Source organism: Styela clava, chromosome 10 (assembly GCF_964204865.1).
Source record: "Styela clava chromosome 10, kaStyClav1.hap1.2, whole genome shotgun sequence".
Lineage (NCBI taxonomy): Eukaryota > Metazoa > Chordata > Ascidiacea > Stolidobranchia > Styelidae > Styela > Styela clava.
In genome coordinates, this window is record NC_135259.1 from 20,894,850 (window position 1) to 20,966,938 (window position 72,089).

Sequence of the window (72,089 nt, forward strand, 5' to 3'; positions counted from 1 at the left end):
AGGCGTTAGTCGTTTTTGACAAAACCTCTTTCCATCTCCAACAGTTCAATCCAAAGTCAAATGAATGGAAGCAAATGCAGGTAAGCATCATCAGCTTTGCATGACTAACTGACTACACTAAAGAACCTTTCTTGCAAATGGAAGGTCATGCATGATCTTTACAAATATACCAAATAAGCTTATTATAGTGAAGAAATAATTTTAGCAAACTTTTGTAATGGCTGATTTTGTTTTGGAACAAAGCCCCACACCCCAACCAAATCATTTTTCTTGCTCACATCACATGATAGGCTGAAATTTTTTGTTGCATCACGGGAGATCGACGAAATATGAGGGAAAATATTTCTCACCCAAATGCATTTTATTTGTTTGCAGTCTATGATTGATAAAGATAGGATCAACTTTATTTTGACATACAATTTTGATTTTTTATGGAGTATCAGCCTCATCTTTTCTCTGAACCAGACTATAAAGCAGCCATTGATACGAACACTGCTGCTACTATTTTGGAATGTTGAAAATCGGCATTAATTAACGATTATCTCAGGACATCGGTAGGTAAATAGAGTTAGAGTCGTAAATATATAAATCGGCACATTCTGATTTGAATCGAAAATAAAATATTCGAAACTGACATCCCTGGTGATAGTCATCAGGTTTGAACCATGGATTTTTAACTTGCAACACGAACTTAGATCTCAGTAGAGTTCCCAGAAATTTCATCTCCCATTCTGTATATGTGTCATGTAATGAAATATAACTCAGAAAATTCTTTCTTTATATAGAAAATGAATGAAGTCAAAGATGTTCTCTGCTATTGCATTGAATCAGCATATTTATGTCTTAGTTGGAAGAACGTCATTTTACCGACTCAATTTTGTCAATGTTATTGCTACATGGGAGAAATTGAAGAGTCCGTTGGAAAATCATGGCAATTACCCACCGATGACTTTGGTTGATGGTTAGTAGTGTTTATACCTCAACAAATGACGTTTGGTTGATTAATTCTTTATTTCAATTCATATTACCAAATACTAATGTTTTTCCAGAATTTTCCAAATATTTACTACTTTTTATGTTCAGTGTATAAATAATCTATATTTCAATATTTTGTCTGAAGTAATCACAAATTTCAAGCATTTTTTTAAGGTTTCTTACCAAATTTATATAATTTGGTGTCAATGACAAAATTTATTTTATGAACTATTAATCAACTGAGGTTAAAACATGGCATGTCTTATATACATTGTTTATAAAGTATCTGTAATATCAGAGGTTGGCAAAATACTTGAGTGAAATTTGTTCAAACCATTTTCTGCCTCATAACACAAATTTAAAGTATTCATAATGTCAGCATATTACGTTTCCATTGTTAGTGAATTGACTTTCCAATTTGAGTAATCATAAAGTCCTAAATTAGAGTGGAGCGATAAACTCAACTCTTTGTGCAGTAACGGTATTTCATTGGCTTCTATTGTATACAAATAGCAATGAAAATTAATGGAGGTTTCTTTTCAACTAATCCAAGAATAAAATTCATTTCCAATATTATTAATTTTAATGTAATATGACAATGAAATTTTGGTACTCTCAAAGTATGCAAACCAAGATGGCGGACACCGAAATGTAGTATGTGTGCCAGGATAGGGTTAGGCTATAATTTCAGGTACAAATACTATGGGAGTCAACTGGCTAGTCTTCGACCTCGTAATAGAACTAAAATAAAGAAAAGTGTAATAAAATTATGGCCTTACCTTAACCTGGTACACATACTACGTTCTGGTTTCTGCTATCTTGGTTTACATACTTCGTGAGCATACTTCGAAATTATCACATGTTGGGTTGAATGCAATTATATCTGTGTTATTGTTTAACTAGCACGGGTACAATTACAAACCTGTCAGGCCTCTGGATATTGTTGTAATCCCTTGTCCATAGTGATGCAATACAACATCTTGAAAAATAAATATTGTACCATTCGTCATACTAAGTTTGAACATGATGGTCATGGGCTTCAAACTGAATGAACAAGGGCTTGAAACCGAGAACCCTCGTTTACCAACTTGAGCACCTCATGAGGCCATCACCCCCACCTTTACTATGAACTCCTAAAAGTCTCGATCCAGATAGAGCAGATGAATTTCGACTGCTTCGTTGAGTATTAAAGATTTGAATCCCACCACGATGAAAGCTTGAAAATGCCTTCATCATTATGCCAACACCACCTTAATATATTCATACTTGAAAAAAAAAAATATATCCAAATTGAGGTTCTATTCACATATCAGGTGAGATCTGGATAGTTGGTGGATGTGGTCTATCTAGCACAACAACAGTGGAAAAGTATGATTCTCTGAGAAACCAGTGGACAAAGAAGAAGAGCAAGAATGTTAAATGTGATGGTCCTGCAGTCATCTGCATGCAAGGTAAGTTGTCTTCAAATCAGTTTTCAAAACTAGTGAAGTTTTAATGACGAAAAAAGATGAAGAATAAAATAAACATTTTTTATTAAATGTACTTATCATGCTGATGGAGATATATTTTTTTGTTGTTGAAAAATCCCATCAAATGACTGTTTAAAACTGAATAGAGTGAAGCGCCGTCTACCGACTAAATATTCTGAGTTAACTGAAAAAATGTATTTTTTAATGATTGCTGTCTAATAGAAGAATATAAACATCAATAGGCTATGTTGGAATAGTTGCTTTTTTGATAAAATTAAATTTAAATGCAAGAACCCTTGGCAAGATTATATATATTATAACATTTAGGATAGGATTTACATATTTATCCTGGAGGAGAGGGAGGCCGCTCATATGGCTTATCCATATGGTAAAGCAAGGTCTCTTGTCCGCTTAATAGTATATCTCGGGTTTGGGATTAGTTAGTCACATATTTGTTTTCAGATTCATGGACTTGATGGTGGAGGAAGCCGTAACCGACCAGCAATTTTGCAAACCACCCTACGGTGGTGAGAAGTCCAGCAATCCTATCGCATATTATTATTCCTACATGAAATTCGGACCTGCGAACCCACACAGGCTAATCAGAGGTGCGATGACGAGTTTATTTATAATGCTCTTAGCACGTTAGTCACGTTGCAGAACATAATCGCGTATAGTGAAAAAGTGCAAAGTATTTTCATTTTTCGAGTTCATTATCAATGTAGTTCAAGATGAATATTATATCGCGCCTAATATGAGATCGTCGGAACCATTTAAAACAAGAAGTGCTGCCAAGTGGTAAATAATAATTGTCCATGTGTGGATACATGGCGTCCATCTAATTGATTTTCTCATGTTTTATATACTTAGCAACCGTAGTGAAGCTCGATTTTTGCGATATAGTCCAACAATCAAAATTTTTTTCTCCATTAAGTATTTTATATTAGAGTGTAAAAAAGCTTTAATTTGAAACATTCCTATAAAATTTGTGAGATCAATAGCCAAAAATGCTGCGGTACTCAAAACAAAAATTCAGTGCTTGAATACCAGAGTGCACCACGGAGTGATATCACCCAAAAAGCACAACTGCTTCTTAAACATTTAACATGAGAGTGATGCTCAAATATATATGGACACTAAGGTCAAAATCGAAGTAGTACAGTAATACAATGTGTCACTGTAGACTACTAGTACAGTAACCTTACGACTAACACAAAAGCGGAGTCGGCACAAGATGTACAATTTTAAAGACCCTCATTGCACCTTACGAATTCCTTACGAAAATATGCTAAAACGTAACATATCCGATACAAAATTCCGTATATTTATTATGTTTGAACTTCATAATTGGGCCGAGATTCGGATCCGGACTCGGATTCGAGTCGAATCCACGCATTTTTCAGACTCAGATTCGATTTCGATTCCACGTCATTTTTACCGAGTCCTCTGTCAATTTTGTTTTTATCAATTGACGCCTTCGTTATGTATTTTTAGCTTTATAAATCTATGAAATACAATAAAAACGACGACAGATATTCCGATAAAATGACGCTATTTTTAATTAAAAGCTATTTTTAGAAATGTTGACGCCACCCAAACTGAAATATCCACCACAAAATTCCCTAATTAATCATATATATAGTCTATCCTCGTTGGTGTTTGTATATATGGAGAAGTGCCGTATCAGTTGGGGCAGTGTGTTTGAGTTTTCGGTCCACGTAAAAATGAAACATTAGTAAGTAACGAGTAACATCTCTCTATCAATTGCGGATCCGATATGGTAGGACTACAGCTAAAACTTACTGCAATTACAGGTAGTCGTAGGACGTAGTCGTAGTCGACATCTTGTGTTTTTTTATGGTAACAAGAGCATTCCGACGTATTCTGGGTTCAGAAGGTCACGTAACGATGGCATTAGAACATCATCTGTGCTGAATCGCCGCTAAGGATTAACGAAAGCCGGTGGACCTGGAAGCAAGTTTACAGCCAAGACAAACTTTGTCCTACATTCGGCTTTGGTAATGCGGCCGAAGAAGAAAAATATACTTCTAAAGTAGTTCATTAGGCAAGAAAATACGAAGTTAACACAGTCGAAAACGTGTTTCTCGTCGTTTCCATTGTGACGTCACGGATTCGGAGGATTCGTCGAATCCCTGTAATACCGGACTCGTCCCATCCCTATAATGTATACAGCTAAATAATTATTGTGGTTTTGGTACACTTCTTGTTAATAAATATGGTAGTTTGGAACTAACTAAAATTATTTCCATTATTTCTTGTAGCAAAAATATTTCGGTATTTTAACAAATCTGTAGTCAAACATTAATTCAGAACTATTTATGTCCAACTACCGATGAATGTTACTTCATGAAGCTAGTATTTAAAACGAATGCTCTGTTATTGATCAAGGTTTTCATTTTGAACAGGAGGTTGATATATTTCTTTGAACAAACTTTAAGAATTTACATCAGATATTACACATTTTCATTTAAAATCCCAATATTGTGTGCTGCTGTTATGCTGGGAGCCAGAATTTTTTTTTTTTTGCAATTGCAGGAAGCATTTATAGTTTGGGAGGAGAGGAAGGTTTAAGAAAAACCAACAAAGCAGAATGCTTCAATCTAAATACGTCAAGATGGAGTTTCATTTCACCAATGCTGAATGCAAGATGGGCACCTGCTGCTGTTGAATTTCAGAATCGACTTCATGTGCTTGGTGAGTTGTACAAGTTCATTCAAGTCTAGATAACATGAAGTTCAAGCTATTTTACCAAAATGATTCAATTCTAAAGTTTTATACTAACAGACAGAGTTGTGTAGAGTTTAATAATTTTATATATCAAAATACCTTTGATTTATCCTATCAGTGTGTGCTTTTACATTTTGTATTCACTACACAGTGACTAATGAGAGCCACAAGTAATCCTGAAATTGGACTAGTTCTGGTGTAGCAAAATCTATATTTATCGAAGGATATTTGAATACTATTGACGAAGCAGTAAAATTCTCTTAGATTTCCCCATTAAGTGGCACAACATTATCTGCATTTTGGACAGAAAGCTTATTTTCAAATATAACGTGGTAATGAAAAGCTTTTGTGGTCCAAGGCAGGGGTATCAAACCTTTATTACAGGAGAGCTAGATACGATTAAGTGGGTGAAACCGTGGGACGCAGCTGAAAACTCTATCTATGAAAGGATCTGGATACGAAAAATCCAACTTACTAAAATTTTTCTCGTAAAAATATTGCTTCGGCCAATGTAAGATTTTCTACATACGAAAAGCCCAAAACTTGCAAATAGAGTGTAGTGATATTTGTTTATTATAGGTTAATTTAATGCAGTGCTTGAGGAAAGGATGTCCAGTTTGATTTTAATATCGCAACCTTCGAATATCGTTTTTCGCGTTTATAAGAATACGAAATAGGATGCACATATATTAAAAATCCTGTTCATGTTTTGATTTAAAACATTTTACAATTATTATTTTATTTTTTGTCTCATTTCGAAAGCAGCTGTGTGCGACGTGGCAATAAATTATCTGTCATTTCATTGACCAATTTGTTTCCTGTGGGCATGTACAATGTGTTTCTAGCAAAATTTAGTGAGATAACGATAACAGTTGAAACAAAAGTAAAATAAAATGAAAAAAGGTGTAAATTTTGAATTTCATGTGTGTGTGTGCTCATTTTTACATTACGTTATCTCTCAGCTGTGAACTTTAGCTTCCTTCTCCGACTGCGCCGTCCTCCCATTTTCCATGGTCTTCGTTAAGTCTAGCCTAGTTGGCCAATGCCAAAGGTAAACAAATATACAGTTCGTAGTTTTTATCCAATATTTCTTCATCTTTCCAGATGTACCTTTTCTATTTATTCTACAGAAATCTAATTCGAACATGTATTTCTTACAAGTTTTAACTATTAATATAATTTATACAAATATTATGTCTGAGTTTTGTGGGGGCTTAGAACGGATTAGGGCATTAACAAGTAAAACTTCATTCAAAATTGTCATTTTCCACGGGCCACACAAGTTTGCTTTGTGGGCCGCAGTTTGCCCACCCCTGGTCTAAGGCACAAGTTATTGATACCTTGCTATATTATGCTGTCACCCAACTTGATGACAATGAGATGATAAAAACCTGACTAAGCTTTAGATTGGTCTTCTAAGTTTTAGATCGTACTTTTCAGTTTTACTCATCCTACCCAATTCTAGTCTATCTGGTAATTGATAATTTTGCTTTACAAAAAATCATCTTATGAATTAAATTCAACTTCTTTTCTTATTATATTACACAACACAAACGTGACACATGCCTTTATTTTAAAAATTGAACATAACTTCATATTGTACATATTCGAACATTATTTTTAGGCTTATGCGCAGATGAAAATTATTCTGGGATTGCCTCTGAAATACACATGAATTTTATGAAATTGAAGTTTTTTTTGTAACTTCAGACAAAGGCTTAGCAAGATTCAAACAAACTATTTGAGTCGCAAAATAATTTACAAACTCCGCAGTCACATTTGATGATTTCTTTTCTTTTCAATCAAATAGTTGATTCAACTCCTGATATCACAATTGCATAAATATGACTCAAATTAATTTTTTTAAAATAATGTTTTTTTAGACATTTCTTCTATATGACTTGAAAAGCAATAACTGATCTGGATTTTCGCTAAAATTGAAATTAGTTGCTTTTGGCAATAAATTTATTTCAAAATAAAAATACTCATGTTTTATGGAATATTTCTTCTAAATAGTGATATTTTCAAGCTCAGTGTTGATATTCACATAAAATATTTACCCAACTCCCAGTGCTATGTTGTCTAAATTTATATATAACTTATATTTTATGACATATATCTTCGGAGTACATTGAAAAGCAGATATTTTGGATGTTGCATTTTCAAGTGTGTGACTTAGCTTTTTGCACATATTAACACTTTTACTCTTTGTATACAAGGTGGATATGATATGGGTCAGGGTCTGAAAAATGTCGAAACATACAATCGATCATCCAATTCCTGGACCATGTTTGCACCGATGATATCGGCTCGATTTCGCTTCAGAAGCTTTGTTTTCAACGAGAACATTTATGCAGTTGCTGGATATAAGTATGTATTGTTATGTTAATATATTAAATAGTATTTAGTCCTCAGATATGAAATACTCATGATCATTAGTGATAGAGGTTGCAATAACTCCAGAAATATATCTCTTATAAATGTTTTTCTAGTTATTCTGGATGTTTGGCGGATATCTGGCATGCATCTTGTTTAACATAGCGGATCCAATTTGTAACCCCCTCCTGCATGACGGTCGCAGCCAGGTCGTCCAGAAGGCAAAAAATCTTTGATGTGCCTCAAAAATTCCTCACAGCAGCTTTTGAAATTGAAACATACTCCACATCGAATAGGGACATGGTTTATTATTTTCAGGTCTATTTCTGCCATTAATTACCTTTACACAACATTATACCTACCCTTTATATAAATTCCCCCAATTTTTTTAGTTTTATTCTACTGCGAATAAAGAGTCAAAAAACTACATTTAAACCTTTCAACTTGTCAAATCGCACACACATAGAGGGCTTTGTTTCCAGTAATAAAACACTCTGGTACGTTTTGGGCAACGGGCTGTATTATACAATTGTGAGTTACACCAAGGACTGTAACCACCCTACAATGACGAGGAGTTCAGCATATCTTACGCACATAAACTTCCTCCACAAAATTCGAACTTGCGAATTTTCACAGGGTAATCAGAGGTGCGATTGCCAGAGTATTCCTAAAGCTTAGCACGGTGTTTCAAATTGCCGGGCCAATATATAGCAATACTAGACTATATATTGCTTTTAATATGATTAACAAATACCTTATGGCTGGTTCAAATACATTAGAAAATTGATGCTCAATGCTATTAAGTATTCCCCTACCATGAAGTTTTGTTCCTAAATCATAACTCCCACTGCTGTTTATTTAAATCCAACATAGAACTCCAGTAACTCAGGTTGGTTTGGACTCACGTTGGTCAAGCAGCCAACACTCAAATCTATGATTTACCCAGAATGCTTTATACCGATGATTCCCAAACTTTTTAAGTCACGCCATCTTTTCAGAATTTGTAAACGTCTAGTCTTGTTCCCCTCCCCCCTCAAAAATAAATACAGATAATAGGGCAAAAGTTTTTGTTTTCCAAAAATCATGTTCAAAATATTTGGAGGGAACGTAAATATCCAAAATAAAGAAGTTTGAATATCTAAAATAAGGAGATCAAATCTAACAAATAGTTTTCTTTCCAATTAGTTTCATACCCCCTCTACGCAATTGTGGGGCAGCCCCCACCATTTGAGAACCACATATGGGTTTGGCAATGGCAAATCATTAAAAACTTAGTCTTTCTCACGAGTCTTAACAAATTTGGAAGCCTGTAGTTATGTATAGTATTGTAACTTATTTTTGTTCTTATCTCTCATTCAGTTCAGAGAAAACCATGGAGAAATACGATTCTGAAAAGAAAACCTGGGTGATGATTGACATTCCCAAAGATATCGACCTTAATATAGAGGACTCAGTGAAAATAAAAGCCATATGAATATTCGCACCCAACATATTGACTTTCGAACGTTCCACAGTTTCTAATTATTTTATTCCCGTTCATCGTGGCACTTGATTTTTATATTTTGTATTTTGCAATCAATCAAATATTCTTTCTGTTAAATTGTAATTTGAACTCAGTCCCTGTATATCGCGAAAACCCTTCCTCTCGACGTACTGCCAATATTTTTATATCAACTCATATTAATTTGTGTGCGATCAAATTAGGATAGGATTTACATATTTATCTTGAGGGAGAGGAAAGCCAATAAGACTGCTTAACCATATTGCTTACCACGGCCTCTCGACCAGTTACCATTAAATGTCGGTTATGGGATTAGTTAGTTATTTGTTATTGGAAGCATGGACTTGCTGATAGAGGAAGCTGTAACTGACCAATGGCTACGTGAACCACCCTACGACGGCAAGAAATCCATCAGTCCTCTCACACATAACTATTCTCACATGGGATTCGAATCTGCGAACCCACGCAGAGTAATCAGAGGTGCGGTGGCGAGCGTATTCCTAATGCTTAGCATGTTGAGCCACACCGCAGCGCCAAATTGGAGCCCTGAATATTGTGGAATGCCTTGCTTCTCAGCATTTACACTCACTACGGCGAAGTTCCCAACCCTGGGGATTTTGTAGGTCTTGAGAAGGAATTTTGCCTTGCACTTGCTGTGGAATTATACCATTCTTGAGGTCTGTTTATTACTATAATACCACATTGTAAACTACTTGATTTGTACCGAAGCGAGAGTGCGATTTGCCATAACAATCCCTACTGAGCTAAGGGTCCATTAAATATTGAATTTAATGAAAATAATTGGGGACCACTGCACTATGGGAAGGACTACTTGGGGATTAGTTTAAAATATTCTACTGTTAGGTTCCATTTTTAAGTACTGGGATAAATATATAATCCTCTTTTACATTCCTTGATTTTTTTAAAGTACTTCCTGAAACCCTTTAATTCAGTTTGCAAAAAGGCAGTTTTTATTTCTGATTTTCGTGTCCACTGTTTGTTAAATTTCTTGTGTATATTCTGTTTACTCCTACAATAACAATATATCATACTGGAGGGAGTTACTAGTTGATTTGGAAGAGGCTTTCTAGTTCGACATGGACTGGGGGGATTCCAATTAGGGCGGTTATTGACGAACTAGATTGAATGCATTAGGATAAAAAAAAAATTGTAAAAATTGCTAGATAAAACAATGTTGTTATTGGTGCGACATGATTCAGTCTAAGGTTAAACTAAAATGTGCCAGTAATATAGGATTTCAACATCTGCCACACCATAAGCATAATATTTTTCAAGTAAACTAAATTACTTTTTATGAATGCAAGTATTCCCATATGCCTGTAATGAAGTTACTACTCCTAAATTTTATGTTCATCCTTGAAATAGTTAACTTAATTAAAATTTGAGGGTTTTTATTCTCAAATATGCATTTTTTTTTGTCGAAAGTAGTGAGTTATGTCAAAGTAAATTCTCGTCTGCACACCATCAATTTGAATTTCATGTATTTTTTATTCCAAAATACGCATCCTAATTGTTTTTAATGCTGAATCAGTGAGCCACATGTGTTCCCTATGCACTTTGCTACTATTGTAATCTGAATACCCATACTTCGAGTTATATATTTTAAATTAATCAAGTGTTTCCGAGAAGTAAACCTGGGTGATGGTTGACATTCCTGAAGATATGGACCTTTATATAAGGAAATCAGTGATTATAAAAGTCTCATGAATATTCTCACCAGCCATATTGACTATCGAACAGTCCATAGCTGCCAATTCTTCATTTTAATTAGTATGACCATTTTTATATTTTGCTAGTCATTCAAATATATGTTTTTTTGATTGTAATTTCAACTCCCTGATTATCGCAAAAAAACCTTCTCTCCCAGAACTTTCATTTATTTTATATCAACTATATCAGTTTGTGTGTGATCAAATTAGGACAGGATAGGATTTACATATTTATCCCGGGGATCCTCTCGCTCATAACCATCCCTGCATGGGATGCGAACCCACGCAGAGTAATCAGAGGTGCGGTGGCGAGCGTATTCCTAACGCTTAGCACGATGAGCCACACCGCCGCGCCAAATTATGGTCTTGAATATTGTGAAAAGCCTTGCTTTCCAGCATTTACGCTCACTATGCCCTAGTTTCCCAATAGTTGAAAAATTTTGTCGGTCTTGAAAAGGAAATTTGCCTTGCCCTTGCTGCGGAATTACTAATATTGTCGAGGTCTGTTTTGTTACTATAATACTTCTTTATGCACACATTATAAACTACTTGCACTGTACAAATGTGAGAGTGCGACTTGCGCATAACAATTGCTACTGAGCTAAACACCCATTAAATTACTATTGATGCATAGTGAGGGAGGCAATGAGAGTTCCAAAATAAGAAAAGGTTGGAAACCACTGCACTAGGCTAAGGACTACTTGGTTTGCAATATTTTACACTTGGGGCTCTATTTTTAATCACTGGGATAAATATAAAAATCCTATTTTACATTTCCTGATATTTTTTAATAATTGCTGATATAATGAAACCCATTATTTCAATTTGCGAAAATAAGTTTCTTTATTCTATGATTTTTGTTTCCACTGTTTGTTAGATTTCCTATGTGTATTCCGTTTACTTCTACAATAACAATCAATCTTATTTGTGGGAGTCCCCCATACTTGTATAGGTAGTACATTTGGAGAAAGATTTCTAGTTCAACATGGTCTGAATTAACTCCAAGTTAAATTAAATGGGTTAGTTTGGAAAATTGTCATATAATATTGTTCTTGTTGCGATATCATTCAGTCTAAGGTTACAATACACTAATAATATAGAATTTCTTCAGTCCCATATCATCTGAATTACTTTCCATGAATGCAAGCATTCCTATATACCTATAATGAAGTTATAGATACTACACCTAAATTTTATGTTCAACCCTTGAAATAGTTGTCTTAATTGAAATTTAATGGTTTTATTCTCAAATATGCATTTTCTGTTGTCGAAAGCAATGAGTTATATGTTAAAGTTGAATAGATTTTCTAAGGCAATTCTCGTATAGACAGTGAATTTAAATTGAATTAATTATTTTATTCGAAAATACGTATTTAAATTTTCATCGATGCCCTCTGCTACTATTCTAATCTGTATACCGGTGCTTCAAGTTATAAATTTTGAATTAATAGGACTGTCAATCAAGTGTAAAGCTTCATGAAAAGACATGTTTTCGAAATAATTTCAAATCTCTCTCGCCTACATTATAAATGGTAGAAATTGTGCCAAGATTTGTATGCAATATAGAAATGATTGCCAAACTCTTATGGGGCCACAATGTAACAATCAAAACCTTTTATTTTTAAAGATTTTTTATAATTCTCAAATATGCCATTGTATTTTTTAAATGAGTTAGTGTTTCAAATTAATAATTAACAGCTGTAGCATAATTAATATTTTCCGCTGTAGTAATTTTATGTGTTTACTTTTGATAATCTGATGTATTTAATACTAATAAATTAAAATTTCAAAATTGCCATCTGCGTTTGTAATGGTGTTTCTGAGTGTACTATGTCAGTACTGTATGCACCTATATGCACTAGTCTGGACTGCGACCGCATAATCATTTGGTGAATATTGTTTTCATACCGTACCCTATGCGGGCTCGGCAGTGTAGCGCATTGTGCTAACGCTCTTCTTCGCACCTCTGATTGATTACCCTGCGTGCGTTAAATCACGTGGTTGATTATTATGTGCGAGAGAGTCACTGGACTCCTCGGCGCCATAGGGTGGCTCACATAACCACTTGTAGGTTACGGATTCTACCGCTATCAAGTCTATTTAAATAAAACAAATGACTAGATAATGTAACCCAATGCCTGACTTGGTAACAGGAGAGGCCTAGGTTCACCATTTAATCAAATCTTCTTATCGACCCTACTTTCCCCCGAGATAATTATCTAAATCAGGTAACCTTTTTCTCAGGAGAGCCAAATACAAATCCTTCTGTGAAACTGCGGGCCACGCTTTTATCAAACATAGGCTTTCAAGTAGATGCATACACGAAATATTTTTTTCATTATGAACGTGCTGCCCACGTTAATAATGCTAAACAGTTCAAAATTTACATTTTTAATATTTTAATGACACATCTTTTAGTGGGCCTATTCGATAACAAAAACATACCGCATTTATTTATTTTAGATGAACCTCACTCAACATTGTGATGGGCGCGACTGCTTTTTTCCGTGCAGCAAGTCCAGTCGTAGCTCGCTGTTTGTTAATGCAGGCCACAATTATAATTAATTACGATGCTTGACCACTGACGGCATAGCCCACATCCGGCATTGTTACTCACTCTTAATGATCAAATTTGGCGTGAGGCTGCGGTTCGTGTGGCGCAAATTTATCAGAAAAAACTCACGACGCACCTAATCTAAATAAAACACAATTTTGTGATCGTTAATTTGTTGTTTATGTCTTTTAAAGTTTATAAACATGTAGGTATAAAAATTGAGGTAAAAAGTTAACTCTTCTTCCTTATCACTGCCTGGTTTTCCTTTAAAATGGTAAACAAAATCACACATGTTAGCTGAACTTGGTTAAGCAAATGAATAAACTGCAGCATACGAAATTGCAGCGAGGGTTTACATCTACTGTTACGTAACAATGGACCCAACGTAACAAAGGTAAAATGAAGGTATTGATTCATATACAACACATCGTTTGAAAACATATAAAAAGGAAACATTCAGAATAAACTATGTAAAATATTCAATCATATATTAGTTAATATTTAACACAACTCTCTTAATTTTCAAGGCGCACTTATTGCAATTCGTTTTTGGGGACCGATGGCTTAATAATTCTCGATAATTTTTTTTAATTTTTCAGAATCAATAATATCAACGACATACACAGAGAAGGAATAGCTTGCGTACAGACCTATAAAAATATATTTTGGATTCGATAAAAATAAAATGAAATAAATATCTTGTTCTGTTTTATGGAGAGTATTTCGGTTTGCCAAATACAATACTGTTGTTAAGGATGATACAAGAAGATCATTTATTGAGAGATTTTTAGGGAAGAATTGACAAAATCCGACCTCAATAGATCTTAAAATATCATTGTTGATCATGATTACGCCTCACTCACTGTGATTCAAAGGGTTTGAGCGAATCCGTTCTTGGAATGTTGTGATAATTAGCGAACCCGTTCTCGTTTTGTTTTTAGATTGGCACGGATTTATGAACTATGTTAATCTGTTGTAAACGAGTTCGATGCAAAATAGTACCTGTTTTCAAAATATTTTCAGTTTGTGCGAAAAAGCAATTAAAGCATTAACGATTGGAGCCGACATTGTTACGCAAGCACGCGCAAATCTGGTTTACGATCAGAATAGGTGTATAAGTAACAGAATATAAGCCCTCCCCATAAATAAAATGTATAAGACCAAGTCTATAGTGCAATTTTTTTTAGGTAGTCCATAGAAAAATCTTTCCTACTCATTTCAAATGGTTAAGAATCTATGTTTAGCAGATATTTTAAATAAGAACGTGTTATTTATAAGTAAATGAAAATCGGTTTCCATATTTTGTATATTTCAAAATCCCGTGATTCTCTACTTTGTAATTTTGATTTTCAAAAATGAAATAAATCCCCCCAAAATAAGTCTCAGTGTTATTTAGTAAAACAAAATTGAAGACAAGTCTTCTTTTCAAAAAAAAAAAACGGTATAATGATGTATTCACTAGAGGAATCGTGGGATTTTGGTTTAAAACTAGTTTTAGGTGTTTCGAACCGAGTCTACAAATACACCTAAATAGATATAGTACCTGTATAGAATTCGTGTTTACGGCCCCTAAAATTGCTCTTTGCGGCACTAAAATACGTTTTGCGGGGTCGCGGCCCCTAGTATGGGTAGCCCTGGGTTATAGCACTGTATTTTACCGTATTTCAATGCTTCAGAAAACAAATAAGTGAATGACTAATCCATACCCGACATTGACTGAATATGGTTCGCCATATGATTAAATCGTCTTATCGACTTTCCTCTCTCTTGGGATAAATATGTAAATTATAACTTCGTCCAATTTCGGCGTTTTCATGAAATCCGCGCCTAATATGACATCCGGTTACATTAGAGTGTGATTCTGTTAGTGACAGATTTTTTAGGTGTTGTCTTCTTGCAGAATTGGCGGCCAGGGTACGGTGCTGTTTGACAAGTGAATTATATGTTGAACTGGCGTGACGTCACAGTGACGTAATATAGCTCTTCAAACTAGAGATGTAACGATACCACCTTTTTCGCCGATACCGAACCGATACCGATACGACACATCCCTACTAGCGATGGTCCGGTATTCGGATTCGAGTCGAATCCACGCATTTTTTGGGCTCGGATTCGATTTGGAGTCTACGTCATTTTTACCGAATCTATAATCAATTCTTTTTTTTTCTAATTTACGCCTATATTTGTACTTTTACCTTCATAAATCTCAATAGATATAAAGGCAAATTTAATTTTTCTTATACAGCGTTTCGAACAGTGACCAACAACCCACCCAATAAATTTGTACCCTGGGTAACATGGTGGCAGTGGCGTGTCAAACTTTTCTGCTGCCCGGGGCGATTATCTGCTAATGCTGCCCCTTATACCTAACTCTGAAAATAATTTGGGGGATAAACATGATAATAAATCATTTTAAGGGCAAGTAAGAGTAAAATGTTTGTAATATTATTATTTAAATCATCAAACTAAGCAACAAACTTATCCTGTAACATGCTGTCTAACGCTTAAATTCTAGGCCCTCGCGACCACGACAATAGCATGCGAGATTTTCTACAAAAAAAGCCAATTTTCCAATATCACAATTGACTAATTAAACTTCCAGACCGACAGGTATTGTTGTTTTGTCGATAAAAAGAAAAGTGATAATAGAGCTACCATCAATAACAGGCTAGCTAAGCTTACAAATCTACAGGTAGATCTATCCTATGAAGATTATTACAACCAATCCTTCTTCAGGGCTGATACAACCTTGTTTTTTTCAAGCCGAATATGATCAGTATACAATTCTTGGTTTATCAAAATCCAATTTTGCTTGTAACAGATAAAGCAAGGTTTATATGGAATGAACGAGCGCAGTTCACTCTCTCACTCCAACTACAGCAAAGCTCATGTACAAGACCAAATGCCTAAAAAACGGAAAGAATGTCTTTTATATAAACGAGTCCACAGAATAGGGTGTCGCGATACAAAGAATATAGGGGATACTTCTGTAGTATGTGTACCAGGTTAGGGATAGGGCATAATGTTATTCCGATTTGCCTTATTTAGTTCTATTACGAGTTCGGGGACTGTCTGTGTAAGCCAAGTGAATATACCCCATGCCCATAGGTTTCAGTCCCTTTGCACAACTTGAAATAGGCGAACAAACTTAGTTACTTCCATACTGGTACTCACACTTCTGGAGCGCCGAGTAGAGTGTCGTGATAATTATATTTCTTTTTTGGTAAGGTTCCAGCAACCCTTGCATATCCTCCATCACGAGAATACTGTATGAATATTAAAAAGTTCGTTTTGAATTCTCTGGCGGAAAGAATTCAATTGTTCAAAAGCGCAATATATTTCCATATACCCACACACGATTCAGGCATGAACGAAATTAGTTTGAATTGATGCGAAGACGGCCCTCGGGCGATGTGGACACGTGATAACGAATTCCTAAACTAAATATTATAGCGACATATTAACGCCATGGCCTAATCTGAAAGTTTAAAGCTAACATTAAATAGGTGGACAATATCAAACTAAAAAAAACGTTCTTTTCAATAAAAGTAACGTTTTATGTTCCAATGACAGTCTGCTTTTCTAGAGCTTTGTCGGAATTGAATATCCTTCTAAGTGCGCTGATACGGCATGTAATATTATAGACCAGACATGGGCAAAGTACGGCCCGGGGACCAAATCCGGCCCGTGAGGTGATTAAATCTGGCCCGCCGATGCTGCCACAACTATACTAAAACCAAATTTCATTGTTTTAGCTAAAAATAGATAAAGAAATCCGTTGAGATTGCGATTAAATTTAGTTTTGACACGAGGCTTATTGTTTTCAGTTTTGCTTTTGTAACACTGAATATTGTTCATAAACTGTAATTTTTTACGTCTCACTTACATGGCCCGCCAAACTAGGTGGGCAAAATGTTTGTCCCCTGATCCAAAAACAGTGCCAACCCTTGTTATAGACGTATCTAAACAAAGTCTTCAAACTGAATAAAATCGTTTTGTACGTAGAGTAAAGTGAAAAAAGTACGGAAAGGGGTTTTCCGCTGATCTAATTACTGTGATTTTAACAGCATTCTCTCGCCTGTAGCAATACTCGTTTCAGTGTGTGCTGCTTTCATGTGAACCGTTCTTCGACATAGTATAAATTTTTCTTCTTCGAGCGTTTTCGCTTTCTGGATGATGACGTGTCTAATATTTTCGCTCCTAACAAGGCTCTGTACAGCCAATAAAAGTGATGTGGAAAAGTAATATTGAATTCAGGATCTTTTCAAACCAACCTATTTAAAGCACTCTAATTAATAAACGTATATACGGGCCACATATACGACTTAAGTGCCCAACTTCGGATAATGTAAATTCCTTCCAACAACAAGTTTTACAAAATAAACCTCTAAATACATTGCCACTGTGGTTCATAGTTGGTTATCAATGTCAATGTGCATTTTTGGATTCGTATTCCCCGTTCGTCTGCTTTCTGATGTCTCTCGTAAAGTATTCCTATAATTAAATTACCCGATCTTTTTAACTAGATATTGGAACTTTGGGTGTCGCGCTTGATAACCAGATTTGGATCCCCGCAGCTTCCATTCCCCAGTAAAAATGTACGATTACCTGTTTTTTTTTTGAAAATTGTATGTGATTGTTTGTTGCTCGACAGGGCCATCGCCCTTCCTGACGCCACGGACAAAGGTCTTCACTTGGTACCATTCGCATTGACTGCGTTAAGTTTTAGTAAATTGATTGTATTCTTCTTTGATTCTTTGACTAATTTGCATTTCTTCTTTTTTACCTTCTGTTGACTTTCTTATCAATATTTTCACACGCATAAAATAACTGAAAGAAACGCGTTAAAGGCATTATTTTTATCACAAAGTTTTGAGAACACACATGTTTAACTTTATAATCTAACATTAGTGTCAATGAGATTAGTAATGCGTGTTTTCTTTAGACGGCTGTTCCACGTTCTTGTTTGGGGTTTTCCGCGCGACAGGGATCGAAATTACCACTAAATTGGTCGCAATGGTATTCTCGCCGTAAGTTCGGCGCCTCCGGGCCGTAAATTTGTCTCCGAACTGGCGACCAGCAAGCGGACAGGCCTTGCTATCTAAACGATCGGACGGACCTCACTTTGACGGACGGCGTGGTAAAAAGCGTAGGTGTTTCGGGGCAAAATAAGTTCGTGAAACGCTGCATTAGAATATGTCCCAGGTGACCTATATTCGGCTTTCGGGCCATCCGTATACTTGTGTGTATGTTGTTGTTGTTGCATGTTGTGATGAATCTAACACAGAAATAAACAAGCTTGTACACTAGGTTTTTATTAACTCAGTCGTCAACTAAGAGTCTTAAAGCAGTATAAACTAAAGAGTGACTTTCAAATCAAAACACCATGCTATTAAACGACGAACAATATACGTCAGCATGGTATAACGTCGTGACTGTTTGAACTTTTTGAGCCGAATTTGTCAAGTCTAGCTAACAATAAGCTACAAATACCAGATAGTAAGGCGAAAGTATGTTTCATTCAATAAACACGTTGAAAATATGCGGATGAAACGTAAATATCCAAAATAAGACGGGCAAGATTAAATCTAACAAATATTTTTTATTTTTAATAAGCTTCACGCTCCCTCAAAAAATTGTCTACCCCAACTTGTGAAGCGCGCACCACCGTTTGAGAACCACTGGTTTAATGCGTTGCTAGATTTTAAGACGCAAATCACCACACATCTCAGGCAATATTTGCCTTCCCAGTCGTAATTATTGCAAGCGTATTTCATGTATCTCGGATTATAATGAGAACATGTCTAATTTCACATTACCTCTTTAACTTTGTCTATTTTATTTTCGAAAATAAAACGAGTGACGCATTATATTGATATACTAATTTTCCTAAACCTACGTTTCGTTGATGATCTTTAAAATATAAATATTTGAAGCTATTTAAAGTGTGTCCAAGAAGGAAAATCTTGTATCCCCGGGCATTGAAAATTTCGCCATAATTGAACATTTTTGAATAGTAATTATTCAAGCCGATATTTTTATAATATCCATTTCCTGCGAATTGCTTGCGACAACTAGCGGTATAATTAAAATGCGATAGTTGAAATTTAAGGGTCTTAAGGTCACTAATGTATATTCCCAAACTGGGGTACATGTAACCCAAGAGACATATTTCGACTTTTCAAATGGTACATCATAAGAAGTATAAATATATTTCATTCGATATTTCAAATCTACTTGTTTGCTGATGTTAATAATTTGGAGACCTGAGTTTAAAAACTCCACATTTCACCCCAGAAGATGCAGTACTCCTGTAGTATGTGATGGCGGACACCGAAACGTACTATGTGTACCAGGTTAGCGTTAGGCCATAATTTTTTTCCTATATTTTAGTTCTATTACAAGTTCGAAGACTAGCCACCTGACTTCCGTAGTATTTGTACCTGAAATTATGGCCTAACCATAATCTGGTACACATACTACGTTCCGCTGTCCGCCATCTTGGTTCACATACTACGGGAGTACTGGAAAAGCTTTGAACACAACTACATTAACTACAAATTCTTCTTTCGGAGTTCACATGACTCATTTTGCCTACAAAAAGCTGGGTGATTTCCACGAGAAACGTAGTTACATGGGTCAAAGACACATACAATCGTCTCTACTAGAAATAAAATTTACAGGGCGCAGGTTGTCTTGCCAAACAATTACTGTTTAATACTGCAGCGTAATTTAGGTGTAAAAATATCCTATTTGACACTACAGGGTTCTCGAAATGAGTCGCTATACATCTTATGGAGCTGGAAAAAGAAAGTGAATTGGTGAAGTCCATCCCTACTAATTCTTTCGGCGCTCCCGTAGTATGTGACCAAGTTGGCGGATACCGGAACATAGTATATATGTGTACTAGGTTAGGGTTAGGCCATACATTTATTCCGATTTTATTCCATTTCCTTATTTTAGTTCTATTACGAGTTACGGACTAGCCAAATGACTCCCGTAGTAATCATACCTGAAACTATGTCCTAACTTTAACCAGGTACACATACTATGTTCCGGTGTCTGCCATCTTGGTTCACATACTACGGGTTTACCATCCTTTCAACTTTTAATGCGAACGCCCAGACACTACTCTACAGGCTGGAACAGTTTTAAAAGAGAAGCTGATTGAACCACAACATGATGGAGAGAGAGTTTTAATATTTCGTCAACCAAAAGTACAGTCATCAATAAAATAGCAACAGCAATAAAATTTGTTTTGGTATCGACAGGAGGGGGCGATACGACCATACGGTCAGCGAGGTCAGCTTCCACCCTATACGCTGACGTGATTAAGATTAACAATAAAAGATGACCAGTGGCAAAACTTGAACAACATTTGGGAATACCTAAAGAACTTCAATTTTATACAATGGCTTTGCAGGCGTACAAGAAACACAAGTGATTTTTGGTTTACGACGTGCAAGTCATGCCGAAGTAGTCAAGACGATTTATTTTCTTCCGATACCCATGTCTCATCGCTGCTTGGTTACGGAGGTCAACTTACGCAGTTTTATTCAATAAGGCAGCTTTATGGGATTGGGTTGCACTGACTGACAACTGATATCTATGGCAATAACAGTTATGCAATTAAAGACAGAAAGTAGCTGAGCCAATTTACTATGTGCAATCCCAGCGTCACCTTATTATCAAAAAGGGTTGACCAGTAATAAAAATCATTTAACCACTGCCCACTAGCGGTGATACACAAGGAGCTAGATCAGTAATTTTTTAATTCGAAATATGAGGTGTACACTAATATTAACGACGAAATATTGGACCCAGTAACGATATTTCTAAATGTTTATTTTGTGAAGCCTTTTTCTTTGATCACCGAGTATTCTCGTGTAATCATACTATACTGAAGATGAGACTGGGAGGAGATTAGGGAACGCCTCATAGAGTAGGCAATTTAAAAAGCTCCATGTCTTAAAATTATCATTTGCAGAACCTTCACATTTTGTAGAATGAGCTTAAGCCACCACACAGTTTTACTGTAAAAGGAAAACCACGGGGAACCAAAGCTGGTTATCAAGCAGCGACACCCAAGGTTGTATCTACCGGTAATTAAAATATTGACATTTTATTTGTAATATTGCTGTGATTGTGGTTAATTACCATAATCTTTTGACAAAATATCAAACCAACATCTCTCACTAGAGGGAATTATCAGACATTGTATTGGGAGTCACAAGACCACCGGAAGAACGGGGTTTTCCTTGCTTACTGTTGCCACCCAGCGTCTCTGTATATATGCTACTGCTTGGGGTTGATAATTATTTGGCAATTATTTATTCACTTGATATATTATAATTTGCGGTTGCATTTTTTTTTTTCTATCTAGCTTGTTTACTCGAAAATCGATCATTTTTATGCACTAAACAAAACTCTGCCGCGGTGTTATACTGGGGGGGTAAATATGAGCGAGGCGTGATACTGACGCGATTGAAAATTCTAATATTCACATTTGCTGGCATTATTTTTACGGCAAATGTCTAATTAAAAAAAAACGGATCGAGTCGAGTATTCTAATCATTGGATAATAATATAATGGATATAATATTCATTCTCGTCAACCTGATTTTTAAATGGCGATAAAACATGAGTCACAGTGTTGTTAACAGTGCAGTATATAACGGTGAATGTTACGTATTCAGCATTAATATGTTTTGATTTGACTAAAATTCAATGTTTCTGTCGATGGTTCCTACTTCATTTTTCAAATGGAATCCGGTTGTCGACTCCAGTAATCCGATCCTCTTAAATTAGCATTGTTTATCGGATCATTGTCACGTGCTAACGGGGATTTCCCTTTTTTGTTTTTGTTTACATCTGTTCGTGTTTCGTAAGGATTGATCGTTAACAAGAGCCTGATTATTCAAAAAGTTATTCTTCGAAGGCTGTATTCGGATTTGGGAAAGTACCTCCAGCCACAACTATGGCGACTGCTAAAAGCTGAGAATTGTTCTGCTTACAAACAACACGGTTTTGTGATATATGAACTATTTTGTCTAGTCGATTTCGCAAGTCTGCTATCGAAAAAAATCATGAGTGATTCTCACGAAAATACATATTTTAAGGATTGTTTTGCCGAATTTAATGAGTAAGTTGTTTTATATCAATTTGTTAGGCTACCAGTACTGCAGTACAGTCTTGCCTGCCTGCTGACCACTTCTACTATTTTACTGCATTTTTGTTTGCTTATTCAAATTTAACAAATAATTACTGTATTTCCAAATATTTGCGGCAATCATCATCTCAGATTCCAAGAATAGTCCCCACATTAAAAGACATAAAATTATAACAGTGAGAGCAAACTCGTTTTTTACGAAACAGTCCATATCGGCACAAATTGGCAAACTGGCACTGCCAAATAATCTTGAAAAAAGGCGCAATTCAAAAACGTCATCATTGGATTCCTCGAAAAAAAATATTCGATTTCCAGAAAGAAAAATTATCAAGCATTCGAGAATTTTTAGCAAAAAAAAACAACCCTGGTCGTGTGACTGCCATCACACAGTACGATTGAATTAAGTCATTATGGAAACAACAAGACAAGCTTGCATTCCGTGTTCAACACTAGGTTATGTCAATAAGACAGCTCAGTCAAATGGCAAGTTCTGTTTGATAAGGTGTTGCTTCCAATTCAGATTACTCTGCAAATGAGTAGACAAACATACAGTATGACACAGTTCTTCGTTTGCAAGATGTCCTCACATTTGGTTCAATAAAACATTATTTGTCTCCAAAATGAGGGAGTCTGGCACGAAAACAGATGTGTCAAATCACACCATGCCTATTAATTAATCGTGGCCATCACATACCTAATCAAAATTGTAATTTTTGCTAAAAACTCCTGAAAGCCTCATTAAAATTTTTGTCTCTTGGTAAATCTTTTTTTTTTCTTCGAAGAATCCAATGGTGACGATATTAGATTGCACTTTCTTTGATTGCTGATAGGGAAGCCCAAACTGTCTCTTAAAGGAGGGATTTGCATTCATTGTCATAAATAATGTCTTTCAGAGTAGGAGCTATTCTTGGAATCGAAGAACTGGGACATACTGACATACGTAGCAGCAAACTAAAACTGGTCATCAGTTAAGTGAGCCAGTCAGGTTGGATAGAGAATAGGGCAATCTTACCATGAGTATCCATCCAGTATACTGAACCTGTAAACCTTGCACAGATTAATCAATGGCGTGTTTTTAGTTTTGTAAGCTAAGTGTTGAGCTCGTATATTTCTAATTTTGTAATAATTCAGCTAAATTCAAAAATTTTTATTGTTTTTTAAATGTTGTCAATCTAAGATAGGATTTAGTTAGGTCTATTCTGAATCTCGAAATAAAAACTATTGCAAGAGAAGATTTTAGAAAACTAAACTTATCATATTTTGACATTGGTGAAATGAGATTCAGGTCTGCTTTAGTTCCAACTCTATTTCCGCAAAATTTTCTAGCTTGGGAATCAATGGGGTATGACTAGTCAGAATAGTCTTCTTGGATAAAAGTTATCAAAGCTGCTATTCTGTACATATGTACATTTTTCTCCCTTGATAGAATATATAAATAAATACTTTGTAGTTTCAGTAGTTCTTAGCACTTCAGTGGTTACCAGTAACTATGCTCACAGATCGGTTAGTCTTCTTAGAGTTTCTGAGTGAAATAGCATGACTTTACTTTTGGGCCAATTTTCATTTAAAAAATATGTCTTTATGTCCATCATTTCCTACATAAGCATTTTAGTATAGTGTACCATGTCATTGATGATGTATTAGAAAAAAATTGGAAATTGACACACTTGTTTCAGTAACATCTCAAAATAGGTCTGTATTGATGCCGAGGAATATTTTGTCAATGCTGTTGTTGCATCTTAATTGCACTTTCAGAATAACGTATATGTATATATGTATTTCCACTGAGCCTCTGGCTCGGCTTGTGACTCAAAAGAGCATTGACTTGGCTCGGGACTTAAATTTGAATTTTGATGGGACTAAAAAGTAACCCATACCTTGTATGGTTCCTAACTTGACTTGCAACTCTGGTCATAAGACGGGACATGAGAGGGTTATTGCACAGAGATTTTATAACTGGTCATATGATTAGGCCATATTGTCAACTGTTTCAGTTTTTATGTACATATATGAAAATTTGGTACTGCCAAAGTATTTGAATCAAGATAGCGGACACCAGTACGTAGTATGTGTAAAATAAGGAAAATTGGAATGAAATTATGGCCTAACCCAGCGGTTCCCAAAAGGTGTGCACTAGCACGGCACAGCGTGTTCTCATGGGCACTGCGAAAATTAAAAGAATTGTGTTAAACATAACTAAAATATGATTTGAAATTTTACATATTGTCTTTATTATAAAGGTTTATTGTTTCCTATTTCAAATGATGTGTATATGAATCAATAAATTCCATTTAGCTTGCCATGTCGTTTAATTTCTGTTACATAGTGTCTATCTGCCTCTATTGTTATGTAACAATAGATATAGACAACACTTGCTGCAATTTCGTGAGACGCAATTTTTTATCTGCCCAACCGAGTTTATCGAACATGCAGAGATGAGAAAGCAAAGTTGGCCTTTTGCCTATATTCCTTATGCCTAAAGGGCATTAAGTACACCTTAGCGATCACAATATTGAGATTTAGGTTATTTTTTGTGTAAGTGCGCCGCGAATATTTTTCCCTGATAATTTGGCGGCGCATAAACAAAAAGTTTGGGAACTGCTGGCCTAACCCCAACCTGGTACACATACTACGTTCCGGTGTCCGCCATCTTGGTTCACATACTTTGGGAGTATCGAAAGTTTTGCACTTTCTGAGTTACTGGTATTCATTAATCTTGCAGTTTTGATATCAGTCCAACATGTTTGAGAAAATTTGGGTATTATAAGATGAGAAATAGTTTAGTAAATAACAATACTCAGATAAAGTCTAAGTGAAGATTGTATTTATTTTAAAAAATGCAGTGTTCCCATTTGGTAAATAACATTAACCTGTGTTTTTTACCTTGTATTTCTAGAACCTATTTTGGTGTGATAATAAAAATTGAATTGTAAACTATAGATGGAATATCTAGTTATCTAGAAAGGGAATGCTATTTTCAGGTTTTCTTTATACTTGGTCACTAATCTTAAATTAGTGATTTATGAGAAACGAAGCTTCCCATTGTCTATTTAATTGTGATGCAACTAGGAAAATGGTAAGCATGGTGTTCAAGTAAACTAATACAAGGTCACAAGGTTACAGAAAATTTTGGAAAAATTGCACTTTACATACATACAAATATTCAGTGTTACCAAATTGGTATAATTGCTTGGTTTAATAATTCAGTTATACGCCAGATTATGTAGCTGTGCATATTTCTACTTGTTTCAGATTTATTTTGGTGAATAATACATTTCATATTAATAATTTGCCTTGTTTACAAACTGATAACCGATGAATGGTACATTCTAATTGGATTATGGAATCATAATATCTAATTATTCAATACATGAAAACTATTTTCAGGACTATTTTCATTTATTTGAAACTTGAGCTCATTTTCAGGAATTATTTTATAAAATTTAAAATCTTCTGTTTATTTTTGATACTTGGTTTCTAATCTGGAACTTGAGTTGATGTTCAAGTAAATTCAATCTTTCAAACTCTAGTTCTTGAGATAGGAATTTCATATTTATACCATAAGACTGGAAAGATTAGAGGAAATATAAGGCCATATAAAGTGGCCCATTTTATGAATTTTTCTTGCAATCTCACCCTGAAAGTGATGAGGCCGATATCGGTGCATGACAATCTTCTGTTTCGGGAAGGAACACATCCCTGGCTCTTGAGGCGGTTAGTTGAGTATGCGTATGAGTCACTGACTCAAGTCACTTTGAGTCTTGATGAATGGTGACCTGAGTCAAGTTAATGATTTCGACTTCCGCAACACAGATTTCAACCAATGTGATAATCTGAGATTTAGTATTATTCAGCTCAAAATTGTTTTGGTTTAAGATCAGATTTAGATACTGTATTTTCCGGCTATTAAGTCGCTTTTCTAGACCCAATTTTTTAGCCTCATTTTTTTTGGGGGGGGGGGGGGGCATCTCATTAGGCAGGTATGCTTATTTTATTTTTTCTGGGGTTGGCTTATTTTTCACACTAGTCTCCTCAAACATGATTTATGTAAACTTCATATCTGGGTTGATAAATTTTATAATGTATTCGAGGCCAGCCAAAGTGTCTGCCAATCCAGATTATTTAATTGACTTTGTATTGTCAGTTGTTATTTGTCTTATTCCTTTTAAAAGCATGGCCCGCACAATGAAGCACTCCTTGTTTATGCATGATATCAGTGCTTCAAAAATAAAATGACTACCACAAGATAGAATGATTGATTTATGACTCTTCAATTTTGCCAATTCAGGCAAAAACGACACAAGACTGGAAAACACATCTGTTAACTAATCCATGGACGTACAGTGCAGTACTTATCACACCATATTCATAGAATATTTCAACGTTCCAGTTAATGGGTTTTTCAAAATGATTAAAATTACCCTGTTATTGTTAAGAATTAATGCTGTGGGTATTATTCTACCTGATACTAACATGATCTGGTTTTAACAATATAAAATCATTGATACATATTCATGTTTAACTGACCCACAGAGAAGCAATTTTTCTGCCCGTCTTATTGGAGGGCTATATGGAAAAACCCTTGTTTTTCAGTGCTAAAAATAGACTTTATCTTATTCACAGCGAAATACTGTATGTTTACGAGTGGCCTTGCTTTTTCGCTAATGAGGGACCGATGTTTAACCAGAAGTTCATGTTTGAAACTTTTTTGCTTCACATTAACTGACACATATTTCCCTTGCATAATCTTCATAGTTCAAGTTGCTCTTGGCACTTTGGTATTCGCTCGTCACTTCACTAATAGATCTGTCCCTTTTACTACCCAGTGAGTGCACGTGATTTGAAATCGTCCTGTTTGAAAATCATATCACATACTTTGTAGAACTTTCACCAACGTTTGGAAACGCTGGATTAGAAAACAGCGTATTCTAGCAGCAATTTGTTAGCTGTTAAACTGACTGTATCATAGAGGGAGTATAGCTGATGAGATAACTTACTCATATTATGGCAAACAAAATTGCACAGTTCCCCTATTTTAAATCACCCAATTGTACGTATACTTTGCCTTCTTCAGATGCCATTTGGGTAATATTTTTGATGAACAATATTTTACAAATTTTTGTTTTCATGTTGTTTCCTAAAAACAACTGAAAATGATAGTCAGAATATATATTTGAAATGGAACACTGTTCTCAGGAATAATTTCTTGGATTCGAAAGTTTTTGAGAACTGTATATTATTGATACTTGGTTTCTAATCTGAAAACTAGACTAGTCATAATAGGCTATTCAAAAAGGGATTGTGTAGAGAGTTTACTATTTACTAAGCTGATAAGACAACCTACCAGTACTCATAATATGGCAAACAAAATTTCAGTGTTCCCATGTTTAAATCACCTTTGCTATATGTATCCTTTGCATTCTCCAGAAGCTATTGGAATGAAAAATGCCACAGAAAACTTGTTTAAGTATAGTTTGCCAAAGAATAACTATTGAATGGTACAGTCTATAGAGATTGTGTAATCAGAAAATGTTAGTGTAGGGAGGAACACTTTTTTTAGAATGTTTTGGTAAAATTCAAAGTCTCAGAGAACTGTTTATTCATCATGGTTGGTCGGTCTCTGATCTTTAAATTATGTTGATGTCTAAGTAAGTGCTAGGGCAGGGCTTTCCAATCTTTTTCTTGTTGTGTATTGAATGGACTAATTTTGTGATTGCACACCTTCCAATTTTCGTGACCATGAAGGCATATAAGTATTTCTATACTTATCGGTAATAGCATACGAATATAATACAAGTGGTAATACTTCAAATAAAAAGAAACCACACTATTTTGCACACGAAAATAAACTAGCAACCCGTGACTTTGCACTGAGCAAATTTTCAATGTTCTGTATTTAAATAAACAGGTAAAATCAATCAAAATATTCCTTGTAAGGGATGCAATGGCTGTACTTATTTTACGTTTAGTAGTTTTTGCATTCGCTGTTCTTAATTTTTGGTCTAAAAACATTGAAAAATTGTGTTCTGGGTTCAGGTGAAAATTTCTCGTCTTTTACTTAAAACCCTTTTCCTCATTCCCCTGTTATCGGATACACCTGGGAATATTATTTTGATATGATGCTTATTCACGCATTTTGCTTTAAACAAAGTTCTTACAAGCGGTAACTGATATTGGAAAATAATTAAAAAGCTACTAGTTTTGGAAGCAGCGTAACCTTCATCGATGGGCATTGCCTAGTAAATTTATTTATTGTGGTCGCCTGTGAAATTACCTACAGATAAAAACCCTAGAAATATGAGTGAGTGACCTTACCATGATCAAATTTTTAATCTTCTCTATAAGACTGATGTATGAAAATTATTTACCAGTGTAGCTTTGTCAGGGTATACCTTACAGCCACCTGAGACAGGAACAAACTAGAATATCAAACTAACAATTCAGATGTAGTTACTTACACTTTGTTCATAATTCAGGTAAATTCAAAAATTCGATTTTTATTGTTTTCAAAAATGGTGTCAATTAACTATAACATTCAGTTAGATTCATTTTGAATCTTGAAATAAAGATCATTGCAAGAAAATATTTTAGAAAACCAAACTTTTCGTATATTGACATCCGTAGCATCAGGTCAGGTCTGCTTTATTTCAAATTCTATTTTTGCATCTTTGGGAATCAATCAGGCATGTCTAGTCAGAATAATTATCTCGAACAAAACTTATTAAAGCTGCCATTTTGTACATACGTTCATTTTATTCATGACAAAAAAGTATCTTCTCACATATTTTATAGAGAGTATTGGCCACTTGTATAGGGCCTTGTTTGAGGTGAACGGCAGGTGAATCTTCTTTCCAATGTAACCACTATTTTCTTGTGTAAATATAAACTGTGACACACTTTAGGGGGGAGTTAATTGTTGTATATGAAAAAAAATACTTTTGCAATCTCAGTAACTATTAGCACTTCAGTGGTCACCAGTAACTTTGCTAAGAGATTGGTCAGTCTCCTTTATTTCTGTGTGAGTGCGAATTAAACCAATTTTGTTTAAAAAAGATGTCTTTATGTCTGTCATTTCTCACAACAAAAGCATTTTGGTATACTGTACCGTGTGCATTAATGCTGTATTAGGGAAAAAATGGAAATTTTCCAGCTTGTTTGGGCATTATCTCAAAATAGGTCTGTGTTGATGCAGACTGAAATTTTGTCAATACAAATGTTGTTTTTACATCAAAATTGGAGTTTCGGAATAGCGTCAGAATAACCTATACAACAAAAACTCCACTTACGAAATTAATTCATTCTGGAAGCCCCTTCGTAGATATAAAATCCCGTAAGTTGGAACACATTTTACCTGTAAATGCCCTAATTCATTCTGACCCCCCTAAAAATCTGGACATAATATTTGTATTAAATATAAATCTATGACAATAGATGACAATGAAGAAAGAACAGAGAAATAATGATTAAAAAGTACAAACAGTATGTTTATTTACCTTTGGTGTTGGCCAACTAGGATAGGCTAGTCAAAAAAAACTTTTTTGAAGCAACTGAAATTGAGGAAGACACATTGTACGTACCCATTGTACGTTTGATATCAATCTAATATGTTTGAGAAAGTATGGTTTTTGTAAGATAAGAGAGTATTTTGCAAATAGCAATACTTGATAAGTTTAAGATTGTTTTTATGTAAAATACAGTGTTCCCCTTTTGTCAAATCACATAAACTAGGTATCTATTACTTGTCTTTCTATAACCTATTTTGGTGAATATACTATACAAATCAATGATTAAATGTGCCATGCAAAGAATATTAATTTAATAGGGCTGTTCAACTGGATTGTATGGACAAATTTTTATTAAGATAAAAGGGAACACTATTTTCAGATTTTTTTTATTCTTGGTCACTAATCTGAAATTAGGTCAACATCCAAGTAAACTCCAGGTTTCAAGGTAGGATTGTCATATTCATGTCAAAGAGAGGAAAGTCAAAAAGATGGCATACATATTTAGTAATTTTTTTTATAATTTGTTCTCACAATCTCTCTTTGTATAAGGCTGTAGAGGCGCATATATTGATATGTATCATACTTAGAAGGAAGGAGGCATTCACGGCTTCCAATGACTACTCGGTTGTATTGCAATTGTATGTTAGATTGATGGCTCCATAATCAGCATAAAAGACAATAAAAGGATTGATAAAAACAAATAAATAAAAACTGATTATGAAATTAGGAGAGCAAACAAAACTTTAGTGAGGTTAGAAGTGTACAGAATTTAATCCTCATGCTGTAAAGTGTAAAAAAATGAGATTTCATTGCCTGTTATTCATTAAAATTGCTTTAGTTTTAGGTAATATTTAGATAGATCTATTTTGAATATCTGAAATCTGAAAACCATGCAAATAGTTTATTGACATCCCTACTATCAGGGTCAGGTTTATTTCTTACAAACGAGGCCTGTTTTTAAGCCTGAGAAAATGGGAGTTTGCATATGACCTGCCAATAAGACGGGGTAGTAAATTTGGATCAACACCGGAATCTCAAATTACCATGAACGGGCTTTTGAGCGGTCACCGCGTTTGCGCATTGGGTAAAATAGCCTATAATGACTTTTTCTTGTATCGTAATATTCAATCCAAACAACTATGTGAATTCAAACTGTCTTTCAATTTGAATATATCTGTTTTCAACGTAACTCATGATTACGTCCACCATATATATAAGAACATTACCGATCTAAAATAACACTGCAATCTGGGGACATAATGATGTGAGATAAACTACCTGATTATATTCAATTTTTATAAATAATAATACATATAAAGTAGGGTTACCATATCCAGAAAGACAAGATCCCTGACAAAATTTTTATGAACCACGTTGACCAATTTTGCAGCCACAACACATTTATAGTATGGTATAAATTCACGCTGTCCTCGGTTTTCCGTTTGAATAGAATAAATACTGAACAAAATGAACGGGGCAAAATTGTTGCTAAACCACCGCACGGAATGAAGTACAGGTACAAGTAGTATCGCCAAAAGTATTTTATGGTCCGAATTGAATAATAAGGCGACACCAAAAAATGAAAATTACCATACTCGCCTAATAAGACGACCCCTCCAAAACCCGGCCAAAAATTTGAATCTAGAAAAGCGACTTATTGGCTTTTTTCGCGGAAATACAGTATTTGTGATAAAAAAGTTAGGTTTATAGAGTTAGGGTTGGCTCTTTAATAACAATTTTTTTTAAATAAAATGGTACTTTAAGAACCTAACTGTTTTTATCACAACTACTTGTTTTACATCAAAATGCTCGCGGCGATTTTTCCTATGTTGCGAAATTCCTGCGAGATTTCCTTCAACAAAAATTTCATGTGGCGAATTTTCCTAGAACCTTTCTGTGGTTACCCACGACTTATTTCAAAGATCAATCTTCATTATTTCTGAGCTAGTGCATAGGACCTTGCTTTGTGAAAATTTATTATAAAATATATTTGGTTTCTATGCCTGTCACTTCCACATTTTTGATATCAGTCAATTTTGAATGAGAAAGTCTTTGAAGTTTGGTTGTTGTAAAGTTTAGGAAATATCAAGACTGAGATGAAGGATTAAGGATTCAATTTATGTGAAAACATAACATGTGATGGCATAACATACCCTGTTCTTATTGAAGCCAATTTGGTGGAAAGTACTTTACAAATTGATATTTGCTTCGCTCGTAATTACTGATTCAGTGTTCCCATTTTGTAAATCATCAAACCATATGTTTATCATGTTATATTGAAAGTTCTTGTGGTGAATGTACCTTAGAAAATATGACTTTTGTTGCTCTGTAAAGAATAATATTGAATGGTACAAAGTAGTTGAATTGTGTAGCTGGAATTTATTGTTTTTACAAAGGAAATACTCTTCTTGAGATATTCAAATCTTGTAATGTAACTTTGACTAATACAAGGTTACAGGGAATTCTTTGAAATATTGCCTTGTATATGTGTGGAAATATTCCGTGTTTCCATACGCCTAGATGATTGTATATCTACACTTCTAGAGGTTGTTTTGGTGACTAATACATTACTTATTAATAGGTTTTCTTTTTCTTTGTTCACAAAAACTGTGGAATGGTACAGTCTACTAGGATTATGCAATCAGAATTTCTATTAATTCAAAACATGAACACTATTTTCAGGACCAATTCTATTTATTTGAAACTAAAGTAACATTTTGGGAATTATTTTATTAATTTGAGAATTTCTGTTTATTTTTGATACTTTTGATCTCTAATCTGAAACTTGGGTTGATGTTTAAGTGAACTCCAGTCTTTAAGATAGGAATTTTAAATTTATTTCATGAGATGGGAAAGCTCAGAGAACGGAAATATCAGAAAGCAACCCATTTTATTAGTTTCAATTTCAACCTGAACAAGGTGTTGGTGCATTAGGATCATTTATTCTTGGAATGATTACATTCCTGGCACTCAATGGCAACTCAACGTTATCACACCAATGCTGGGGGTTCTACCAGTGTTGGGTAAAAGTCCCCAAACCCTTAGTCACAAGTAAAGTCATTGGTTATGTAAGTCTTGAGTCATGTCTGAGTGCAAAGTTGAGCCACGGCTGTTCGAGTCTCGATTCAACTTTGAGTCTGAGTGCAAAGTTGAGCCACGGCTGTTCTAGTCTTGATTCAACTTTGAGTCTGAGTACAAAGTTGAGCCACGGCTGTTCGAGTCTTGATTCAACTTTGAGTCTGAGTGCAAAGTTGAGCCACGGCTGTTCAAGTCTTGATTCAACTTTGAGTCTGAGTGCAAAGTTGAGCCACGTCTGTTCGAGTCTTGATTCAACCTTGAGTCTGAGTGCAAAGTTGAGCCACGGCTTTTCAAGTCTTGATTCAAATTCGAGGCCAAGTGCAAAGTTGGGCGCTCACAGGAGTATGTGTACCAATATGGAAGTAACTAATTTTGTTCTCCTGCTTAACATCAAGTTGTGTTAAGGGACTGAAAATCGGTATAAAATTATGGCCTAACCCTAACCTGGTACACAGACTACGAGAGTACCCAAAGTTGTGTCACCCTAACCGTGTCTTGGTTCAACTTCAATTTCTCACCAACAGTCAGTTGCATATGAGTCGCTGACTCAGGTCACTTTGAGTCTCTGACAGATGGTCCAGCCTTCCCAGGACTGATTTCAACTCAATATTTTTAGTTTGTGATTTAAAGATAGTTTAGGACCCATGCGCTAACCACTAAGCCATTGATCCAAGTTCAGTGTTATCCAGTTCGAAATTGTTTTGGTTTCTTTTCTTCTAAAAGCTATTATGGTAGATATAACTTAGAAATCATACATATTGAATAGTACCTTCAATTTGAATTGTATAGCCAGCACATTTAGTTATTGAAATTGGGAACACTATTATCAAGATAGGTTTCATGAATTTTTGATTTCCAATTTCATTATTTGAATGAGGTCTCCTGACCCTGAGTTACAAGTCAAGTACACTTGTGGGCCATCCGAGTCTCAAGTCAAGTTTGAGTCTGAACTCCAGTCGAATCACTGGGCCAAGTCCACGTGGCAATTAGCCTAAAATTAATACAAGTCATCTTATAATTTCATCGATACAAATATATATAGTTTCAGTAACTCTTGGCATTCCAGTGACTGCCGTGAACTTAATTAATAGACCATAAAATATACTCATAATACCGCAAACAAAATATCAGTGTCCTCGTGACTGCCGTGAACCTAATTAATAGACCATAAAATATACTCATAATACCGCAAACAAAATATCAGTGTCCTCATGTTTTGAATCACCTTAACCGTAATTATACTTTCATTGCTTTGCTTCTCTAGGTGATATTTACCGTAGCTGAAATTTTGAAATTTTTTGATTTCTATTTCTAAATAAACCATTGACTTTCACAGTTTATTTGGATGGATTAGTCTAGCTATTTATGAAGTAACACTATTTCGAGTCCTGAAATTACTGAGGACTGTTTATGTTTGATGAACAGTCTCTGGCCTGAAAATCTCTTTTTGTATAAGGCTGCATAGTAGCAGTCCCTGTAAGAGTTTACTATTTACTAAGCTGATAAGTCAACATAATTATAATACAACAAACAAAAATTCAGTGTTCCCATGTTTAAATCACTTTGTCTGTATATATACTGTGCTTTCTACAGAGACTATTCCAAAGAAAAATACCATATTGAACTTTGTTTAGTGTAGTTTACCAAATAATAACTTTATGGTACAGTTTATGGAAACTGTGTAGTCAGAAAATATTGTTAAAAAGGGGAGCACTATTCTTAAGAAAAATTTGTTAAATTCTAGTCTTGGAAAGTTTTGTATAAGTATACCTGTGGTCTTCGAGATATTGAATTGGATATTATTCCTGTGGAATTTATTCCAGGTCTGGTTGGTTGCAGACATGTTGCTAATTATGAATACAAGTTAGATTTTGACCATGAAAACATAAAACTATTGCCTTAAAATAATACTGATGTACTGGTAATAACATACACGCAGAAAAAATTTCAAATGAAAAATTTACAATCCCTCAAACAGAAAATCAAATCATTTTGTGGACGGGTTTTGAAAGACGTGGTGGTATTATGCTCGAAAAAAAAATGAATATTGTATATTGTTTACAAAACATATCTTTGTCCTTGACTTGAAAACAACTCCTTTTCGACAACCCATGTTGTTGGATACGGTACATTGAAATCTGTGAAATCGTATTTCTTATCCATGCCTTTTGCCTCAAACAAAGCCCTCGCAAGCGTCCACTGATATCAGAAATTAGTTACCAGTTGCAGCTTTGCCAGGTTATATTACAGCTAGCTCCCTATAGCCAGCTGAGGCAACGAAATTTTTTTCAATGTCTAAACAAACTAGAATATCTTACAATACTATTCAGATGTAGTTACCTTCAGGAAATGTCCGATATAGTTAATTTAAAATGTTAGATTTATGCCAGACTTTGTGGTGTGGGGCAGTGTTCACTATTAGCGCACTTTTTTGCGAAAATTGCGAAGCACTTTCGCAACTTTTTTTAGGGACTGCGAAATAGCACTTTTTTCCGATTTTGAAGAGAAATAGCACTTTTTTCCGATTTTGAATGGAATAAAAATTCAAAGTTACCAAATATTTTCGAGTATTGAGTTGACAAATAAGTAACATACTAGTACTTTTGTAACTCAATTCTGCATATCATAACGATATTTACCAGAATTCTAACCTATGAGATGCAGACATAGGAGCTAAAGCTTATGCATTAACGGCAAAATTCTTGTTTATAAACTGATTATTATACAAGCACACCGATTCCGCTTCTCCCGCATAAACGCTCCCGGCGTCTTTGAAACCAGATGTTGAAATACTAGGCAGTGCGTTTCTTTGAACGAGGGTGGTCATGTGACTATCAATGATATCGATGAATTCAAAATGACTATAAAAGTGTTAGTAAAGTGTTATAGTCACTTTGGATGAATTGTGTGACCAAAGTGCACGATTTTCAAATCTTTACTTTTAGCTGCATGTCACAGATTTGCAAAATCACCAAATTCACAAAATACCATTAAGTGCCATTTTATTGTAATCATAATGTTGAAAGCACTGGCATTTTCCGGAATTTTGCGATATTCACACAACTATTTCTCATTGATATGCGAGTACGGGTGGGCAAAATTCAATATTTTTTTGAATCGAATATTTTTAACCAGTACCGAATAACAAATATTTTTGGAACGTCGGTAAAAAATCGGCAACAAAACCTTTTTACTGGGTAATTCCGTTGTAATCGCTAATTGTTTTTGTCACCGATCGTTTTGGCGGCGACATCCAGGTTTTGGTAGTCTATATTCCCGCCCTCTCTTTTATACAAATATGAATTCTTGCGGGTTGGCGGACATCGAAGTTTTATATTTCGGGTTTACCCGTTGGTTCACATCGGCAACAGCTGTTGAAGACATTGAGGAATCAAATTAACATTTGCGTTGGCTTTAATACCTATCAAGATTTGTATATTTACCGTCCCAATTTTATGCGAATGGTAATATTATTGTCGATACCGTGATGCAGATATTTATTAAGACGATAATTAACTTTCTCATGTTTTTCTATGGTGATAAAGTTCGCAAATCCGAAACTTCTTTTACAGGATATTTTACGTATGCGACTTAATGCTAAAAAGATTGGGCTCGAGTGCTTTTTTTTCGAGTGCTCGAGTGCCTAATAGAGGTCAGGCGCTAATTGTAACTAATTCCCTCAAGTTTCAACGTGTTTTCAACAAAACAATACCCCGGCGATAATTATAGCTAAAATGTTACCGAGCAATTCACAATTTTATTTATGGAATTTGCAAATTCACCAGTTTCTTGACGATTTTGATAATGTCACGCCCTAATTATTAGTGCAAAAAATACTCCCCTTCTTCCGCGGCGGTTTGACGGGTTCTTTGTTCCATTCTTCAGAAAGTTCTGACACGGGGGATATAGAATACTGAATCCGGAGGGTTGAATCCCTGTCGACTTACTGGCGATTTTCCGTTTTGGAATGGGTGAAACATTCTCTATTTTAAATTAAATGACGTTTCGCGGGCTAGGGTTCTCCCCGAATATGATGTGTACCAGACGTTAGTCAGACGATAGATAAAACATTAGATTAATAATGACGCCCCGTTTTCAAAAATACAAAGTTATATCGCAAAAAATGCGTTTTGATACATTTGGAATGAAACATTATTTACGGTTAATTCAGATCATATTTTACTCTTCATGACACCCGGTATCCGAAGATACAGTTGTATCGCGAAAAATGTGTTTTGTTACATTTAAAATAAAACATTTTGCGATTAATTTAGATCAGTGTTTTTCAACCGGGGTGCCGCGGCACACCGGTGTGCCGTAGAATGTTGTCAGGGGTGCCGTGGGAAATTCTCCAATTTGTGTGTATATGAGGTGTTGTGCCCGGTAGAATAATCATGTAGTACTGTTCCATATCAAAAGGTGGCAGCAACCGGTGGCGATTTGTAAGCATGGATGCAGCGGCAGGTAATTGTGACGTCATACAGATGTCACGTGATACGAGCCCGCATTCGACCGACTCAGACTCAAGGTCATTCCCGCTCTTCCTGGCTGCGCTTTGCATTTGTGATGGAGAAATTTTTGAAAAGAAAAAATGCGGACATTGTACTGGACCCTGGACAAAATCCGGGCCCTAGTATGAGTGGAGGTGAAAAGAAAGCAAAGACAAGGCAATACAACGAAAACTATCTTTCATTTGGATTTACTTGTACCGAAGATGCAACGGCACCGACTCCATTGTGCTTGGTATGTGGTGAAACGCTCTCCAACGGTGCTATGGTTCCAAGCAAGCTCAAACGACATCTTGAAACTAAACACCCTTTACTTCAAAATAAAAATGTGGATTATTTTGTTCGCCTGCGTGATCAGACAAAGAAACAGGCCACTTTCATGAGAAAAACCGCAAAGGTGAACGCGAAAGCCCTTAAAGCTAGCTATCACGTAGCTGAACTTGTGGCTAAATCAAAAAAGCCCCACACTGTGGAAGAGCAATTAATACTTCCCGCCTGCAAAGTCATTGTAACTGAAATGCTCGGGCCCGAAGCGGCCAAAGAAATAGTCCCTCTTTCGGATAACACAATTTCCAGACGCATCAATGAGATGTCTGCAGACATAGAAAGTGTTGTTTTGGACAAGATCCGTATCGGTAATAAATTTGCTTTGCAACTTGATGAGTCTACTGATATTAGTGGGCATGCTCAACTCTTGGCTAATGTGAGGTTTGGATGGAGACACAATCAGAGAAAACTTTCTATTTTGCAAGGCTTTGCCAGAAAAAACAACGGGAGAGGAAATTTCTCGCGTTGCATCAGAATATCTAGAAAAAGGAAGACTTACGTGGGAAAACTGCACGAGTGTCTGCACTGATGGAGCTGCAGCCATGGTTGGGCGCACCAAAGGCTTTGTAAGCAGAGTGAAGGAGAAAAACCCAGATGTGATCATAACTCACTGTTTTTTACACCGCGAAGCCCTCGTAGGCAAGACTTTACCGGCAGACCTCGTTCCTGTGATGGATGATGTTGTGCGTATGGTAAACTTTGTAAAGTCACGACCTCTGAAAACTCACATATTTTGCGCTTTGTGTGAAGAAATGGGAGCGGAGCATAAAGCCTTGCTGTTTCATACGGAGGTCCGATGGTTGACGCGCGGCAAGGTGCTGGCCCGTGTGTATGAGCTGCGAGAGGAACTTGAAGGGTTTCTGACGAACGAGGGGTCCGAGTACACGAAGCTGCTTGCAAGTGAAGAGTGTTGTGCAAGACTGGCATACCTGGCAGATATTTTTTATTATCTGAATGAACTGAACACACGAATGCAAGGCCAAAATGAAAACCTACTTACAAGCGCAGATAAAATAAATGGATTCCGTTCCAAGGTGCAACTCTGGCAGCAACATGTGGGAAATGGCAATCTTGAAATGTTCCCACTCACCAATAAATGTCAAGGTGTTAATACTGCTGCACTGTGTGAGGTAATAGTTGAACATTTGAAAATTCTTGAGCAGAAGATATCATTTTATTTCTCTTTAGTCACCACAGAGTACCTTGACTGGGTTAGGGATCCATTCAGCTCAGCATCAGCTTTTGGAATGGACATGACTTTGCAGGAGCAGGAGGAACTAACTGAACTGAAACAAGATCGTTGTCTCAAGCTAAGCTTTGCTGATCCACCTTTGGACAGTTTCTGGTTGGCAGCTGCCAAGGAGTTCCCCATGCTGGCCCACAAAGCTATTTTGACATTGCTCCCATTTTCCACAACATATCTGTGTGAGGTGAGCTTTTCAAGCCTGACTGCTATAAAAACTAAAAACAGAGAAAGACTTAGAGCTGTTGATGAAGAGCTTCGTGTGTGCCTTTCATCGATTCCTGCCAGGATATCTGCTCTGTCTTCATTCAAACAGCCCCAGGTTTCACACTGAGTGAGAATAATAAATATGAACGATTGTGAAATACTTTTTGTCCTTGTTTTTATTTGTTTAATATTGGAAATGTCCAATTCAACATCTTTCTTCAATGTTTAAAAAACTCATATGAACAATATAGCATATTGTGAATATTAGGTCTTTTTGCCACATTTTCAGATGTTGGTGTGCCGCGGGATTTTCTAAATCGAAAAAGGGTGCCGTGGCTCGAAAAAGGTTAAAAACACTGATTTAGATCATATTTTACTTTTCACGACATCCGTTTCCGAATATACAAGGTTATATCGCGAAAATGTGTTTTGTAACATTTAAAATAAAACATTTTTGCGATTAATTTAGATCATATTTTACTTTTCAGGACACTCGTTTTCGAAAATACAAGGTTATATCGCAAAATGTGTTTTGTTACATATAAAATAAAACATTTTTGCGGTTAATTTAGATCAAATTTTACCTTTCACGGCAACCCATTTCCGAAAATACAAAGTTATATCACAAAAAATGCGTTTTGTTACATTTATTTTGCATTCACAATAAAATACATATTTTCCCTAATTAAAGTCGTCGATGAATCTGTTCCTGTCGTTCAAGCTCGACACACGTTTGGACGAGTGTGGGGCGGTTTTTTGGTCGACGATAAATTAAAAAGTTGCCACACGTTATTTGTATAACGATAATAACTGAAAATTAAGATTTGGCAATAGAAGTGAATTTGTCTCAAGATGGTATTTTATGATTCTTGACCACAGAAAATAAACACGCTGACACGCTTGGTTATAATTGAAATCCGTTTAATTTATTTTACACTATTAATAAACGCGCCACACCAAGTGCGGCCATATAAATTGCAGTCGCATCGGTATGGACTGTATCTTTTTGGCGCTCACACATTAATAATAATTTTTAACAAAACAATACCCCGACGGTCATCAAAGCTGAATTCGTTACCGAGTAATTCACAATTTTATTCACGGAATTTGCAATTTCGAGATCTCACTTGACGATTTTGATGATGTCATGTCCTAATTATTACTGCTTAAATGCCTCAAAATACAACAAATGTAATCAATTTCGACAATAACAAGCGCAACAATTCGTAAACGAGCCATTATAACGAAATTCGCGATTGATTTTACCTCTCTCTTGTTTACAATTTTAACATCCCGCCGGCCATGTATGGTCGAATAAAATGTTCACATAGTCGAAACATGACTTGGCCAAGGATGAAAGGGATCACTAAAAAGCTAATAGAAAGTACATACGCGAGGGTATGATATTAATATCGAGAATATTTGTGAGCATATCACAGGACAGAAATATTTTGCACGCCGCTGTTTGTTGGCAGAACAACGATACGCTAAAGTTAATTGATCGAATACAGGTAAGTATTTATTTATCATCTCACTTGCGAACATCGAGGTTTTTCGGAATTGTACGATCATGTTGTCTTTCTTAAATAATAACTTTTTCAATAAATGTTCATTTTACTTTTGCGTCTTTATTGTATGTCGGGTTTTCATTTATTTTAAATTCGAAACTGTCCGAAATACTCCAACAGGTGTATAAGTACAATAATAATAGTACTTACCAGGGAAGTTTAATACACACGATGTGTTAAGGGCGTCGTAACTCCCGTTTTTTTATTTGATTGTTTTACATTCTGCTTAAAAAACAACGTCGTTTTGCAGTCATCTAACGTAACTCTCGCGACCAAATCTTTTCCCTTTTGTATGGCATCGTCTTGGCGCAATTTATTGCCGACTGAATTTTAATTGTGTTTTAGAATACCGTAAGTTATTTTCTGTTTGTTGGTTTCTAAACTTTACAAACTTGGGTAGCAATTACTATTAATGTGAGATTTGTGCATATAAACGATTGAATATCGCGACTGGATGTCTGATATCTGAGAATGCGTACTTCTCTTTCAACATTAATTTTCAGGATATCAGCATTCATGTGGTCGATTAAAAATTATTTATTGCCAATATATCGCCGGATGAGAACAGAAGGGGCCTAAGTCACATTTTTTGAAAATTGACTTTTTTCAATATTTTGGGGTTTCGAGCCATGCTCTACAAGGTGGTGGTCTTGAAATCCCAAATTTCTCAATAATAAAAATTTTAGCTGGACTTAGGCCTAAAATATTTAAGAACAGAATGGGCCTAAGTCCAGCTAAAATTTTTATTATTGAGAAATTCAGGATTTCAAGACCACCACTTTGTAGAGCATGGCTCAAAACATCAAAATGTTGAAAAAAGATAGTCCTAAGTTCCAATATGATGGGCATGAACATCAGAAATGAAATGTCCGAAACTTACATCCCTAAAAATTTCTTCAGTGCAACTTAGGCCTAAGTCACCTTGTTTCACCTTGCATCCCATACAAAAAATTTCAGAAGTTGTTGAGAACAGAATGGGCCAAAGTTTCTTATGGGGGTAAAAAAGCAGGAAAGAATTGAAGCTGGAGTGCCAAAAAATATTGATTACAAAGATATTCTAATCCACATTAAAATAACCAGAGCTCAGGACTTTACTAATTGTGAATATCTAGAAATTCGAAAATAAAAAAATTCCAAATGTTTTTTGCGTTTTTCTCAAAACTCAAAATTGTGACTTAGGCCCGTTCTGTTCTCATCCGGCGATATGATGTTTTCTGCCCGAAATCGCACGCAAACCAAGGCATGTCGACATTTAAGAATTACTGGTCTTTGGGTAAGCTCTGAAATAGTATAATACAAATGTAAATAAGAAACTAGGTCACGCTAGCTCACGAAAGGAGAGGATTTTCAAAGTGATCTTGTGTAATATTTCGAAGAAAAAAGTTTGAAAGGAAAGTAGGTCAACCTATCTCCTAAAAGGGCAGTATCCTGCGTAATATTTCCCGAGGGAACGTAGGTTAACCTATCTTTTACAACAGCGGGTGGCGACTTTCAAAGTGGTTCATAATCACAAAGTAATAATTATCAGATTAGGTTAAGTGATAAATCGAAAAGTTGAATTTTCAGGGCACCTAACCTTTATATTTTTTTTGGGGGGGGGGGAGTTATTTTGCACCGGTTTTGTACAAATGATCCACCCTGTAACTAATATGGGTTCCAGCCTGCATGTATCAATCGTTGTATGTTAGATGGAAGGAGTAACAAATGTGAAAGCCTTTGCTGTTCGCGCAAGTAAGCAACTGACACCGTGATACATTGCATGAAAGTTTTGTCCGCGGCAGGTGTAAGCAGATGTCCTTTCGTTGCCGATGAATTCGCTTGTTTTAATTAAACATGAATTCGCTTAAAGGGAACTTGGTTAACGGAAAGGCTTCTCTTTAATTCATAATATTAATCGGAGGAGCGCTTTTTCGAGTATCTATGCTGTTTTAAATGGGTTATATGAAAGGCTAGGGCACCTAACTTGTTAAAATCGACAAAAGCACTTTCGCACTTTTTTTTTCGACTGCGAAGCACTTTCGCACTCATAATTCGCTTAGAGTTAACACTGGTGTGGGGCATCTGGCTAAGCATTAGTGATATGCTTGCCAACTCACCTCTGATTACCCTGCATGGGTTCGCAAGTCTAATTCAATGCAGGGATAGGTATGTACGGAAGAATTGTTGGACTCCTCGTCGCCATGGGGTGGTTCACATAACCCTGGTCGCTCACCGCTTACTCCGCCATCAAGTACATGCTTCCGAAAACAAAATGACTAACTAACTAATCCCATATCCTACATAGACTAGTATCCGGAGGAGAGGTCATGATTCGTCATATGATTAAGCCTACCTTAGTGGCTTTCCTCTCCCCAGGCATAAATACATGAATCCTATCCCATATTAGAGTTGACAGTGAGGATGGCGGAGATGCGTGATTTACTATTCCAAAGAAACATTTTCAAATGTAAAATATAGAGAATATTCTCAATTCTGCAATATTTGATATTGCATGGTTTGTTTGTCTGGATATCAGTCTAGGTCAGGGGTGTCAAACTTGTTTGTTTTTGGGGGCCGCATTGCATTTTGGAAATTGTGGAAAGAGCCGCAGACAGTTTTTGATATATTTTTATAATGTATACTTGGAGCATATTTTAGATAGGTGTAGTTTGTGACATATATTGTGATGCAATTAAACAGCTGAATGAAGTTTTATTATTTTCTTAAATTACAAATGCCATTTACGGTACATATTAATTTTTCTGCATTTCACTGTTATTGCAATTTACTGTATAATATAATACTGTATAATATGTAGAAAGAATAATACATGCACTAAAAATGACTTACCGTAATCTAAATATATAGACCTAAAATTTACAAAAATACTACAGATGGTGCAGCGGTGTGGCTCAACGGGCTAAGCGTTAGGAATACGCTCACCACCGCACCTCTAATTACTCTGCGTGGGTTCGCAGGTTCGAATCCCATGCAGGGATGGTTATGTGCGAGAGGATTGCTGGACTCCTCGCCGTCGTTGGGTGGTTCACGTAACCGCTGGTCGGTTACGGCTTCCTCCACCACCAAGTCCATGCTTCCGAAAACAAACAATATATATAACTAATCCCATACCCGACTTGGAATGGTAACCGGACGAGAGGGCGTGGTCCGCCATATGGATAAGCCGTCTTATCGGCTTTCCTCTCCTCCAGGATAAATATGTAAATCCTATCCTATTAAACTCAATGTTTTTTCATTATATATGTCCTGACGTTTGGCATCTCTTTTGTGCCACCAGCTTACTATATCAGGCCTAAATAATTTTACAGTACCAACTCAATTAACGAGGTCACAGGATCATCGATTAATCTGGATCGTTGAGAATGTTCGTTTAATTTCAGTAATGCCAAAATATTACGTTTATCATTTCATGTATAGATCAGTAAACAAACAAATGACTGACTTAATGGCATTTCCCGCCACATTTTGCGACATTTCTAACCTTTACGTGGCATCCGGCGCTTGAGTTATGGTCGATATTGATTTTTAGTAACTAGGTAGTTGTATAATTATAATAATATACGAACACATAACAATTTTCCGTCCGGAGTTGATCTTTGAATTTGTCATATTGACTGCTGAATTTATTCTGATAATGTCTACTTATATTGTATTCTTTCATTGAACTGATGGAAATGTGACAAATTAAACAATGCGCTTCAGAATTTTGAGAAATGCAGAAATATTGCAACTCCAAGCTCCCAACTTCCTTCAAATATACTTTTTCTAGCTTGAGATGTATCCGTAATTGGGTCAAATTAAAAACAAATAAAATTTTGATTTTCAAAAACTACTTTCAGTAAATTGTCGTTTTGTGTGTGAATAATCAATTTCAATTTGAAAGGTTTGAAAAATGTATTACATTTAGATAAGAAAACTTCCAAAATATTACAATTATTCTTAAGCGTTCGAGGGCCGCATTGGGAGTTCTCTGGGGAATTTGAAAGGTTTGAAAAATGTTTTACATTTAGATAAGAAAACTTCCAAAATATTACAATTTTTGTTAAGCGTTCGAGGACCGCGTTGGGAGTTCTCTGGGGCCGCATGCGACCCGCGGGCCGAGAGTTCGACACCCCTGGTCTAGGTCACTGTTTTCCAACCTATGAGTCATGTTGACACAATGGTTGTAGAAGCATAGTCAAACCTCATACTAAAAATTGTTGATGATACTAAAATTAAATATATTTTTATTTCAGGTACAGGAAAGCTGGTCTATATTGTGATTTTACAATCAAAGTTGGTTCAGAAAAATTTCGAGTGCATAAGATTATTTTGTCTACTGCAACTGATTATTTCAAATTAATGTTTCGACATGAGGTTAGTATATTCATAATATCTGAATACAAATATAATAGTTGGCATTATGGCTTAGTCAACCCAGTTCAAATCTCATGCCCACCACCTCACCCAGGATGGGCAATGCGACCTGAAAAGATTCTGGTTGTTCCCAAAGTAATATATTCTTAGCTATTAGTGACTGCTTATACTGCTTTGTTTGCAATAAAAACCGTGAAATATAAGTCATAAAAAGTGAAAGCTAACTCGTAAAAAAAATCGAAAAAATGTTCATTGAAGTTCCATTCAATAACCATAGTTCTGTAGTATGTTGTGATCAAGGGTTGATAGTCCACCATGCGAGACTAGGATTACTAATACATACTGATTACAAATACAGGGGATCCAGTATTGCCCCAAAATACTTATACTGGGTTGAGATGGTGGTATTGGCCTAACCATGGAGTAAGCAGGGCTTAAACTCAACATAATATGACAACACACGAATCTCCCCTTGAAATATAGAAACCCTCCCAGGGTTCCCATAGACATGGATAGTGCAATAGAGGGTTTCAATAAAATAGTACACGATTGATATATGAGACAAATCTTGACAGTGTGATGCAACTTATACCTCCAAAATTATTTTTCAGACTGTTGAGACTCTGTCAGGAGAAGTTGATATCCAGGGCTTCAGTGCGGATACTATTAAAAAAGTTATCGAGTATATGTATACTTCCAAATTCCCCATTGATGAAACATCTGATATCGCATCATATATGCAATCTTCTCATATGTTCCAACTGAAAAGTGAGTTCGTTTTTCCTTGAAACTCTTCATTTGAAACCAATAAAGTGGAGAGTCTTTTCTATAACAAGGCGTGACATTTGATCATAAAAACCAGAGCCGTAGAGTCGAGAAAAATTACACACAATTCCAAACTCTAAACCACTCATGAGACTATTTCAGTTGTAACTATTGGATCCGGATTGCCAGAATTGTTGACTCCGACTCCAACTCCCAAATCCAGGTTATAAAAATATTTGCGCTATTTGTGAGGTTCCAACTTTAAATCTAAATTTTGACCACAAACAAGTTGTCGTGTGCGAGGCTCTTTGAATTGTCTGCTGAGACTACTCAGGCAACTTGATGCTTTTCAAGCTACTGTGTAACCTGCGGCCAGCAGGACGAAAGCGGCCTTCAAGGAAAATTTATGCGACCTGCCATGAAATGCCAATTTTCATTGTTAACAAGTTTCCAATTTAATTTAATTTGGTACAGGCTAGTAATTCCAATCCCTTTGTGTTCCGAAGCCTATACTCGAGTCCAATTTATCTATGTCTATGACTTTACAATGCCTTAACAGCTAGCTTGTGCAAACAAGGCATGTCATAAGATCAATGACCAACATTTTTGTGCCTGTGCCAATGATAAATGAAGGTCAGGCCCGCCAGTTTTACCAAGTTACTTTTATCCGGCCATCCTTTATTAAAGGTTGCACACACCCGACCTATAGGATTCAATGGTCAAATGGTTAGAGCCATAGCGGGTCGAATAATGCTGAAACTTACCACTGGATATTTCTGATTTTTTTTATATTTTGTATTTTTTAATAAAAATTTTCAGAATTATGTGGTATCGTAACTGAATACCTGGAACAGCATTTGGGTCCCAAATCTTACTTCATCACCCTAAATATTTCGAAGTTGTATGATCTGAAACAACTCGAAGCCAAATGTGATGAAATTGCTTCCAACAACTTCGCAAAAATTGCAGAACTGGAAGAATTTAAGGAAATAGATGAAAAACAGTTGGTGGGAATGATCAAGGCCAAGGAAAACACGGTTAGTGGAATATTAGTTATTGAGACTCTCATTTAATATTTCAGTCACACTTTGATTGATATTTACACTAATATTGATGGGTAGCTGTAGGATTTAAGATTTATATATTTTTCCTGAGGGAGAGGAAAGCCTCTAACATTGGTGAACCATTAGTCTTTGCCTCTCCTTCAGTCACTCCAGCTGGGATGCCGGGTATAGGATCAGTTAGCCACATATTTGTTTCAGTTTTATGGACTTGATGGTAGAAGAAGTCGTAACTAACCTGCGTTTGCATGAGCCACCACACGACGGCAAGTCCAGCCATGTTCTCGCACATTACTATCCCTGCATTGAATTCGAACTTGCGAACCTACAGAGGGAAATCAGAGGTGCGATGAAAGCATAATTCTACCATCTGGCGCCAGACCTCTGAGCCAAGCTCAGGTTTACTTGGCCCATCAAGGTTGTTTGCACAGGCCTTTTCTCCTTACTTTGAGAAATATTTGTTAGTCCACAATCTATGGATTTATGTTTTCATAATATTCAATGTTGTCCAGATAACCAGATTCCTGAACTTGAAAATATTTCAGGATATTATTTTTAAAAGATATAAAAAGAACCTTTATTTATTTTAGGCAACTGAAGAGGAAAAATGCTTGGCTTTGATAAATTGGACAAAATTCGATAAGAAGAAACGTTCAAAGCGGTTTGTCAAATCTTTCAAGCAATTTGATTTGACCAAGATATCACTTTCATTTCGCAGAAATCTTCTGGAGCAAGATGTGAGTCTCTTAGTTTTTCACCAGTTTCTGTCATTGCGCTGACTAAACAAAACAAAAAAAAATATTTCCGAAGTTATTTTCCAAGATCTTCGGTTATGTGGAATTAACTACCTCATAGCTGCTTTCCTGATCATATTGACCTTGAGTTAGATTTTGCCAATTTATAAAGATAGTGTTTCCCCGGAACTCATAGTTCTGTGTGTATACTATCAAGAGCTCCCATTTTATCCAGCTGTGTACCATGCTAGGGTTAGGCCATAATTTCAGATACAAATACCACGGGAGTCACTTGGCTAGTCCCCGAACTCGTAATAGCACTAAAATAAGAAAATTGGATGAAAAGTATGGCCTAACCCTAACCTGGTACACATACTACATTTCAGTGTCCGCCATTTTGGTTCACATACCTAAAGAGTATCTTTTATCCTCAATAGTGTTTAAAGACATACCAGCTCATAAACATTTTCATTTTTAAAAAATCATATTATTTTTTCAAATGTTGTAATGTAACCTTCATCATATTATTTTGATTTGACTGCACACATCACTAATATTGTTTTTAATTTCTAATTTTTCAAATGTATTCAGAGTCTGATTGCTGCAAATCCAGAAACTCTTCGAATTGTAGCATTGTCAGTATTTGATAGCAAGACCTTCGCATCCAGTTCTTCTGCATCGAATTCTTCTGCATCAGCTGCTTCTGCATCAGGTTCACAAGGTAATTCAACTCAAGATTGCTCGGTTCTTTCATTCAATCAACTTGAAAAAAAAAAAATTTGTTCTTACCTTATCATAAGCTCGATATGTAGTGAGATATTGTATTCGGAAAGATGGTAACATAGGGTGTCCACAACGTCCTAAATTTATTTAAATTATAGAGGGAATTTCTTCATATCACATATTGTTTTGGCTCTCACAGATATATCAAATGAAGTAAACATATTTAAACAATTACTGATGAAAAAAACAACAATCCTGATCAGGGTATATTGAGAACTGACTCATAACAAAATTGAAATCTCAAACGGGCTTTATGGATACTCTGTATGTCTGATTTGGCATTCTGTACCCTAGTTCTAGGTACCCATTCCCATGCATAGGTGCAAAACTGTAACCACTAACCTATCACCCCCAGATTATTATAGTAATTATTTATTATAGTAAGGCCTGCAGGGTAGCATCCACTCAGTGTTACGAAGCAGGATATATATTTTCAAATATCCATTGGTCAGGAGTCTGATTCATAATTTTTAATTTGCTGATGTCAGGATTTAGATGGCAATGATTGCAGTAATAATTTTTGACAAAAACTCAAAAGCATTGAGTTGAGGGAATATTCTCAACAAATAATCAGAAAGGCTCGCTTAAACCGGAGCTTCTGTCGAAATTTCGTTTAATTCTATATTTTTTACAAACCTGAATCTGGGAGCTAAATTATTTTTTTTTGTGATTCACAAGTTGGAAATCAGGACCTGAGTAATTTTATGGCCCATAGTTTGGAGTCAGACTCGTATTTAAATTTTCCCAGACTTCTCAACCCCAAATCAACATACTTTTGTTATAATTCACCTTGAGCCCAAATTAGACCTTGGGCCAAGAATTTTATATTTCATTGTTTCTCGGTAATTGGTACGGGACAAAAGTATATTTATTGGCTAAAATGTAAACCAATGACTGAGAATGTATGATATAAAAGTGACGAATTATCAGTTAATTGTTTATGGATAGTGATGCCACACATTATGTATCACAGCCTTATTGGTTGTGGCAAAAATACATGTGCTGGCTATGAAGAAAAACATAATTGCCAAATGAAAATTCTCAGTACCTGATTAGTAATCTTTGTGGCCTCATACATATCTAATACACAGCTTTTGTTCTTCATTCCAGATGACGCATTGGTCGTTTTTGACAAGATCTCTTATCATCTCAACCAGTTCAATCCAAAGTCAAATGAATGGAAGCAAATGCAGGTAAGCATAATCAGCTTTGCATGACTAACTGACCACACTGAATAACATTTTAGCATATGGAAGGTCACAAATCTTTGCAAACATTATTGCGAATATACCAAATAAGCCTATTATAGTGACGAAGGAATAATTGATAAAGATAAACCGACTTCATTTCAACATAAAATATGACTTTTTTATGGGGTCATCCTCATCTTCGCTCTGAACAAAGCAGCCATTAATACGAACACTGATGCTGCCAGTTTGGGAGGTCGAAAATGAGCATTGATAAACGATTATCTCATACCATACCAAATTACTAGAATTTACACATTTTAATTTGATTCAAAAATAAAATAATCAAAACTGATATCCCTGGTGATAGTCATCAGGTTTGAACCATGGATCTTTACTTGCAACACGAACTGAGATCTCAGTAGAGTTCCCAGAAATCTCAAACTCCCATTCTGTATATGTGTCATGTAATGGGCTGAAACTCAGAAAACTCTTTCTTTATATAGAAAATGAATGAAGATATGAAGTCAAAATGGTTCTCTGCTATTACATTGAATCAGCATATCTATGTCTTAGTTCGAGACAACTCATTTTATCGACTCGAATATGTCGATGTTAATGCTACATGGGAGAAATTGAAGAGTCCGTTGGAAAATCATGGCCTAATCCCACCAATGACTTTGGTTGATGGTTAGTAGTTGTCATACCTCAACTAATGATGTTTGATTGATTAATTCTTTATTTCAATTCATATTACCAAATACCAATGTTTTTCCAGACTTTTCCAAATATTTACTACTTTATATGTTCAGTGTATAAATAATCTATATTTCAATATTTTGTCTGAAGTAATCACAAACTTAGCATTTTAAAGGTTTCTTACCAAATCTATATAATTTGGTGTCAACGACAAAATTTAGTTTTCGAACTATTAATCAACTAAGGTTAAAGCATGGCATGTCTTAGATACATTGTTTATCTTTCAAGTATCTGTAATATCAGAGGTTAGCAATATACTTGAGTGAAATTTGTTCAAACCATTTTCTGCCTCTTAACACAAATTTAAAATATTCATAATGTGAGTATATTACGTTTCCATTGTAAGTAAATTGACTTTCAAATTTGAGTAATCATAAAGTCTTAAATTAGAGTGGAGCGATAAAACCAACTCAGTAACTGCAGTAAAGTAACGGTATTTCATTGGCTTCTATTGTGAAAAAATAGCATTGAAAATAAACAGAGGGTTATTTCCAGCTAATCCAAGAATACAATTCATTCCAATAAGACTAATTTTAATGTAATATGACAATGAAATTTTGGTACTTCCAAAGTATGCAAACCAAGATGGCGGACACCAAAATGTAGTATGTGTGCCAGGATAGAGTTAGGCTATAATTTCAGGTACAAATACTATGGGAGTCAACTGGCTAGTCTTCGACCTCGTAATAGAACTAAAATAAAGAAAATTGTATCAAAATTATGGCCTTATCTTAACCTGGTACACATACTACGTTCTGGTTTCTGCCATCTTGGTTCACATACTTCGTTAGCATACTTCGAAATTATTACATGTTGGGTTGAATACAATTACAAACCTGTCAGACCTCTGGATATTGTTGTAATCCCTTGTCCATAATGATGTAATACAACATCTTGAAAAATAAATATTGTACCATTCGTCATACTAAGCTTAAAGATGATGGTCATGGACTTGCACTGAATTAACTAGGGCTTGAACCCAAGAACTTTTCTTATCACCTTGCACGTCTCACGAGGCCATCACCCCCACCTCTACTGTGAACTTGTAAGAGTTTCTATTCAGATTAAGCAGACAAATTTTGATTGCTGTGTTGGGGATTAAAGCTTTGCATTGCCCCTACCATTATGCCAATGCCGCTCTAATATATTCATATTTTAAAAAAGATCAAATATCCAATTTGAAGTTTTATTTGCATATCAGGTGAAATCTGGATTGTTGGTGGATGTAATGGATCCGACACAAAAACAGTGGAAAAGTATGATTCTCTGCGAAACCAGTGGACAAAGATGAAGAGCAAGAATGTTAAATGTGATGGTCCTGCAGTCATCTGCATGCAGGGTATGTTTTTTTTCAAATCAGGTTATTTTATCAAATTCTCCTGCACATTGCCAGAGAGTAAGTACAGAGTCTTGTTTAGTTTGTTTGAGTGTTTAAAAAACATCTCCATAATATTTCGATTAGTGGGATTGTCCAAGATATCGTGAGTCTGATTTTCTTTTTAATTATTCTGTAAAATGCATTAAGAGCAAGGAGTCTGTGATGTGATAATTCAACCTCAATTTAATTTAGTAGCATAGCTGGCTGAAAACATAGATTGGCGAATGTTTTATTTCTGAAAATAATATTGCGCAATATTACTTGAAATAGTCAAGTTTTAATCACAAAGAAAAAGGGAACATTATAATAGACATTTTTTATCAAATGTACTTAACATGCAGATGGATATATATCTCTTTTTGTTGAAAAAAATGGATAAATTGAAGCACCGTCTGTCGACTAAGTATTCTGAGTTAACTCGGTTAAAAATATATTTTCCAATGATTGCTGTATAATAGAATGCAAATATCAATTGGCTATGTTGGAATGGCTTTTTTTTTGATAAAATTAAATTTCAATGCAAGAACCCTTGGGAAGATTATATATATTATAACATTTAGGATAGGAATTACATATTTATCCTGGGGGAGAGGCCGCTAAGGCCTCTTGTCCGTCTAATAGTTCATCCCGGGTTTGGGATTAGTTAGTCACATATTTGTTTTCAGATTCATGGACTTGATGGTGGAGGAAGCCGTAACCGACCAGCAATTTCGCAAACCACCCTACGGTGGTGAGAAGTCCAGCAATCCTCTCGCATAAAATTATTCCTACATGAGATTCGGACCTGCGAACCCACACAGGCTAATCAGAGGTGCGATGACGAGTGCATTCCTAATGCTTAGCACGTTAGTCACGTCGCAGAACATAATCACTTATAGTGAAAAAATGAAAAGTATTTTCATTTTTTAATTTCATTATCAATGTAATTTAAGATAAATATTAAATTACGCCTGATATGAGATCGTCGGAACCATTTAACACAAGAAGTGCTGCCAAGTGATAAATATTAATTTTCCATGTGTGGATACATGGCGTCCACCTAGTTAATTTTCCCCATATTTCATATACTTAGCAACCGTAGCGAAGCCGGATTATTGCTCGATATAGTCTAACAATCCAAATTTTTTTCTTCACCAAGTGTTTTATATTAGAGTGTAAAACGGCTTTAATTTGGAACATTCCTATAAAATTTGTAAGATCAATAGCCAATAGCCAATAGCCAAAAATGCTGCGGTACTCAAACAAAAATTCAGTGCTTGAATACCAGAGTGCACCATGGAGTGAGAACACCAAAAGAGCACAACTGCTTCTTAAACATTCAACATGAGAGATAATTATTGTGGTTTTGGTACACTTTTTGTTAATAATTATGGTAGTTTGAAACTAACTAAAATTATTTCCAATATTTCTTGTAGCAAAAATGTTTCTGTATTCAAACAAATCTGTAGTCAAACATCAATTGAGAACTATTTATTTTCAACTACCGATGTATGTTACTTCATGAAGCTAGTATTTAAAACGAATACTTTGTTATTGATCAAGCTTTTCATTTTGAACAGGGGGTTGATATATTACTTTGAACAAACTTTAAGAAATGACATCAGATATTACACATTTTCATTTAAAATATTGTGTGCTGCTGTTATGCTAGGAGCCAGAATTTTTTTTTGCAATTGCAGGAAGCATTTATAGTTTGGGAGGACAGGAAAGATTAAGTGCAACCAACAAAGCAGAATGCTTCAATATAAATACGTCAACATGGACTTTCATTTCACCAATGCTGAATGCAAGATATGTACCTGCTGCTGTTGAATTTCAGAATCGACTTTATGTGCTTGGTGAGTTGTACAAGTTCATCCAAGTCTAGATCACACACAGTTTAAATTATTTTCCCAAAATGATTCGATTCTAAAAGTTTTATACCAACAGACAGAGTTGTGTAGAGTTTAATAATTTTATATATCGAAGCACTTTTAGTTCATCCTGTCGGTGTGTGCTTTTACATTTTGTATTCACTACACAGTGACTAACGAGATCCACAAGTAATGCTGAAATTGAACTAGTTCTGATGTGACAAAATCTATATTTATTGAAAAAAGTCCAAATTACTGCAAATAAGTAAAGAATTTTCATTCCTTCTCAAACAATACACTTATAAATGAGAAAGAAGGATATTGGAATACGCCTGACAAAGCAAAAGCGTAAGGGCGTTGAGAATTCTTTCAGATTATCCCGTTAAGTGGTGCAACATTATCTGCCTTTTGGACAGAAAGCTCATTTTTAAATATAGCATGGTCATGAAAAGCTTTTGTGGTCTAAGGCAGGGGTATCAAATCTATATTACAGGAGGCCTAGTTACTAATAAGTGGATGAAGCCGCAGGCCGAACATAGAAACTCTATCTATAAAAGGCACTGGATACAAAAATCCAACTATGAAAATTCTTCTTGTAAAAATATTGCTTCGGCCAATGTAAGATTTTCTACATACGAAAAGCTGAAAACTTGCAAATCGAGTGTAGTGATATTTGGTTATTGTAGGGTAATTTAATGCATTGTTTGAGGAAGGGATGTCCAATTTGAATTCAGTATTTTAATATCGCAACCTTCGAATATCGTTTTTTGCGTTCATAAGAATACAAAAAATGATGCACATATGCTTACAATCCTGTTCCTGTTTTGATTTAAAACATTTTACAAATATTTTTTGTCGTAATTCGAAAGCAGCTGTGTGCGACGTGGCGATAAATTATCTGTCATTCTATTGACCAATTTGTTTCCCTTGGGCATGTACAATGTGTTTCTAGCAAAATTTAGTGATATAACGATAACAGTTAAAACAAAATTAAAATGAAATGAAAAAAGGTGGGAATTTTGAATTTCATGTGTGTGTGTGCTCATTTTTACATTACGTTATCTCTCAGCTGTCAACTTTAGCTTCCTCCTCTGACTGCGCCGTCCTCCCACTCTCCACGATCTTCGTTTAGTTAAACCTAGTTGGCCAATGCCGAAGGTAAACAAATATACAGTTCGTAGTTTTTATTCAATATTTCTCATCTTTCCAGATGTACCTTTTCTATTTATTCTACAGAAATCTAATTAGAACACGTATTTCTTACAAGTTTTAACCATTATTATAATTTATACAAATATTATGTCTGAATTTTGTGGGGGCTTAGAACGGATTAGGGCATTTACAAGTAAAACTTCATTCAAAATTGTCACTTCTCCGCGGGCCGCACAAGTTTGCTTTGTGGGCCGCAGTTTGCTCACCCCTGGTCTAGGGCATAAGTTTATTGATACCTTGCTATATTATGCTGTCACCCAACTTGATGACAATGAGATGATAAAAACCTGACAAAGCTTTAGATCGGTCTTCTAAGTTTTAGATCGTACTTTTCAGTTTTACTCATCCCACCCAATTCTAGTCTATCTGGCATTTGATAATTTTACTTTACAAAAAATCATCTTATGAATTAAATTCAACTTCTTTTCTTATTATATTACACAACAAAAACGTGACACATGCTTTTATTTTAAAAATTGAACATAAATTAATATTGTACATATTCGAACATTATTTTTAGGCTTATGCGCAGATGAAAATTATTCTGGGATTGCTATTGAAATACATGAATTTTATGAAATTGAAGGTTTTTTAGAAACTTCAGACAGAGGCTAAGATTCAAACAAACTATTTGAGTCGCAAAATAATTTACAAACTCAGCAGTCACATCTGATTTATTTTGTGTTCAACCAAATAGTTGATTCAACTCCTGATATCACAATTGCATAAATATGACTCAAATTAATTTTTTTTAAATAATGTTTTTTTAGACATTTCCTCTATATGACTTGAAAAGCAATAACTGATCTGGATTTTCGTTAAAATTGAAATTGCTTGCACTTGGCAATAAATTTATTTCAAAATAAAAATACTCATGTTTTATGGAATATTTCATATTGACACACTTTTACTCATTTGTATACAAGGTGGACATGATATGGGTCAGGATCTTAAAACTGTTGAAACATACGATCCATCATCCAATTCCTGGACCATGTTTGCACCGATGATATCAGCTCGTCGCCTCCTCAGAAGCTTTGTCTTCAACGGGAACATTTATGCAGTTGGTGGACTCGAGTATGTATAGTTATATCATTATTATATCACATTGCATTCAGTTGCGCAGATACTAAGTGTTCATCGTCATTACATGATATAGGTTATGAGGTTAAAGTGACTCTGATGAATATTTTACTGTTTTTTAGTGATGGATTACTGGCTTTGGCTTGTTTGAAATTCAATTTATAGTGGCCTGGGCGTCCAAAAGAGGGATCTTGTCACGAAAGTTCCCTCATAGTGGCTTTTAGAATAATCACCCGGTTACGAAGCTCTAAATAAAATGAGTTATAAAGCGCTCCATTACTCCATATTTAAGTAGTCTTTCATGCCGAACTTATCCTCCTGGCGGGTTTCATTATACTAGGAAATCGACGACCAGTGCTATCAGGTATGTCCCCTACCATGAAGGTTTGTTCATAAATCATGACTGTTCCTCTGCTGTTTAATCTAATCCAACATAGAACTCCAGTAATTCAGGCCTTGCCTGATAATCCACTCAACCTGAACATGATGGCCAGCAGATTCCATAGTATTGTTTCTATATCACATTGGTCAAGCAGCCAATACTCAAACCCATGATTTCATCAAAATGCTTTACACGCCCTGTTTTCAGAATTTGTCAAGTCTTGCGTTCCACCTCTAAAATAACGGCTGTAGCTAACAACAAGCTTCAAATAACAGATAATAAGGCGAAAGTACGTTTTACTTAAAAATCATGTTGAAAATATTTGGAGGGAACCTAAATATCCACAATAAAGAAGTTTAAGTATCTAAAATAAGGAAATCAAATCTAACAAATAGTTTTATTTTCAATTAGTTTCATACCCCCTCTACGCGATTGTGGGGCACCCCCACCATATGAGAACCACATATGGGTTTGGCAGTGGCAAATCATTAAAATATTAGTCTTTCTCACGAGTCAACAAATTTGGAAGCCTGTAGTTATGCATAGTATTGTAGCTTATTTTTGTTCTTATCTCTCATTCAGTTCTGAGAAAACCATGGAGAAATACGATTCTGAAAAGAAAACCTGGGTGATGGTTGACATTCCCAAAGATATGGACCTTTATATATGGAACTCAGTGAAAATAAAAGCCATATGAATATTCGCACCCAACATATTGACTTTTGAACGTTCCACAGCATCTAATTATTTTATTCCCATTTATCGTGGCACTTGATTTTTATATTTTGTATTTTGCAAATCAATCAAATATTCTTTCTGTTAAATTATAATTTGAACTCAGTCTTTGTATATCGCAAAAACCCTTTCTCTCCAATATTTTTATATCAACTCATATTAATTTGTGTGCGATCAAATTAGGATAGGATTTCCATATTTATCTCGGGGGAAAGGAAAGCCAATAAAACTGCTTAACCATATGGCTTACCACGGCCTCTTGTCCAGTTACCATTTAATGTCGGTTATGGGATTAGTTAGTTATTTGTTTTTGAAAGCATGGACTTGATGGTAGAGGAAGCTGTAACTGACCAATGGCTACGTGAACCACCTTACGATGGCAAGAAATTCAGCTATCCTCTCACACATAACCATTCCCACATGGGATTCGAATCCGCGAACCCACGTAGAGTAATCAGAGGTGCGATGGCGAGCGTATTCCTGAATTAGAGCCCTGAATATTGTGAAAAGCCTTGCTTCCCAGCATTTACACTCACTACGGCAAAGTTCCCAACCCTGGGGATTTTGTAGGTCTTGGGAAGGAATTTTGCCTTGCACTTGCTGCGGAATTATACTATTCTTTAGGTCTGTTTTTTCTACTATAATACCACATTGTAAACTACTTGATTTGTACAAAAGCGAGAGTGCGATTTGCCATAACAATTTCTACTGAGCTAAGGGCACATTAAATATTGAATTTAATGAAAAAGGTTGGGACCACTGCACTATGGGAAGGACTACTTGGAGATTAGTTTAAAATATTCTACTGTTAGGTTCCATTTTTAAAATCCTCTTTTACATTTCTTGATTTTTAAAATACTTCCTGAAACCCTTTAATCAGTTTGCAAAAAGGAAGTTTTTATTTCTGATTTTTGTGTCCACTGTTAGATAAAATTCTTGTGTATATTCTGTTTACTCCTACAATAATAATATATCATATTAGAGGGAGTTACTAGTTGATTTGGAAGAGGCTTTCTAGTTCGACATGGACTGAACTCCAATTAGGGCGGTTATTGACGAACTAGATTGAATGCATTAGAATAAAAAAAATTGTAAAAATTGCTATATAAAACAATGTTGTTATTGGTGCGACATGATTCAGTCTAAGGTTAAACTAAAATGTGCCAGTAATATAGGATTCCAACATCTGCCACACCATAAGAATAATATTTTTCAAGTAAACTAAATTACTTTTCATGAATGCAAGTATTCCCATATGCCTGTAATGAAGTTACTACACCTAAATTTTAGGTTCATCCTTGAAATAGTTAACTTATTGAAATTTGAGTGTTTTTATTCATAATTTTCATAATTGTTTTTAATGCTGTATCAGTGAGTTGCATGTGTTCCCTATGCACTTTGCTACTATTGTAATCTGAATACCCATACTTCGAGTTATATATTTTAAATTTATCAAGTGTTTCTGAGAAGAAAACCTGGGTGATGGTTGACACTCCTAAAGATATGAACCTTTATATAAGAGAATCAGTGATTATAAAAGTCTCATGATTATTCTCACCAGCCATATTGACTATCGAACGTTCCCTGGTTGCCAATTCTTCATTTTAATTAGTATGACCATTTTTATATTTTGCTGGTCATTCAAATATATTTTTATTTAATTGTAATTTCAACTCCCTGAATATCGCAAAAAAACTTCTCTCTCAGAACTTCCATTTATTTTATATCAACTATATTAACTTGTGTGTGATCAAATTAGGACAGGATAGGATTTACATATTTATCCCGGGGATCCTCTCGCTCATAACCATCCCTGCATGAGATTCGAACCTGCGAACCCACGCAGAGTAATCGGAGTAGTGGTGGCGAGCGTATTCCTAACGCTTATCACGATGAGTCACGCCGCCGCGCCAAATTATGGTCTTAAAATTTGTGAAAAGCTTTGCTGCCCAGCATTTACACTCACTAGGGCATTGTTTTCCAATCGCTGAGAAATTTTGTCGGTCTTGAGAGGGAAATTTGCCTTGCCCTTGCTGCGGAATTACTAATATTGTCGAGGTCTGTTTTGCTACTATAATACTTCTTTATGCACACATTATAAACTACTTGCACTGTACAAATGCGACTTGCGTATAACAATCGCTACTGAACCAAACACCCATTAAATTACTATTTATGCATAGTGAGTGAGGCAAAAAGAGTTCCAAAATAAGAAAAGGCAGGAATTCAACGAAAAAGGTTGGGCACCACTGCTATAGGCTAAAGGCTACTTGGTTTGCAATATTTAACACTTGGGCTCTATTTTTAATCACTGGGATAAATATACAAATCCTATTTTACATTTCCTGATATTTTTTAATAATTCCTGATATAATGAAACCCATTATCTCAATTTGCGAAAATAAGTTTCTTTATTCTATGATTTTTGTTTCCACCATTTGTTAGATTTCTTGTGTATATTCTGTTCACTTCTACAATAACAATCAATCTTATTCCTGGAAGTCCCCCATACTTGTATAGAAATAAAATTTGGAAAAGAATTTCTAGTTCGACATGGACTGAATTAACTCGAGTTAAATTTAATGAATTAGTTTGTAAAAATTGTCATATACTATTGTTCTTGTTGCGATATCATTCAGTCTAAGGTTATAATACGCCAGTAATATAGAATTTCAACATCAGTCCCATATCATCTGAATTACTTTCCATGAATGCAAGCATTCCTATATACCTATAATGAAGTTATAGATACTACACCTCAGAGGCGGCGCGTGGTCATTTTGACAACCGGGGCAAGCTACTGCGGGACCAAGTCACCCCCATCTACGGGGAAAGGATGAGCGCTGTAAGTTCTCCCATCATTTTATGAGTATAAAAACCATTCCATCGGTAACAACCAATCGGCAAAAGCGACAATTTTTAACAATAAGAAAGTGTCTTTAAAACCGGTCCAAGTCAAGGGATTAATAAATATAGACATACTTTATTTTGAAACCTCTTTCAAAAGGAAAGGCAATATTTACCCAGATAAATACAATGACATATTAACAGAAACTTCGGGAAAGCAGACAAAACCTAAAATAAGGTTTAAAACGTTACTATGAAGAAAGGAAAGGTAATGCAAAGATAAGGACATGCGTCGCTCACTCATAGATATATATGCTGCTAGACTTCTACTGCTTGAACATATATGCAACACGCCGCGGTTTCTTGGAAGCAAAATGCTCAATAACGCGCTGATTAAAGTCATGCATCCCAGAAATAACGTCTCTGTGAATGGATAAAACAGCCAAGGAATTTAATCTATCTTGCTTCATTGTGTTTCTGAGATACGCTTCAGCGTGCTGAATGTTCGCTCTGCGTCGGCGGAAGAAATAGGCGTCGTCAAAATGATGTCCAGAAATTTTGCAGACGCCGCAAAGGTAGTTACTAGAGTGTTATCTATGAGGAACCCATAGAGCGCGCAAGTTGATGTGATGTTCAAAAAAGTTTGATTGGTGTATATACACCGCAATTCATTTTCCAATTTACCCACGTTTATCATGGGGTAAAATTTGGAGACAGTAGCCAACAAATGGATGGGAAATTGACGTGCAAATTTTGAAAAATTTTTGGGGTTCATCAAAGAGAACGCGGCAAGGTGTTCAGTGCGCAGACGATCGCCTATTTGATTCACCAGAATGTCACAGCATTCCTTTGCAGACAAAATCAAACGCTGCGTTGTTTGCCCGCGGCGTAAAGAAGCACTCCATGTGTCGTCGTATTTTATTGTTTCCCGGATACGAGATACAGCATCGCAGAAGTCTGAAATACACGACTGCACAGACGCTCCATCCATTAGCCTTGACTGCAATGCGCCGTATAATACATCCACGTGATAGAATATTGTGGAGAAAAAAGCGAGAAAAAATGAAAACTCACCATCTTCTAGCAGACGCTTTAGACCTGCCGCCTCCCTCACAGAGCGTTCGTCCCAAACCGGAGAGCTCTGAATGCCATTGAAACACGCAATGAGCTCAGACCTAATTTCGGACACGCCCTGCACCACGCGTGATTGGAAGTTCCAACGTGTTGGTGCACAAGCTGGGAGACGGCGGCTACATATCTGGCGAAGGAGGTCAGAGCGCTTCGGCGAAACGAAAAAAAAAATGAAGAAAACCCCGAAACATTTGCAAAAAATATACGGACGAGAGGGGTATCAAGACACATATTTTTAATAACGAGGTTAAATTGGTGTGCATAACAATGTAAAAAATGCGCATGAGGAAAATCTTCTTTTATATAAACTTGAACACCATGTTTCGACCCACTCATGACTGCCGCGCCGTCATAAAATTGAGCTATCAATTTTGACTTCGCGTTGTAAGGCTGTAACACTTCTTTCAGTACAGCCGATATCCCGCAAGCCGTGCGATCAACGATTGGTACAAAGCTGTGAAATCTCTCGGTAGGTTTACCATCTTTCACAAACCGAAAAATCACAGCCAGTTGGGAAACGCACGTGATGTCAGTTGTCTCGTCAGACTGAATCGAAAGGAACTGGCAATTCTCAAATTCCAGAGCCAAATGCTGTAAATAAATTTTATACATTGAGTCGAGCAAATCATTTTGGATATCCTTAGATGTCCCTTTCGAAACAGTTGCGGCATCAAGATGATCTCTCAATACTGTATCTAGGGATGCGGTGTATTCCACCATAACCAAAAATACCCCTCTATTAGAAGAGCCAGCCCGTTCATCGTGCCCACGGAGGGCCAGCTCGTGACAACCAATGAACTTTAAAACATCTATCAATCGATCGAGAACATGGCGGTTTTTCTCGACGTTTTGTTGTGCCGACGAATAGAAACCGCGCGTCCTTCACCCAACTGTGCTGCAATATTAACATTTCCGAATGTTCGGTATTTTACTGCATTGTCCAGATGCTCCATAGAAGATTGATGATCCTTGGCACGCTCGGAAAGATGTTTAAGATCTCTAAAACCAAATTTACACCAACGTGAGTCACGGGCGGTAGCAAAAAGTAGGCAATAAAAACAAAAAAGTGCATTTTTGTCCTCGCTGTAACACAACCATTCGTGTTTTTTATACCAAGTTTCTGCGCAGAATGTACGCCGACGCTATCCTCCGTCATGGGATTGTTCCAGTGAACAATTTTTTGGTTGATAAGGCCCAAGACGTTGTACCCCTAAATTTTGTTCCAGCGGCAGCTGCGAAAACGGAGTGCGAAGTAGTGCATCAACCTTATTCATTATAAGGTCTAAGGCTAAGAAATGCGAAGCCGGAAAGAAGTGAGGAGCTCAAAAGGAATGTGGAAAATCGAAAGCAAATGGACTAAAGGTCTCTAACTGATTCAAATAGCGAAACAAGCGACAAAAACGAAGGCGAGGAAACTATCAACTCTTCAAGCAACCAACGAACGAGAAGGAATGCGTGAATATGTCAACACGTTGTTGTAAGAAACGTCGGCATTGTGTCGTCATAATTTCGTGGCTAGCCCCGATGATTTAGTAAAAGAAACAGAAAACAAACGAGACAAACGCGGCGAGTGGAAGATAAAATAGAGAATACGATATACAATGAGCAACCGGGCAAAATCGGCGTCGCCCCGTTGACGTTGGGCGAAGGCTTTGCGAGCGAAAAATGAACCATGTCGGGAGAATATGGCTAGTGTAGAGTCTGTGCAACCGATATTGAGGTATTTTTCGAATATTTTTTATTATACCGAAAAAACAACCGGGGCATTGCCCCGGTTGGCCTTATTGATGCACCGCCACTGCTACACCTAAATTTTATGTTCATTCTTGAAATAGTTGTCTTAATTGAAATTTAATGGTTTTATTCTCAAATATGCATTTTCTGTTGTCGAAAGCAATGAGTTATAAGTTAAAGTTGACTAGATTTTTTAAGGCAATTCTCGTATAGATAGTCAATTGAAATTGAATTAATTTTTTTATTCGAAAATACGTATTTAAATTTTCATCGATGCCGTATCAGTGAAATACACATGTTCCCTCTGCTACTATTCTAATCTGAATACCGGTGTTTCAAGTTATAAATTTTGAGTTAATAGAACTGCCAATCAAGTGTAAAGCTTCATGAAAAGACATGTTTTCGAAATAAGTTCAAATCTCTCTCGCCTACATGAAAAATGGTAGAAATTGTGCCAAGATTTTTATGCAATATAGAAATGATTGCCAAACTCTTATGGGACCACAATGTAACAATCAAAACCTTTTATTTTTTATATTTCTCAAATATGCGATTGTATTTTTTAAATGAGTTAGTGTTTCAAATTAATAATTAACAGCTGTAGCATAATTAATATTTTCCGCTGTAGAAATTTTATGTGTTTACTTTTGATAATCTGATGTATTTAATACTAATGAATTAAAAGTTTAAAATTCCCATCTGCGTTTGTAATGGTGTCCTGAGTGTACTATGTCAGTACTGTATGCACATATATGCATTAGTCTGGACTGCAACCGCATAATCTTTTTGTGAATTAGGGTTTTTATACCGTACCCTATGCGGGCTCGGCAGTGTAGCGCATTGTGCTAACGCTCTTCTTCGCACCTCTGATTGATTACCCTGCGTGGGTTGAATCCTGTGGTTGATTATTATGTGCGAGAGAATCACTGGACTCCTCGGCGCCATAGGGTGGCTCACATAACCACTTGTTGGTTACGGATTCTACCGCTATCAAGTCTATTTAAACAAAATATATGACTAGATAATGCAACCCAACGCCTGATTGGTAACAGGAGAGTCCTAGGTTCACTTATAATCAAATCTTCTTATCGACCCTACTGTCCCCCGAGATAATTATTTAAATCAGGCAACCTTTTTCGCAGGAGAGTCAAATACAAATACTTCTGTGAAACTGCGGGCCACGCTTTTATCAAACATAGGTATTCAAGTAGATGCAGACACAAAATATTTTTTATTATGAACGTGCTGCTCACGTTAATAATGCTAAACAGTTCGAAATTTACATTTTTGATATTTTAATGACACATTGAATTTTCATCTTTTAGTGGGCATATTCGATAACAAAAACAAACACGCATTTATTCAGATGAACCCCACTCAACATTGTGATGGGCGCGACTGCTTTTTGCCGCGCAGCAAGTCCAGTTGTAGCAGGCTGTTTGTTAATGCAGGCCACAATTATAATTAATTACGATGTTTGGCAACTGACGGCATTGTTACTCACTCTTAATGATCAAATTTGGCGTGAGGCAGCGGTTCGTGTGGCATTAACGATCACAAAATTGGGACCAAGTATGAGCACTAAGATGTCGCACAACCTGAACCCTAACCTGAGTTCAGGTTGTGCGCCATCTTGGTGCGCATACTTGGTTCCAATTTTGTGATCGTTTACGTGTACTTTATGCCTTTATAGTTTATAAACATGTAGGTCTAAAAAATGAAGATAAAAAGTTAACTCCTCTTCCTTATCACTGCCTGGTTTTACTTTAAAATGGTAAGCAAAATCACACATAAACTGCAGCAAACGAAATTGCAGCAAGGGTTTACATCTACTGTTACGTAACAATATACGCGGTGAACAAAGGTAAAATGAAGTTATTGATTCATATACACATCGTTTGAATCATATAAAAAAGGAAACATTCAGAATAAACTATGTAAAATATTCAATCATATATTAGTTAATATTTAACATAACTCTCTTAATTTTCAAGGCGCACTTATTGCAATTCGATTTCGGGGACCGATGGCTTAATAATTCTCGATAATTTTTTTTAATTTTTTAGAATCATAATATCACCGACATACACAGAGAGGGAATAGCTTGCATACAGAACAATAAAAATATATTTTGAATTCGATAAAAATAAAATGAAATAAATATCTTGTTTTGTTTTATGGAGTGTATTTGGGTTTGCCAAATACAATACTGTTGGTAATGATAATACAAGGAGATCATTTATTGAGAGATTTTTATGGGAGAATTGTCTGAAAATCCAACTTCAATGGCTCTTAAAATATCATTGTTTGTCAATGATTACGCCTTACTCACTGGGATTCAGAGGGTTTGAGCGAATCCGTTCCTGGAATGTTGTGATAATTAGCGAATCCGTTCTCGTTTTGTTTTGCATTTGCACGGATTTGTGAACTATGTTAATCTGTTATAAGCGAGTTCGATGCAAAATAGAACCTGTTTTCAAAATATTTCCAGTTTGTGCAAAAAAGCAATAAAAGCGTTAACGTTTGAAGCCTACATTGTTACGCAAGCACGCGCAAATCTGGTTGACGATAAGAATAGGTATATAGGTAACAGAATATAAGCCCTTATAAATAAAATGTATAAGACCAAGTCTATAGTGCAATTTTTTTTAAGTAGTCCATAGAAAAATCTTTCCTACTCATTTCAAATGGTTAAGAATCTATGTTTAGCAGATATTTTAAATAAGAACGTGTTATTTATAAGTAAATGAAAATCGGTTTCCATATTTTGTATATTTCAAAATCCCGTGATTCTCTACTTTGTAATTTTGATTTTCAAAAATGAAAATGAAATAAATCCCCCCAAAATAAGTCTCAGTGTTATTTAGTAAAACAAAATTGAAGACAAGTCTTCTTTTCAAAAAAAAAAGGTATAATGATGTATTCACTAGAGGAATCGTGGGATTTTGGTTTAAAACTAGTTTTAGGTGTTTCGAACCGAGTCTACAAATACACCTAAATAGATATAGTACCTGTATAGAATTCGTGTTTACGGCCCTTAAAATTGCTCTTTGCGGTACTAAAATACGTTTTGCGGGGTCGCGGCCCCTAGTATGGGAAGCCCTGGGTTATAGCACTGTATTTTACCGTATTTCAATGCTTCAGAAAACAAATAAGTGAATGACTAATCCATACCCGACATTGATTGAATATGGTTCGCCATATGATTAAATCGTCTTATCGACTTTCCTCTCTCTTGGGATAAATATGTAAATTATAACTTCGTCCAATTTCGGCGTTTTCATGAAATCCGCGCCTAATATGACATCCGGTTACATTAGAGTGTGATTCTGTTAGTGACAGATTTTTTAGGTGTTGTCTTCTTGCAGAATTGGGTGCAGAATTGGCGACCAGGGTACGGTGCAGTTTGACAAGTAAATTATATGCTGAACTGGCGTGACGTCACAGTGACGTAATATAGCTCTTCAAACTAGAGATGTAACGATACCACCTTTTTCGCCGATACCGAACCGATACCGATACGACACATCCCTACTAGCGATGGTCCGGTATTCGGATTCGAGTCGAATCCACGCATTTTTTGGGCTCGGATTCGATTTGGAGTCTACGTCATTTTTACCGAATCTATAATCAATTCTTTTTTTTCTAATTTACGCCTATATTTGTACTTTTACCTTCATAAATCTCAATAGATATAAAGGCAAATTTAATTTTTCTTATACAGCGTTTCGAACAGTGACCAGCAACCCACCCAATAAATTTGTACCCTGGGTAACATGGTGGCAGTGGCGTGTCAAACTTTTCTGCTGCCCGGGGCGATTATCTGCTAATGCTGCCCCTTATACCTAACTCTGAAAATAATTTGGGGGATAAACATGATAATAAATCATTTTAAGGGCAAGTAAGAGTAAAATGTTTGTATTATTATTATTATTTAAATCATCAAACTAAGCAACAATCTTATCCTGTAACGTGCTGTCTAACGCTTAAATTCTAGGCCCTCGCGACCACGACAATAGCATGCGAGATTTTCTACAAAAAAAAGCCAATTTTCCAATATCACAATTGACTAATTAAACTTCCAGACCGACAGGTATTGTTGTTTTGTCGATAAAAAGAAAAGTGATAATAGAGCTACCATCAATAACAGGCTAGCTAAGCTTACAAATCTACAGGTAGATCTATCCTATGAAGATTATTACAACCAATCCTTCTTCAGGGCTGATACAACCTTGTTTTTTTCAAGCCGAATATGATCAGTATACAATTCTTGGTTTACCAAAATCCAATTTTGCTTGTAACAGATAAAGCAAGGTTTATATGGAATAAACGAGCGCAGTTCACTCTCTCACTCCAACTACAGCAAAGCTCATGTACAAGACCAAATGCCTAAAAAGCGGGAAGAATGTCTTTTATATAAACGAGTCCACAGAATAGGGTGTCGCGATACAAAGAATATAGGGGATACTTCTGTAGTATGTGTACCAGGTTAGGGATAGGGCATAATGTTATTCCGATTTGCCTTATTTAGTTCTATTACGAGTTCGGGGACTGTCTGTGTAAGCCAAGTGAATATACCCCTTGCCCATAGGTTTCAGTCCATTTACACAACTTGAAATAGGCGAAAAAACTTAGTTACTTCCATACTGGTACTCACACTTCTGGAGCGCCGAGTAGAGTGTCGTGATAACTATATTTCTTTTTTGGTAAGGTTCCAGCAACCCTTGCATATCCCCCATCACGAGAATACTGTATGAATATTAAAAAGTTCGTTTTGAATTCTCTGGCGGAAAGACTTCAATTGTTCAAAAGCGCAATATATTTCCATATACCCACACACGATTCAGGCATGAACGAAATTAGTTTGAATTGATGCGAAGACGGCCCTCGGGCGATGTGGACACGTTATAACGAATTCCTAAACTAAATATTATAGCGACATATTAACGCCATGGCCTAATCTGAAAGTTTAAAGCTAACATTAAATAGGTGGACAATATCAAACTAAAAAAACGTTCTTTTCAATAAAAGTAACGTTTTATGTTCCAATGACAGTCTGCTTTTCTAGAGCTTTGTCGGAATTGCATATCTAAGTGCGCTGATACGGCATGTAATATTATAGACCAGACATGGGCAAAGTACGGCCCGGGGACCAAATCCGGCCCGTGAGGTGATTAAATCTAGCCCGCCGATGCTGCCACAACTATACTAAAACCAAATTTCATTGTTTTAGCTAAAAATAGATAAAGAAATCCGTTGATATTGCGATTAAATTTAGTTTTGACACGAGGCTTATTGTTTTCAGTTTTGCTTTTGTAACTAAACTGTAATTTTTTACGTCGCACTTACATGGCCCGCCAAACTAGGTGGGCAAAATGTTTGGCTCCTGGTCAAAGAACAGTGCCAACCCTTGTTATAGACGTATCTAAACAAAGTCTTCAAACTGAATAAAATCGTTTTGTACGTAGAGTAAAGGGAAAAAAGTGCGGAAAGGGGTTTTCCGCTGAACTACTTACTGTGATTTTAACAGCATTCCCTCGCCTGTGGCAATACTCGTTTCAGTGTGTGCTGCTTTCATGTGAACCGTTCTTCGACATAGTATAAATTTTTCTTCTTTGAGCGTTTTTGCTTTCTGGATGATGACGTGTCTAATATTTTCGCCCCTAACAAGGCTCTGTACATTCAATAAAAGTGATGTGGGAAAGTAATATTGAATTCAGGATCTTTCTGGTTCAAACCAACCTATTTAAAGCACCCTACTTAATAAACGCATATACGGGCCACATATACCACTGAAGTGCCCAACTTCGGATAAAGTAAACTCTTTCCAACAACAAGTTTTACAAAATAAACCTTTAAATACGTTGCCACTGTGGTTCGTAGTTGGTTATCAATGTTAATGTGCACTCTTTGGATTCGTATTCCCCGTTCGTCTGCTATCTGATGGCTCTCGTACAGTATTTCTATATTTAAATTACCCGATCTCTTCAACTAGATATTGGAACTTTGGGTGTCGCGCTCGATAACCAGATTTGGATCCCCGCGGCTTTCCTTCCCCAGTAAAAATGTACGATTACCTGTTTTTTGAAAATTGTATGTGATTGTTTTTTGCTCGGATTTTTTTTTTAAAAACGGCCATCGTCCTTCCTGACGCCACGGACATAGATCTTCATTTGGTACCATTCGCATTGACTGTGTTAAGTTTTAGTAAATTGATTCTTTGACTAAGATGCATTTCTTTTTTCTTACCTATTGTTAACTTTCTTATCAATATTACACACGCATGAAATAACTGAAAGAAACGCGTTGAAGGCAGTATTTTTATCACATAATTTTAAAAAGGATTTTTATTACAAAATTTCAAGAAACACAGGTTCAAGTTTACAATCTAATTTTAGTGTCAGTACGATTAATAGGCGTGTTTTCTTTGGACCTCTGTTCCGCGAGTTTCTCCGGGGTTTTCCGCGCGACAGGGATCGAAATTACGACTAAATTGGTCACCATGGCAATGTCGGCAATACTTTAGCGCCTCTAGGCAGTAAATTTGTCTCCAAACTGGCGACCAGCAAGCGGACAAGCATTGATCGCTATCTCTATCGGACGGACGGACCTCGCTTGGACGGACGGCGTGTTAAAAAGCGTAGTTGTTTCGGGGCAAAATAAGTTCGTGAAATGCTGGACTAGAATATGTCCCAAGTGACCTATATTCGGGGTTCGGGCCATCCGTATACTTGTGTGTATGTTGTTGTTGTTGCATGTTGTGATGAATCTAACACAGAAATAAACAAACTTGTACACTAGATTTTTATCAACTCAATCGTCAACTAAGAGTCTTAAAGCAGCACAAACTAAAGAGTGACTTTCGAATCAAAACACCATGCTATTAAAGGACGAACAGTATACGTCAACAGGATAATGTCGTGACTGTTTAATGCAATGCTTGTCGCACTTTTTAAGCCGAATTTGTCGAGTCTAGCTAACAATAAGCTACAAATACCAGTTGTAAGGCGAAAGTATGTTTCATTCAATAAACACGTTGAAAATGCGCGGATGGAACGTAAATATTCAAAATAGGACGGGCAAGATTAAATCTAACAAATATTTTTATTTTTAATAAGCTTCACGTTCCTTCAAAAAATTGTCTACCGCAACGTGTGAGGCGCGCCCCACCGTTTGAGAACCACTGGTTTAATGCGTTGCTAGATTTTATGACACAAATCACCACACATCTCAGGCAATATTTGCCTCCCCAGTCGTAATTATTGCAAGCGTATTCCATGTATCTCGGATTATAATGAGAAAATGTCTAATTTCACATTACCTTTTTCACTTTGTCTATTTTATTTTCGAAAAAAAAGAACGACTGACGCATTATATTGATATACTAATTTTCCCAAACCTACGTTTCGTTGATGATCTTTAAAATATAAATATTTAAAGCTATTTAAAGTATGACAAAAAATAAAAATCTTGTATCCCCGGGCGTTGAAAATTTCGCCATAATCGAACATTTTTGAATAGTAATTATTCAACCCGATATTTTTATAATATTTCTTGCCCGCGAATTGCTTGCGACAACTAGCGGCATAATTAAAATTCGATAGTTGAAATTTAAGGGACCTAAGGTCACTAATGTATATTCCCAAACTGAGGTCCATGTAACCCAAGGGGACATATTTCGACTTTTCAAATAGTACATTATATCAAGTATATATATATTCCATTCGTAATTTCAAATCTACTTGTTTGCTGATGTTAATAATTTGGATAACTGAGTTTAAGAACTCCACATTTCACCCCAGAAGATGCAGTACTCCTGTAGTATGTGATGGCGGACACCGAAACGTACTATGTGTACCAGGTTAGCGTTAGGCCATAATTTTTTTCCTATATATTAGTTCTATTACAAGTTCGAAGACTAGCCAAGTGACTCCCGTAGTATTTGTACCTGAAATTATGGCCTAACCATAACCTGGTACACTTACTACGTTCCGCTGTCCACCATCTTGGTTCACATACTACGGGAGAACTGGAAAAGCTTTGAACACAACTACATTAACTACAAATTCTTCTTTCGGAGTTCACATGACTCATTTTGCCTACAAAAAGCTGGGTGATTTCCACGAGAAACGTAGTTACAAGGGTCAGGGGCACATACAATCGTCTCCACTAGAAACAAAATTTACAGAGCGCAGGTTGTCTTGCCAAACAATTACTGTTTAATACTGCAGCGTAATTTAGGTGTAAAAATATCATATTTGACACTACAGGGTTCTCGAAATGAGTTGCTATACATCTCATGGAGCTGGAAAAAGAAAGTGAATTGGTGAAGTCCATCCCTACTAATTCTTTCGGCGCTCCCGTAGTATGTGACCAAGTTGGCAGATACCGGAACATAGTATGTGTACCAGGTTAGGGTCAGGCCATAAATTTATTCCGATTTTATTCCATTTCTTATTTTAGTTCTATTACGAGTTACGGACTAGGCAAATGACTCCCGTAGTAATCGTACCTGAAACTATGTCCTAACTTTAACCAGGTACACATACTATGTTCCGGTGTCCGCCATCTTGGTTCACATATTACGGGTTTACCATCTTTTTAACTTTAAATGCGAACGCCCAGACACTACTCTACAGGCTGGAACAGTTTTAAAAGAGAAACTGATTGAACCACAACATGATGGAGAGAGAGAGATTTAATATTTCGTCAACCAAAAGTACAGTCATCAATAAAATAGCAACAGCAATAAAATTTGTTTTGGTATCGACAGGAATGGGCGATACGACCATACGGTCGGCGAGGTCAGCTTCCACCCTATACGCTGACGTGATTAAGATTAACAATAAAAGATGACCAGTGGCAAAACTTGAACAACATTTGGGAATACCTAAAGAACTTCAATTTTATACAATAGACCTTTCCCCGACATCAAAACATCCGTATTTTCAACCAATCACAAGCGAGCAGATGTAAACAAACATTCTCCGCTGAAAAGTCGCTCAGACAACTTTGGGCGCGTTCCGCACAGGTTGTTGGCGGTTTAGGCAGATATTTGTCCTTTTTTTCGCTTTTTTTTCTTCACAGGGCTGCGAGAATTAGAAAGCTGTAATACTGTATGTTACTTGTTG

The 72,089-nt window shown here is 35.9% G+C and overlaps 2 protein-coding genes across 2 annotated transcripts; both read left to right on the top strand.

The window, feature by feature from the left end:
* Positions 1-798: 798 nt before the first annotated feature.
* LOC144428380 (uncharacterized) lies at positions 799-4,984 on the top strand. The gene is made up of 3 exons (XM_078117512.1): positions 799-961; positions 2,289-2,426; positions 2,907-4,984. Exons 1-3 carry the CDS (start codon positions 805-807, stop codon positions 2,918-2,920), a joined length of 309 nt encoding a protein of 102 aa, XP_077973638.1. The 5' UTR covers positions 799-804; the 3' UTR covers positions 2,921-4,984.
* Positions 4,985-22,240: 17,256 nt separating this feature from the next.
* On the top strand, positions 22,241-59,999 carry LOC120337209 (kelch-like protein 38). Its single transcript, XM_078117509.1, has 12 exons — positions 22,241-22,495; positions 45,194-45,314; positions 45,926-46,082; positions 46,899-47,116; positions 47,731-47,877; positions 48,466-48,595; positions 49,768-49,850; positions 50,351-50,534; positions 51,805-51,942; positions 53,661-53,819; positions 55,973-56,123; positions 57,094-59,999. The coding sequence occupies exons 1-12, from the start codon at positions 22,440-22,442 to the stop codon at positions 57,206-57,208; spliced, it is 1,659 nt and encodes a 552-aa protein (XP_077973635.1). The 5' UTR covers positions 22,241-22,439; the 3' UTR covers positions 57,209-59,999.
* The last annotated feature ends 12,090 nt before the right edge of the window (positions 60,000-72,089 follow it).

Coding starts and splice junctions, on each gene's coding strand:
- LOC144428380 (XM_078117512.1), top strand. CDS start 805: ATGTTCTCTGCTATTGCATTGAATCAGCATATTTATGTCTTAGTTGGA. Junction 962..2,288: donor ACCGATGACTTTGGTTGATG/GTTAGTAGTGTT, acceptor TTCACATATCAG/GTGAGATCTGGATAGTTGGT.
- LOC120337209 (XM_078117509.1), top strand. CDS start 22,440: ATGAGTGATTCTCACGAAAATACATATTTTAAGGATTGTTTTGCCGAA. Junction 22,496..45,193: donor TGTTTTGCCGAATTTAATGA/GTAAGTTGTTTT, acceptor TTTTTATTTCAG/GTACAGGAAAGCTGGTCTAT. Junction 46,083..46,898: donor TCATATGTTCCAACTGAAAA/GTGAGTTCGTTT, acceptor AAAAATTTTCAG/AATTATGTGGTATCGTAACT.